The sequence below is a fragment of the Hordeum vulgare genome, chromosome 2H, assembly GCF_904849725.1.
Source record: "Hordeum vulgare subsp. vulgare chromosome 2H, MorexV3_pseudomolecules_assembly, whole genome shotgun sequence".
In the NCBI taxonomy this organism is placed as follows: Eukaryota; Viridiplantae; Streptophyta; class Magnoliopsida; order Poales; family Poaceae; genus Hordeum; species Hordeum vulgare.
The window spans coordinates 11205745-11276148 of NC_058519.1; the positions used below are offsets into that span (position 1 = coordinate 11205745).

The 70404-nt window shown below is 46.7% G+C and overlaps 5 protein-coding genes and 1 pseudogene across 6 annotated transcripts; 2 read left to right on the forward strand and 4 right to left on the reverse strand.

Moving 5' to 3' along the window:
- Window positions 1-12922: 12922 nt before the first annotated feature.
- Window positions 12923-14203, reverse strand: LOC123424913 (annotated as a pseudogene).
- Window positions 14204-14948: 745 nt separating this feature from the next.
- LOC123429142 (stress-response A/B barrel domain-containing protein HS1-like) lies at window positions 14949-15753 on the forward strand. Its single transcript, XM_045113204.1, has 2 exons — window positions 14949-15212; window positions 15412-15753. Exons 1-2 carry the CDS (start codon window positions 15049-15051, stop codon window positions 15596-15598), a joined length of 351 nt encoding a protein of 116 aa, XP_044969139.1. The 5' UTR covers window positions 14949-15048; the 3' UTR covers window positions 15599-15753.
- A 7555-nt stretch (window positions 15754-23308) lies between these two features.
- Window positions 23309-24784, forward strand: LOC123424409 (stress-response A/B barrel domain-containing protein HS1-like). The gene is made up of 2 exons (XM_045108022.1): window positions 23309-23662; window positions 24378-24784. Exons 1-2 carry the CDS (start codon window positions 23520-23522, stop codon window positions 24562-24564), a joined length of 330 nt encoding a protein of 109 aa, XP_044963957.1. The 5' UTR covers window positions 23309-23519; the 3' UTR covers window positions 24565-24784.
- A 110-nt stretch (window positions 24785-24894) lies between these two features.
- On the reverse strand, window positions 24895-33392 carry LOC123424408 (subtilisin-like protease SBT5.3). 2 transcript variants are annotated; one of them, XM_045108021.1, is made up of 16 exons: window positions 33244-33392; window positions 33075-33142; window positions 32904-32983; window positions 32351-32512; window positions 31239-31338; window positions 30389-30911; window positions 29071-29159; window positions 28687-28935; window positions 27997-28325; window positions 27403-27905; window positions 26171-26317; window positions 25898-26068; window positions 25756-25816; window positions 25570-25655; window positions 25381-25470; window positions 24895-25250 (listed from the first exon to the last, which is right to left on the reverse strand). In XM_045108021.1, exons 1-16 carry the CDS (start codon window positions 33328-33330, stop codon window positions 25188-25190), a joined length of 2808 nt encoding a protein of 935 aa, XP_044963956.1. In that variant the 5' UTR covers window positions 33331-33392; the 3' UTR covers window positions 24895-25187. The 2 variants fall into 2 exon arrangements, with proteins under 2 accessions (XP_044963956.1, XP_044963955.1); XM_045108020.1 differs by lacking the exons at window positions 27403-27905; window positions 27997-28325; window positions 28687-28935; ... (5 more) ...; window positions 33075-33142; window positions 33244-33392 and adding an exon at window positions 26404-26630.
- A 4669-nt stretch (window positions 33393-38061) lies between these two features.
- On the reverse strand, window positions 38062-43400 carry LOC123429143 (subtilisin-like protease SBT5.4). Its single transcript, XM_045113205.1, has 10 exons — window positions 43096-43400; window positions 42927-42994; window positions 42740-42819; window positions 42436-42597; window positions 41082-41178; window positions 40126-40672; window positions 39944-40041; window positions 39304-39546; window positions 39103-39217; window positions 38062-39028 (listed from the first exon to the last, which is right to left on the reverse strand). The coding sequence occupies exons 1-10, from the start codon at window positions 43186-43188 to the stop codon at window positions 38192-38194; spliced, it is 2340 nt and encodes a 779-aa protein (XP_044969140.1). The 5' UTR covers window positions 43189-43400; the 3' UTR covers window positions 38062-38191.
- Window positions 43401-49543: 6143 nt separating this feature from the next.
- On the reverse strand, window positions 49544-50876 carry LOC123429144 (DIBOA-glucoside dioxygenase BX6-like). Its single transcript, XM_045113206.1, has one exon. It carries the CDS (start codon window positions 50797-50799, stop codon window positions 49711-49713), a length of 1089 nt encoding a protein of 362 aa, XP_044969141.1. The 5' UTR covers window positions 50800-50876; the 3' UTR covers window positions 49544-49710.
- Window positions 50877-70404: the final 19528 nt, after the last annotated feature.

Here is a 70404-nt window from a genome sequence, read left to right on the forward strand (position 1 = left end):
GCAGCAGCAGGACCAGCAGCAGCAGTAAGAGCAACAACACCAAAATTCTGCACTTGGCCGACATGCATGCGTCGCGCTCGTAGCCGTTGTTGTGGTTGAAGAGGGACAATGGCTGCAGCTGGTGGTGGTAAACGGGCAAGCACCTCACTGAACTTGGCGTTCATCTTGGTGCCGAATTTCTTCTCCATACCTTCGAGCTTCTCCATGGCCTCTCCAAAGGTGGTCACGAAATCATGTACCTGGTCAGACATCATTTGCTGAAATTTATCATGGAGCTCCCGGTTGGTCAGGTTCTCCCAGTCGATCTCCTCGTCGTGTGATCCTGGCATGGTCAGCAGCTATAGGAACACAAAATAATATGAACCTACAAACTACTAAGAAGTGGTGGTGGTGGTGGTGGTGGTGTGTCACAAATCCGTCAAGCAAATCCCTATTTCTTACCAATTCTTACCCAGCAGCAGGTGGCGATCGGCTACCGGTGTAGTCAAAACTCTCAAAGCTTGGATAGAGCGATTGCCAGGTGGTGTCAAACACACGATGTAGATGTATGTGGAGCTGGGAAGGCTTATAATATGGTAGCAAGAAGGGTCAGCAATAATCAATTGAGAGATGCAAAATTGAAAAAAACGCTCAACGACGGTACCGAGCTGGTCCTAGGCTAGACCGTACTAGAGACGCGAGCCTAAAACACCAACGAAGTCACGACGAGAAGTACTAATCAAGGAAAGAGCCACTCTGATTTTCTCTTTTTTGTGTTTTTTCCAGAAAATCACTATAATGACGAGTGTCTCAAAACTCTTCCCAAGCACCAAAAACGGGATAGGCACGAAAAAACTTTTGACAATTTTTTTTTTATTTCTGGAGCAATTCGGGGCTGCGACGACCAAAAATTGCGATAAAAATCACTATGATGGCGAGTGTCTCAAAACTCACTAAAATGTCTAACAAAACGATAGGTAAAAAAATTCAGCCCTCAAAATTTTGGCCTAAAAAGTGCTCTGGAAAGCGTGCCAGACTCTTTTTTTTAAACCTACTCAGGTGAGGAAATGCGAAACCGAAATCAAACAGATGTCAAAATTAACCTAAGACGAAAAGGATGCAGACTAGGATTGTGGTGGGTATATGGTGGTGGTATATGGCAGCAAGGATAATGGTGGCGTGGTGGTGGTATAAGGCAACAACGATGATGGTAGCGTGGAGGTGATATATGGCAGCATTGAAAGACGGTGCGGCAGTGGCGTGACAACCTGTGAACAGAACTCAAAACTCTAAAAGGACTAGACACTAAGACCAGCAACTCGACACGATGATGTAACCGCAAATTCAACTAAGCAAACTACTGAAAAGACTATGCAAAGGCTCAGATTGGTTCAGATATGATGATCTAACGCTAATTTTTTATGGGTTTTTCGTGGACGATAGGTATGAAGAACAGATGCGATCTAACTACGAAAAACTGGTAAAATCTCATCGAGCAACCTGGAAATCCGATACCACTTGATAGAGGCGAAGTTGTCCCTGTCTTTCGATGAGATCGTGTGTATCGTTTTGGTAGAGTCGACTTTGACGATCCGACTACGAACGTGTGAGGACGTCGCGCCTTAGCAATCGCTAAACCAACTCGAGAGGTTATTGACCGCGTCGGAGCACGATCAACCTGACCACGAAGGTCAGTTTCCTGCACGCAAACGAAGAACAAGCAAGAAACTAAGATGCAATCAAGATATTGCGAATATAAGAGGAAAGCTTTATTGATGAAGGTGGGGTTTTGTGACGCCTTTGTCTGGTCGTAGAACACAAACGAAGAGCGCGAAGTTGCAGCTATGACGAACTTGTAATATAAACAAACCCCAAGTCTAAAGGTGCCCTAAGGGCTGTATATATGAGGGAATAGAGAGGCAATTTCGTGACCCTTGGAGGAGGGGTCCGAAAACAGCCCTAAACTCGGTTTTCCCACACATACGGACTCTAAAAATAGCCTATATTATGGTATTTCAAAATTACATGGGCCTGGCCCAAAAATAAGGTGGCGCAACATCTATAATAGCCTATGAACGAAATTTATAAAGTGACGTCTTGAATATTTCGTCCAAAGTCTTCATGCTCTCCTTAGGGTGGCTTTAAAGTGCGAAAATCACCAGTGGAAGCTCCATTGTTCTCTCCGCCGCGTGCACCTTCTTTTCCATGCTTGATCCCGCTCCAACGGATATCCTTCTTGTCCATGCTAGGTCCTTCATTCATGAGCACAACAAAAGTATCTAACTTAGGCAGCATCATATGTTCATGAACATTACAAGTATTCCCAAGAAACGAAAGTACCTGATAATTCAATTGGCGTGCACGAGCTCTAGTAACTGGTCCAGTATGTATAACAACTGGGGTTGTGGGTGTAAGAATGGTGTTGATGTCCTCATCAGGATTTGCCATAAAATAGTGCCTCATCAATCTGTTGTAAGCATCAATTTTACCCCTCCAAATTTTTTGCCGACCCATAACCGAACCGCCGTGCTTCGGCTTTTTATTGATGTGCATAGCTAGGACCATTGCAAGGTCCTCCTCCTCTTCAATATCAAATTCTTCTTCAGAAGAATTATATGACGAACTCATCTACAATATTGAATTTAAACTAGTCTAAAAAACTACAAAAAACATGCACCAAATTCATGTAAAAAAGGTGAAGTTGAAGCAATACATATACCTTGCAAGCGTTTTGTCGAACACCTTGTGGACGCCGAGCGACAGTGGGCGGCCGTACGCTGTTTCTCGGATGAATGGCGCGTGCGAGGGGCGGCGGCGGGTAGAGGGAGACGGAGGAAGCAGCATCGGCGCGGGATAGGCCGGGGAAGCGTCGTCGAGTCGCCGGAGCAAATGGCGTGGCGCGGGTGGCGGCACCCGCGTCTGGGTCTTGTGCTGGGTGGAAGCCGCGTGTGAGTCGTCGCTGTCGAGCACGCGGGAGCGGGCGCTTGAAATAAGCGGCACGCGATACCGTTTCGCCCCGCATGCTAAATCAGTTTTTGCACCTCCGCTGAAGCGTCCGAAATGGTTGGACGCGCAAAAAAAGTCTTTTTTTAACACGGCTGTTGAAGATGCTCTTAGGCATCTGCAGATACATTTTTTATGTTGCCCATTACACTACTGGAAAAGTGGTCGTTATCAAGCTTTTGATATACGGATCATGACAAATGGTGTGTAAGCCGAGTAAATGTCTATTATTATGGTTAAATGTTAAATGGTTGGATAAAGTTCATCACGGCGCAAAAAAGTAACAAGCACATTTGTTAATGACATAGGGGCTGGTACATAACCTAAAAACAGATGAGCTATTTTATCACGGGGAGACAACGACATTAAGTTGGGAAGGACTTTTCATAACAAGAAAATGGTGTTCAAATCAATATTAGGTTACTCGACATTCTTGGCAATATTACGATGTTTAGCCCTCTTTATCTCTAGTTTTTGAAATACAAAAATTACATATGGTTTCGACTTTCGAGACTAGCTTTTCATAGAAGATTATATCGCAACACAGTTCAGCAACCGTAGAGTGAGGCTAGCCGGAGAAGAAATTTTTAAGAGCACATAAAAAAATTAGAATTCTTCGGAACAAACAAGCCTTGCTTTACTATAAGAAAATATTATAAGCTTATAATATGCACGCACAGTTCCTTCTTTTCACTCTCCGCTCGTTCTTGTTGGGCATGGCCAGCTCCGTCCGATTGGTTAATAGGAACTACCTCTGTACCTTGATATAAGACTTAGTTGATCTGTGTTGATTTGGTTCATGTTTGCTTTTAATAACACAGATGTGGTGTGTGACTGATGAACTCAAAGTTCTTCTTGTGTTTGGTAGATGAAACGACAACTACTGTTGTGACGCGTAATGTGAATTTACTTGGAAGAGTTTTTGAATAGATAATCTGGTGCTTAGTAATAATTTACTAATATGTTGAGCTAGCTAGCATCAAAGTGAAATAGACAAGGTAAGATTTATAAGAAAAAAAATCTGATTATTAATTAATTAATTAAGGTACAAACATATATTTACCATGTCAAATTTCAATTTCAAATCAGATGGCGGCTCATAATAACAGAAAAAAAAAAGATAATGCATTTGATGAATAGTGCCCATTTTTTTTATTTTGCTACAAATTAAGCTTCAAATTTTTAACCATGGCAAGTCAAACATTTCTATGCCAAATTTAGTTGTAGCGTGGATGACAATTTTTGTTAGAAAGCATGTCAAATCCTTGCCATGTTTTTTGTCGGCGTTTATCGTGCTTGTTAAAGGAAATTGTTACCCTCGCGACAACTAAATATGTCATGGTTAAAAAACTGGTGTGATATCATTGACCTTGTTGTATTTTTCTTGGGCCGCACATTGAGCCCATTAGGACCAAGAGATGAATTTGTTGTTTTGATTTCTTTTTTTTTCCTCGCACGAGCATGCGTATCATCATATATTAAAGAATGATAGGGAAGATTTGCTCCACATTGTTTGGTACAAAATTATTTACATGCGACTCATTGCCACACCACCTAGGCAAGTATCTACGACTAGTCGCTACTACCCTACAGTATCAACCCGGCTACAAACTCATCGACACCTCCTCTCAACAGTCCGGCCTGCTTCCAATCTTGGGTCTCGCTTCGTACGTATTCTAGCACGCGTCGTGTAGAAGGTGTTGCACCATCGAAGACAATCGTATTGCGGTGTGTCCACAATTCCCACATAATAAGGATACACGTCGCCCTAGCCATCTTCCGGTGTTGCCCAAAGACTTCCTATCTTGAGCACCAATTGGGGAAGGACTCGTCCATCATGGATACACATCCCGGCTGCCCCAAAGCCGTGCAAACACTCTCCCATATCTCTCTTGCAAACACGCATTCGATCAAAGTGGTTATACACACACACACACACACACATATATATATATAAACTCTATTCGTCACCCAAGGTGCAGAATAGTTTATTCTTTACCCGAGATAATATTACGTTCATATGTATATTGAACTGAGTTTTAGTAAATTTTTATTTCTGAATGGGCCCAATATATATATGATGTTATGACTTATGACCCAAGGCAAACCGGCCCTAGTGCCAGGCAGGCCATGCCTATAAAGTACTGCGTGACTATCTTCAAAAAAAAAAAAATAATACTGCGTGACTTGATCAAAACGCAAGAGAAATAAATCCCCTCGTTTACTTTAAACCTTTAATGTGGTTAAATGTTAAATGGTTACATTCAGTTTCATCCTGTTAAATGGTTACAGGAAACATTCGCCATTTTGATGGCCGTTCGATCTACGCGGCTCGTTTGTCTCTTCGGATCCATTTTTTTAAAACAACGGTCGAGTTGTAGAAACTATCGTTTTGTTGCAGAATAATTTTGGACTCATTAATTCCTGAAACAACGATTGAATTGCAGAAACAATCACTTTGTTGTATAAAAGAAATATTTTTCCGTATTCCTGCAAGAAGACATTCATTGCGAAAAAAATGCGACAGAGACCATGTTGCGAAAACTTATCGTTACGTTGTAATTGCACTAGTTTTGACGCCGTGATCTCACAACAACACCGTTGTTTCAGAAACTTAGCTTCGGATTTGCTCGAATGAGCCTCTCGCCCGCAGGAGGTCCGGTCCCCCGATTGTTGTAGAGCACCGGTGGGCATAGTAGCCAAGCACCGGCCTTGTAGCATTGCCAACGAGCTTCAAGGAATGAGGAACAACCATGGCTGCTTATTACTAGAGCCAGCAAAATTGCGTTAGCTGCTTGACTAGAAGGCGCTTCGTGCACGAGGACTTACAAGATGTATGAATCTGAGAGAAAGAGGAGAACGACTTGAGATATTTTATGGAGAGGAATAAGCCTTATTTCTCTGAAAGAGCTTAGATCGAGAGGAAGATATGAGTCAAGGTGACACGTGGCAGACGGTAAAGGCAGTGGATGTTTGGGTGAGATCCATCAGCGGAAAGGAAGCGTTTTTCAAAGAAAAAGTTAAAAACTACAAGTGCGAGGACATAAAAGACATCCGGGCTCAGTGGCACGTCTAAAGCCTCTTCGAGTGCACATGTGCCATCTCTCTCTCTCTCTTGGTTTGCTGCATCATCTTTTCACATATGTAGCGTCCTTAGAGCAACTCTGGCAGACCCCGTATTCGGTCGGCCCGTAAAATGCGTTTGCAGTTCGCGCAAAACCGTTTCTACGGGCCGACGCGGGCTGGCATAGATGCAGACCCCGCATAATGAATCCGTAAAAAACATATTCACGGAATATACTTTTTATACAGGTCGGCTTCTGCGGGTTCTGATCTGGCGCAGCTCCTCCCGATCCGTAAAACTTAGATTTGCAACTTGAATTGATCTAGCACAATGCTTTCCTTTGCTTTTGCAACAACATTAGATACAAAATCACCAAATCTTGGCTAGAATAGCAAAACCAAAAAAAACAAGAACCACAAGTATGCATTTCAGAAGATTTCCAACTTCCGTAACTGCTCCCACTAGTTGAAGCAATATCTTCTCCATGCACTCATTGTTGATCTGCGGATTCTTGATCTTGCTTTCTTCATTCTTCATCTTTTGTTCCAAAGAAGTAGACGTTGCTTCCCCTCTAGTTGCACATGCAGCCGCATCATTGCCTTCGATTGTGCTAAGGAGTGCACTAACATCTATTAAGTTTCTTTCTATCAACAAATCAATGTATTGGCCTTCCCAAAACCAAAATGAGCATCCATCGTCCTACACAAAAGAATGAGCAAGCTCGAAGTGAGCTACCGCAATTGAACTAAAGAATAAGCTATGGAATGAGCTACCGCAAGTGCACGTACCCCGTCGTTTTCGCATTTGTAGAACACCCATCCGGGGTGCTACGGCGTGCCCGAAGTGAGCCGCAGCACTTGGCGCGTGCAGTCGTCGCACTCTATGAGCGGCATCGGCAGGCCACAAAGAAGTTGCGCGAGCGCCGAGCCCGGTGGACGGTCGGACGAGTCCATGCACGCAAACCTTCGGCAGCGGCGGGCGGACGAACCAGTGCCTGCATGCGGCGATGCGCCCTTGCCTAGGCTGCAGGAGAGGCTCCCCGACCACTCCATCGCCTGGGCCAGCAACCGACGACCGGAAAAAGCCAAATCCGACGACCCGCGATGAAGTGACGCAGATCTGGAAATCCGACGACCCGCCGACGCAGGGGGAAGGGAGGGGAGGCCTCGTGCGCGTGGCGACCTTCCGGCGTGCTCCTGCCGGCTTCTATACACCATGGAGCACAGGGAAAGGCCTAAGTAAAGGACAGTATCAAAAGTATGTAGTTTTGGATTTTTGTAACTTGTACACATTGCATAACCATCCAAGTTACGGTACAAAATACCGTCAGATCCATATGTGGTAGGTGTGGCCTGACCCTTCCCCAGGTTTTGGCGGGGATTGTTGGTCGGCTTTTCATTTGATTGTCCCATAATCAATCAAGCAATTGTGTGGTTTTCGGTCTAGTTTTCTTTATGAGCCGGGTCAACTCTATTCTTCTTTATGAAATTGCAAGAACACCTGCCCTCTTGACGAGGTTCCGTAAAAAAAAATGTGGTAGGTGTCCAAGCACAGCTGGAAGTCTTAGGTTGCTATCACAAGAGAGTTTTATCTAGATTCGAGCCTTCATGACAAATATCCTGCATCATGCTTTTTTTATTATTCATGATGAAGGGATACCTCATGCGAGAGGATACAGTTGTGTATTAGGTTGCTACCTAGTGTTTCTATCGGAGAATAGATCCTCAAGTAGGTCCCCTGGTCTCCCCTTGTATAGACAGTGGAGACCTAGGGTTTACAGGGTGGTAGATTTAATCTCCTCCACCGCTGCCCTAGTCTTGGAGGGGGAGGAGGTCTGTGGCGGCCTCCTAGGGTTTCTCCTTCATCTTGGGCCTCATGGGCCCCTGGTTGAACATGTGGCCACGCTCCAAACGTTCGTGTGTCACGCATTGTTTTCTCGCATAGTCCTCTTCTGTATATTCAGTTGGGTCTTCAAAACATCGGAAATTCGTTTTGGAGCTCGGTCTTCATGAACGTCTTTAAAAAGAATCATATTTTAAATGTGTACAATATCTTAAAAATAAATTCACATCTTCATATGGATAATTTCACGGTGAAATGATTTAGGATTTGAACTACACAGATATAATTTTTTTGAGGCAAAACTACACAAAATATATGGTGTTGGTTTTTAGAACACACAATGCTCAGTACTAAAACCCACAAATCTGATCCAACAAGATGTAGACTATCAATATATAATTGATATAGTTAGCAGACCGAAATTAATCATAGTTCCAATAGTACCCCAAAATCCTTGCACCATAGTTTGCTCAGCAAGAAATTAATCGAAGTTCAAATGACGCCATATACCTAGACTAAGTAACACTGCTTACACGGGGAGGAAACAAGAATTATTGCCCCGTATAGATACATAAGCGGAGATTGAGCATGCGGTACCATACTCATGCATTCAAGGACTGAAATTTTGCAGATCAATAATAATTCAATAGGTAGAGAAAAGGACAAACTAAGCTTATGTTGCTGTTCTTCCACTAATAATAACGCAGGGAATCTAGAAAACTTGCGAGATACGTGCCCTTCCCGATGCCTCAAGGACAACCAATATGGCATATGAAGTAGAAAATTTGACCTAGCGTCCGTAAAAACCAGAATCTGTGCGGCACTTGCCCTTCGCGATGCCTCATGCAATCAGTGGCCACGTTCCAGGTCTAGGTCGCCCAGGCCGCACAAAGCACCGGCGTCGTCGCCGACCCGCCTCCCCATGCACGACACCAGCAACCCATAGCCGTGCCTTGCAGTTGGATATTGCACCCGGATCGTGAGCGTGACATCAAAGACCCCCGCCGCGCGCCGCAGGTCGACCGCGAGGCCGTCGAGCACGGGGCTGGAAGCGACACGCGGGTACCCCGCACCATGATGCTTGTCGTCTTCATCCCGTCGCGGCCGAGACCAGAGAGCTGGGGCGCCGCCGCGGAAGCGAGCTCGTAGCCGTGATAGGCCACCTTGAGCGTCGTGGTGGACATGGTGCACCGCGGTGGTTCCAAGACGTTCTATGGCACGATGCCGACGGTTAGCTTGAACTCCGACTCCAATGTGGGCCGCCTACCCATGCCCGTCGACGACGGGTCAAGACGACCGCTAGGGAGTATTTGGGATCTTTGTCCATTATCAGCAGCCACAGCGATAAGGCGATGATACAGGCGTAGACCAAGCCCAAGCCCGCCCCGCACAAAACAGCAGCTCGAGATGATCTGCGGCCTTCCTCTCCCACGGCAGATTTGCATGTTCTGGATGTAGATGCTCTTAAATTGGAGATCACAAGAGGGACCTAGGTTTGAGCCTTTGATGAGTAATACCCTACAAGGTGCTTGCTTTGATTATTCATGGTGGAAGGATATCTCGTGTGAGAGTATACAATGGTGTATTAATTAGGTTGCTACAAAGAGTTTCTATTTGAGAATAGACTCCCAAGGAGGCCCCCCAGCCTCGCCTTATATAGGCAGTGAGGCCTACGATTTACACAGAGGTAGATGTGATCTCCACCGCCGCTGCCCTTGTCTCATGGGGGGGGGGGGGGGGGGGGAGGTCTCTAGCGCCCTCCTAGGATTTCTCCTTCATCTTGGGCCTCGCAGGCCCCCGGTGCATGACACCATCACCAAGTACCCACCACTAAATCGGATACTAGGCCTACATCAGAGGCCTCCCAGCCACACTATCAACCAATATCTGTTGTTTATTTTATTTGGTCTCCAAACGAGAAAATTCATGTGTCGCATGTTGTTTTCTCGCATAGTCATCCCCTTGTATATTTAATTGGGTCTTCAAAAGGTCGTAAATTCATTCTGGAGCTCGGTCTCAGTGAACCTCTTTAGAAAAATCATATTTTAAAAGTTTACAATATCTTAAAAGTAAATTCGCATGTACATATGGATAATTCCACGGCGAAATGATTAAAGACGTGAACTGCACAAATATATGGTGTTAGTTTTTAAAACACACAATGTTCAATACTAAAATCCACAAATCTGATACAAGAAGATGTAGGCTATATCAATATATAATTGATAGTTTGCAGACCGAAATTAATCAAAGTTTCAATAATTACCCCAAAATCCTTGCACAATAGTTGGTCCAACAAGAAATTAATCGAAGTTCAAATGCTGTCATGTACCTAGACTAAGTAACACTGCTTACACGGGGTGGAAACGAGAATTATTGCCCGGTAAACAAGCACCTAAGAATTTACTATCTAGTATAGGTATATACATAAGCGGAGATTGAGCATGCGGCACCATACTCATGCATTCAAGGACAGCAATTTTGCAGATCAATAATAATTCAATAGGTAGAGAAACCAAACTAAGCTTATTTTGCTGTTCTCCGCTAATATAACACAAGGAATATAGAAAACTTTCAAGATACTTGCCCTTCACGATGCCTCAAGGATAACCAATACAAAAGATGAAGTAGAAAATTTAACCTAGAATATACTATGCAAATCAGTGGGCATGTTCCCGGTGTAGGTTGCCCACGTCGCACAAAGCGCCGTCGTCGCCGCCGACGCGCCTCCCCATGCACGACACCAGCAACCCGTAGCCGTGCCTTGTGGTTGGATATGGCAGCCGAATCTCGAGCGTGACATCAAAGACCCCCGCCGCCCGCCGCAGGTCGGCCGCGAGGCCGTCGAGCACGGGGCCTGGCAGCTACACCCGGGTACCCCGCACCACGATGCTCGTCTTCTTCATCCCGTCGCCCCCGAGACCGCAGAGCTGGGGCGCCGCCGCGGAGGCGAGCTCGTAGCCGTGGTAGGCCACCTTGAGCGTCGTGGTGGATACGTTGCACCGCGGCGGCCCCAAGACGTCCCGTGACACGATGCCGACGGTTAGCTTGAACTCCGGGTCCAGCGTGGGCCGGCCGCCCATGTCAAGACCCGAGACGGCGGCGACCGCTAGGGTGTAATTGGGATCTTCGGCCGTTATCAGCAGCCACACCGAGAAGAAGGCGATGGTAGAGACGCAGACCAAGCCCAAGCCCAAGCCCGCCACGCACAAAACATAAGCCGCTAGAGATGATCTGCGGCCTTCCTCTCCCACGGCAGATGCAATCGCGTCCAGCTCCGTTGCCTCTCGAGGATGGCTGCTTGCTTGCTTTTCTATGTCCATGGCCATGACCGCCGGCGCCCACGGCTGATGCTTCTGCTCCATGGTCTGATCTGTCTTCTTTCTTTTTTCCCAAGACCTGCTCAGCTTTGCTGCTTTCCCCAAAACAAGAAGGGGTTTAGACTTTAGAGTCCCTATATATTACTCCTAGATATGAAAACTGGCGTGGAGATCGGGATCCGTTCTCTAACAAACTGTTTTTGTGTAAATCTTGTTGTCCATGCATTGCAAGGGGGCATCGGCGGATGTTTAGTAAACATCTGCTACCTGGACGACCGTCTGTTCTACACGCGCAATCGCCAGATCCGCGCGCGGAGCTTCGGCCGGGCACCCAGTATTCTTGAAACAACGATGGAGTTGCAGAAAAAATTGCTTGGTTGCAAAAAATAAATTTTAGACCCATTAATTCCTGAAACAACGGTCGAGTTCCAGAAACAATTGCTTTGTTGTAGTATTTTTTCCTTCGTTTTTCTGCAACATAGATATTGTTGCGGAAGAAATTTTTATAACAAAGGTCATGTTGCAGAATTTTTTGTCTTCATATTTATGCAACATATGTACTGTTGTGTCGCATTCCTGCAACAAGACATTCGTTGCGAAAAATTCTTGCAACATAGATGATGTTGCAGAAAAAATATTGCAGTGAAAATTCCTGCAACAATACCGCCATCGTTGCTGACAGCATCGCCATGGGGTGGCATAGACGGACCTCGCGCCATGCCACAGACCTGGATGCGAAGGTGGTGTCGCTCTCTCGCCGGCGATGTTGCTGGAGTCGAGGAAGCGGGAGGCCGGCAAGGTGGCGCCGCTGCCTCGGAAGCAGGTGTTCGTGTGCCCGGAGCCCAGCTGCTTGCACCACCACCCCTCGCGTGCCCTCAGCGGTGCCAGCGCCGTTAAGCTGCACTTCCATCGCCAGCACGGTGCCCAGCGCCAGTGGTCCTGCTGCCGCTGCTCCAGAGCCTACGCCGTCTGCAACGACTACAAGGCCGACCTCAAGATCTGCGGCTGTGACCCATGGCTTGGTTGGGGAAGGAAGGAAGAAAAAGTGTGGACAGGAGTAGGAATAGTCGAGAAGATAAGGCAGCACATCAGAGCAATGCGTGGGTTGATTAGGACATGCGTCGTTCGTGAAAGGTGATGGAATCGATAGAAAAATCAGCCGGCTGAAGGAGATCATTTTCCACATTGCAAACAGATAAAAAGAAGTATACGGAAGAAGTATTGAAAATATGGACCCCAATATGACGAAAACGTCAGATCTGCTGGCTCGTACCACTATGTTGCCGGCGCCATATTAATGAAAAAGGTGGCATGTCATCACAACGAAAATTATGGCACCAGCTCCACAATGTAGGGCATCGATTTGGACAAAGGAATTGATAAACAAGTACAGCTGCGAGTGCCTTGGAGTATCTACTTGCTCCGAAGCCTAGAAATTTATTTGTGACTCCGTCTGAGCTTATGTTTGGCACCGGTGCCCAAAGACTAGAAAGTGAATTTGACACCGGTTTTGGCTTACATAGTGGAGGGCCTAAGAGCATCTCTAGCTGACCTCGTAAAAACTGACACGTAAAAACACGTATAAGGGGTACTGTAGGAGCATCTCTAGCAGACCCTGTAAAGACGCGTATAAAGGACATTATAAACCGTTTTCACGGTGCGAAATTGCCCCGGACAGAACAGAACCTTAAACAAAACTGTATCCAAGTATAGTCTATTTCTTTTTTTTCTCCTGTCGTCCCGACGAGTCCATCTTCGGCCACGGCGTGCCTCGCCATGCCGCCCCAACGCCGCCCCCTTCGTCCCCGCCTCGTCCTAGCGCCGCCCGCTCCTGGCCATGCATGCAGTGGAGGAGCCCTGCGTCGCCCGCCCCCGATTAAGCTCGGCACTGGCCGTCCCCGATTGAGCTCAACACTGCCTACCGTCGCGCATACGTTCCCCGTCGTGGCCACACGAGCTTCCCCACCCTGCCCCGCTCTTCTTCGGTGCCGGCCCGCCCTGATTCAGGCCGCCGGTGGCCTGCTCCATCCCGCCCGTGGACGGCCTCGCCTCGGCAGTGGAGGTCGAGCTGGCCGCAATTCGGACCGGCGGCGACAAATTCCGGCGTGCGGCGGCTTCTTCCGACATGCGGCGATAGATTCCGGTGAGTTCCACGTAGATTCCGGCCAGTTCCGTGGCGGCACGTTTGCTTCGACAAGATTTGACCAGTTTACGCATTGAACTGTATACGACCTCTAAAACTGCACATATAAGGTTTTCGCGGATGGATTTACCGTGTCCCTTCAAAAGTTTACAGGTCGAACAAGTTTTACGGGGTTTGTTCCGCGCCGTTTTTCCGACCGAAACTGTAAATCCGTCGTTTTTTACGGGTTGACCGTTATACGGGGTCTACTAGAGATGCTATAATCAACGGTTGTGAAGAAAGCTCGTGAAACTAAAATAAGTTCAAATTTTCAACAAACTTTTTGGTTTTCAAAATTTCACTTAGTTTCATAAAAAAAAGGTTCACTATGTGAAAATTGTTCATTATTTTCAGTAAAATAAATAAATTTGAAAAATTAAGATTTTGAGAAGTGTACATGAGTTTGAAAAAAGTTCATGACTTGAAAACTTCATAATTTAAAAAAGATTTTGCAAGAATGGAAAAAGATCAAGAATATGGAAATTTAAAAAGTTCATGAATTTGCAAAACTTCTTTTTGATTGGAAAAAGCTCACACATTCAAGAAACAAAAATTGAAGAAAATAAAACGAAAAAAAGAAAATAAGTAAAAAAATAAAATAAAAAATAGCGTAAAACCCATGCCAGGAAATGAAACGATAAAAGAAAAATAATTGGTATGAACGATGTACATAGGCGTCCCATCTCGTCCAGTCACGCGCTCTCCGGCATTAAAAGACATGGAGACTAGGTAGCTGGCGCGGTCGAGGACTGAGGGGTCGAATGTGTACGTGGTGGTTGCGGTCCCGACGCCGGAAAGCTTACACAATTTCATCTGGTTTGTGGGATTTTGAGCATCATACTGGTTTGTCGATTGACTCGATATGACATTGGACGACAAAATATATCAAGACAGCTCCATATGAAAGCATGGAGGATGTACGGACAGTTACTCGTGGTAGAGGAAAACAAACTAGAACTAAAAACTAGTTTCCCGAAGCTAAGCAACAGAGTAGTGTAGACTGAGGAAAGTGTGGTTAGCTGTCTCATGTGGACAATTTTGAATCCTTCTGATCTTCCGCTTTTTATCATCGACGGCCTGTTGCGTTGGTCCTGTGAGGTTTTAACACGACGGCTTTTTGACTGTCTATTACAACAATGTTTGTCCGACTTTTAGGAAGAAGGAACGATGACGACATCACGTCTTTGACTCGCTACAATGTTTGTAGTCATCGCTAGATGGTCTACAGATCTGGATGTAATTTTTACTTTTGATGTTTTCTTGTATCCCTTAATGGTTAATGAATAGAATAGATCAGAAGTTTTTTTCGCGAAAAAAAAAAGCTAGTATCTTAGGTGCACGAGCATTTGAATGATGTAGGAGGAGAAGAATGACTTACAATAGTAGAGTTAAAAATAAATTCCAAGTTAAGATACTAATGCAGCTAGTAATAACAAGCTTCAAAGAATTAACAAGAGCTAACACGTCAGGCATACGCACCTGATTGAATTCGTGAAAGTTAGGTGATCATTTAGCTTGTTAAATAATGGCCCTATGGCTGGCCGCGTATTGAGCAAGTTAGGTGTGATCATTTAGTGTCAGCTTAGAAAGTGCCAACTGTCAACTACTCCACGCCAAGTGTATACGAGCGTGGTTGGATAAGAAGATCTGTACCACCGATGAAACACCGAGGAGGCAAAGGAGCGATGGGGAGCGGCGGCGTGGTGAAGCACCTCGTCCTCGCGCGGTTCAAGGAGGAGGCCACGCCGGAGGCGCTCGACCAGCTCATCCGCCGCTACGCCGGCCTCGTCGACGCCGTCCCCTCCATGAAGGCGTTCCAATGGTGAATCCTCCCACTCCCGCTCAATCCCAGCTGCATACTGTCTGTAGTACACCTCTAGCGACAAACGAGTTGTTTTTCTTGGATCCAACGGGCGAACCACAAGATCAATCCCTATACGTCAATTTCCACGAGTTTTTGGTTCTTTTCTTTTTCTCAAATTTAGTATATGTCAATTCTCGATTCATCCCTTGGTATGCAGGGGGACTGATGTGACCGTCCTGGACACGCATGAAGGGTTCACGCACGTCTTCGAGTCCACTTTTGAGAGCGCAGAGGGAGTCCAGGAGTACATTGCGCACCCATCACATGTAGAGTTTGTGGATGAATTCCTGGCTTTGGCGGAGAAAATGCTCATAATGGACTACAAGCCGGCAGCTGCCAATTAGAGATTTCGGGCAAGTGAGACTCTCGGAGCTTCTGTTCTGTTGTCGTCGGCTCGCCTTCGGTGATATTTTGTTCTTGTTTGCGTTTGAAATTCATTTGGCATGTACAAGTTACTCTTATGTACCTTGTGCTAAATAAACCTGGCCAGCCTGTTATATCTGCTGGGAGTCACTGTTGAACTTAGTGTAGCTGTTTTCCTTTTGCAGGATACAATTTGGTGCTACAATAGTTCCAATATTATTTCATACTCCCTCTGTCCTAAAATAACTGTCTCAACTTTGTACTATCTTTAGTACAAAGTTATACTAAATTTAAGACACTTATTTTTGGGACGGAGGGAGTATAAATCTTTGAAGTAAGTTCGGTGTTTCGATTGTCCGTAGCACTTAACTATTAAAGCCTTGTACGGGCTCTGTTTTCCTTTAGAATCTGCATTTTCCGTTACGTTCAAGCAACAGCAAGAGTGTTTTCCTATTATTCTAAATGAGACACTAGAACACATCCACAACGAGGATGAACAGGTAGGAAGAGATAGGGTCACCATCCCGAGATCTCGTTAAGTAGGACCGCAGACCGATGCGCTCTTAGGGTTTGGGCAAACCAACCTATCCACTTGGAGAAACCGCGAACAACAAGGATACTGAAGAGATTTCCTCATATTGTCGAGTCGAATGATTTTGCGAAGTTGAGCTTATTGACAAGGGTCGGAGCCTTGCATTAGTTGAAGAGGTGGGTGATCTCTCAGGCATAGAAGAATTTTACAGAGATGCCCCCTCTCCCCCCCCCCCCCCCCCTTTTGATTTACCCGGTTTGATCTAGGTCAATGTGATCCATCTACATCATGTTGAACATCCTCACCGAGTCCCTTGACACTAGCATTTTGCAGTGAAATAGGATGGAGCTTGGAGCAAACACTCCATCATTCTTAGGCAACAAAACGATGTACACCCCATTCATCCCCTCAAGATACGCGCCTCTAACATGAAAATCGATCGCTAGGTCCAGGGGAAGAAATGTCGACTTGAAGGCAGGGGCGGAGACAGGGGGACGAGCAGCCCCCCCCCCCCCTCCCCCCAACGATCGACAAAACCTGAAGTACCTAGTGTATATTTGACTGATATACGTTAGTATGTATGTATTTGGCCCCCTTATCAGCGGTCATATCCAAATCCTGGCTCCGCCACTGCTTGAAGGCACCACGAAAGGCTAGATTAAAGCCGTCATGGCCAAGGCCCCTCTCAGTATGAACTGAAAGAATCCTAGATTTCATCATCGGAGAAGGGGGCGCCAAGATGATCCCAATCAAACCCCAAACAAACTCGACCAAGGAGCGCAACAACACAGAGAAGAAGGTTTGCAACGCATTTTTGTTGTCATCGACAAGGAGGGAGGGAATGCTAGTCCCTCCGTTCGGAATTAGTTGTCTTCAAAATGATTGTATCTAGAGACTGTACTACATAGTGCTTACTCCCTCCACCCACGAATAGAAATACTCTTTTGTGAATAAATTTTAAACGCCAAACATATGATTATTCATGGACACGGAGAGCGGGAGTGTTAGCAACTCTGCCACCAGTGGGCCACCATCACAGCTAACTACCGAACCCGACAGCATGGAAGCCCAAGGCCCAGTGAGAAGAGACCGAAGGCCCAACCGGAGAGTGTTGGGTGGCCAGTGGGCGAACGCAGCCTGGTTACACAAGGAGGCAGGGGGCGAGAAGAGGAGGGCATCGAAGATCGATCAGGACGGCTCGGCGGCGGCGACTACCTTAGAACCCTAGTTTCCTCTTCTTCTTCCTCTCAGATTCTGCACAATTGTGCTTGTAAGGAGGAATCATGTACTGCCACTTATCTTGAGATCAGAGATACTAGTGAGCTGATAACACTTGGTACTCAGAGCCAGCCACAAAAATTCGTTTCCGTCCTGGCGGCGTCCATCATCGAAACCCGGCAACAGCGGGCGGATCGTCTTCAACGGGAAGCCATGGATCCCGTCACCAAGGCCGACCTCAAGGATCTATTCAAGGAGTTACGGGCGAAGTGGAAGGAGGACATCAAGTCTTCCGTCGCGGCCGAGTTTGAGTCCTGGAGGCCCAAGATCGACTCGCAGATCGCAGATCTGCAGGAGGCAGTCGGCTTACTCCAGAAGCAGCACACGGACAACAAGGGGAAGGACGCAGGGGAGGCGTCAGCGACAGATCAACCCGGTCTGTTGGCGCAGAGGAGCAATTCGTCTTCGGACGGTCCTTCGGCGCGCATCTCTCCTCGGGCCGATGGCCTCGGCACTGCACCACCTCCACGGACGGTGGTCGACGGGTTGTTGGTCAGCCCACCGGCCCCTCCGGCCAACGGTACGGTCCAATTCCAACTACAGTCACCCACCGCTGTCAATAGTCTATCACCAGCCGGGGGTTCAGGGAATTTAGCACCATTTTTTGCCCCAAATGCTCCCAGTCCACCTTCTGTTCGTTTTCCTATGTTCGACGGAGAGAATCCAATGTTGTGGAAAGATCTCTGTGAACAATACTTTACCATCTATGGGATTCCAGAGTCTGTTTGGGTACAAATGGCTACCCTCAATTTCTCCCCCACCACCGCAGTTTGGTTACAATCAGTTAGGAAAAAGGTCTTAGGCCTGAATTGGGACGGACTGTGCTCTGTTCTATCGACCCGTTTCGGTCGCGACCGCCACCAGCTCTTAATTCGTCAATTCTTTGCCATTAAACAATCCAGTTCCGTGCAAGATTACATTGATCGATTTGAAAATTTGATGAATCACTTGTTATCTTATTCTGATCAAATTCATCCATTTTATTTCTTGACACGCTTCATCGGTGGATTGCGGGCGGATTTGCGAGCTGCGGTCATGATCCAACGCCTCCCTGACCTGGACATGGCTTGCTCGCTCGCTTTGGTCCAGGAGGAAGTGCACGAAGGAGCTCGCCCAGAGAACATCCGCCTTCCGGAACAAGTTTACCGAGCTGCACCCCGCATTCCACTCCAGGCAGTTCCTCTTCATCAACCGCGTCCTCCTGCACCACCAGCTGCAGCTGATCGCCGCAGCGTCGATGCAGCGCGTGCGGCTCCCGTTGATTCCCCGCGTCAAGTGGCTTCAGAGGCAAATTCCCTCAATACTCTGCGTGCATATCGAAGAGCCAGAGGATTATGTTTCAAATGTGGAGAGCGATGGGGGCGCGATCACACTTGTCCAGCCACCATCCAGATGCACGTTTTGGAGGAATTCATGGATTTCATGGGTGTTACCCCAACTGAAGAAGGCCAGACCAGTGAAGATCACAATGCAACTGACGACATTGTGTTTGCAGTTTCACTTCAGGCATTCAATGAGAATGAGTCCTCCAAGTTGCTGCAATTCAGTGCTCAGATTCAAGGGCGAAATGTGGAAGTCCTCGTGGATTCGGGTAGTTCAGCTTCATTCATCAATGCCAGACACGCAGAAGGGCTCCAAGGATTGCAACCATTGACGAAGACAGCCCGCGTCAAGGTCGCCAATGGTGCTGAATTACATTGTGAATCGGAAATTCCTAACTGTCCATGGGTAGTCCAAAGCCATCAGTTCTCCACATCTTTTAAAGTGTTACCATTGGGAGGTTTTGATGTTATTGTGGGTATGGATTGGTTGGAAGCACTCAAGCCGGACATTGATTGGGTTCAGAAAACCATCACCATCCGTACTTCTTCCGAGGTGATTCAGTTGCAAGGACATAACTTCTCGGACAGTGTTTGCCCACAAATTTCTGCCGTGGAACTACAACAGTTGTGCACTCAAGGGGAGGTCGAGCATGTTGTGTACCTCTGTCGCATGCCCAATGACAACAAAACCGTCGACTCAGCCACTTCAAATGCACCTGTACCCGAGGAGATTCAGCAGGTGTTGCAGGAGTATTCAGATGTGTTCGATGAACCACAAGGTCTTCCCCCTCGCAGAGCCTGCGATCACCATATTCCTTTGTTGCCAGGCGCCCAACCAATCAGCATCCGTCCATATCGTCACTCCCTAGAAACAAAAGATGAAATTGAGCGGCAAGTTGAGGAACTGTTGGTAGCTGGGATCATTCAACATTCAACCAGTCCGTTTGCGTCTCCCGCCATTTTGGTGCGCAAGAAGGATGGCCAGTGGCGCTTATGTATTGATTACCGCAGGCTCAATGCTTTGACAGTGACTCCGAAATTCCCTCTGCCAGTTATCGACGAGTTGCTTGATGAATTGTCTGGAGCAAGTTGGTTCTCTAAATTGGATCTTCGTGCTGGATACCACCAAATACGCCTAGCTGAAGGTGAAGAATATAAAACAGCCTTCCAAACACATTCTGGTCACTATGAGTACAAAGTGCTTCCATTTGGAGTCACGGGGGCCCATCAACGTTCCAGGGTGCTATGAATCAGACTTTGAAGCCGGTTGCACGAGTTTGTGCTCTGGTTTTCTTTGACGACATTTTGGTGTTCTCTAAGACCTTCTCTGAACATGTCCAACATCTCACTCAAGTGTTGCAACTCTTACGAGCTGATCAATGGCAAATCAGAATGTCAAAGTGTGCGTTTGCGCAGCGGGAACTATCCTATTTGGGATTTATCATTGGTGAGCAAGGGGTCTCGACTGAGCCGGATAAAGTTATGCGCGTCCAACAATGGCCATTGCCGCACTCAGTCAAGCAGCTCAGGCAGTTCTTGAGGCTTTCCGGATACTATCGTAAATTTGTCCGTCATTATGGTATTATTGCTAAACCACTCACACATTTGCTGAAGAAGAATGTTCCATTTGTATGGACTAGCGAGTGTACAACAGCATTCGAGGCGTTGAAACAAGCATTGGTTACAGCCCCTGTCCTAGCCTTGCCAGATTTCCATAAACAATTCACCATTGAAACCGATGCCAGCGGTTTTGGTATTGGGGCAGTTTTGCAACAAGATGGGCACCCATTGGCCTTCTTAAGCAAACCTTTGGGACCGCGCAACAAGGGGCTTTCCACCTATGAAAAAGAACTGTTGGCAATTTTGTTGGCTGTTGATCATTGGCGGCAATACCTGCAATCTGCTGAGTTCGTGATCAAGACCGATCAACGCAGCCTGATGCATCTTGAAGACCAGCGGCTGCACACCCCGTGGCAGCAAAAAGCGTTCACTAAACTCTTGGGTTTGCGCTATCGTTTGTGTTATCGTAAGGGGTCCGACAATGGCGCAGCAGACGCTCTTTCCCGGCGTCCGATTTCTGAAACTGATGAACTTTATGCGATATCTCTCTGCCAGCCAGCATGGCTGGAGGAAGTGCGTCAGGGGTATGCACAGGACCCATCTTCACAGAATATCATTGATGATTTACAATCAGACCCACGGTCACACCGACACTTTGTCTTTGAGAGTGGCTTATTGCGCTACAAGGGCAGAGTTTGGATCGGCCGCAACCTTCTCCAGCAGCAACAACTATTGCTCGCAGGACACCAGTCTGCCATCGGTGGTCATTCGGGAGCTCCGGCTACGTACCAACGCTTGAAGGCTGTGTGCGCATGGCCTCGCATGAAGCGTGTGGTTACTGACTTTGTCCAAGCCTGTGATGTATGTCAACAAGCCAAACCAGAGCGGTGCAGATACCCAGGTTTACTCGAACCCCTTCCCGTACCGGATCGTGCTTGGCAAATGGTCTCCATGGATTTCATTGAAGGGTTACCCCAGTCCGGCAGATATAACTGTATATTGGTTGTTGTTGACAAATTTTCCAAGTACAGCCACTTCCTTCCTCTGGCTCACCCGTTCTCGGCGTCTCAAGTAGCAAGCACTTACATTGATCAAGTTTACAGGCTGCATGGTCTTCCTGATTCCATCCTATCTGACCGAGACCCCATCTTCACAAGCAGATTTTGGCAGGAATTATTCCGACAATCCAACACAACTCTGAGAATGAGCACCCCTTATCACCCAGCTACGGACGGCCAGACAGAGCGCGTGAACCAATGTTTGGAGACATTCTTACGTTGCTTTGTCCATTCCTGTCCCAAGAAATGGAGTTCTTGGTTAGCTTTCGCAGAGTATTGGTTTAATACGAGTTGGCATAGTGCACATGGCAAGTCCCCAATCTTTGTGCTATACGGCCATGACCCGCGGCATTGGGGGATTAAAGCAGCTGCAGCTACCCCAGTCGATGACCTCAACACTTGGCTTTCTGAGCGTGTGGAAATGACTTCCTTGATCCGGCAACACTTGCTACGAGCACAGACGCGGATGAAGCACCAAGCTGATAAAGGGCGGTCTAAACGGACCTTTGCAATTGGTGATTCTGTCTACATCAAGCTCCAACCTTATGTCCAGAGCTCTGTCGCTCGTCGTGCTTGCCACAAGCTGTCTTTCCGGTACTTTGGTCCTTTTCTCATCCTTGAGCGCATTGGTCAAGTTGCCTACAGGGTGGCATTACCGGAGACCTCTCGGATTCATCCAGTGTTCCATGTCTCCCAACTCCGCAAAGCTTTGCAGCCAGGTGTGTCAGTTTTCCCAATTTTACCACATGATTCTAACCAATTTGCTGTTCCCCTGGAAGTTCTTGACAGTCGTCAGAAGACCAAGGCCAACCGTGTGGTGGACCAGGTTCTGGTACGATGGTCAAGCGATAGCCTTGATCCTACCTGGAAAGACCGTGATGAACTGCAATCACGTTTCCCGTGTGCAGCGGCTTGGGGGCAAGCCGCAACTCAAGGAGGGACGGGTGTTAGCAACTCTGCCACCAGTGGGCCACCATCACAGCTAACTACCGGACCCGACAGCATGGAAGCCCAAGGCCCAGTGAGAAGAGACCGAAGGCCCAACCGGAGAGTGTTGGGTGGCCAGTGGGCGAACGCAGCCTGGTTACACAAGGAGGCAGGGGGCGAGAAGAGGAGGGCATCGAAGGTCGATCAGGACGGCTCGGCGGCGGCTACCTTAGATCAGGTCGATTCTGCACAATTGTGCTTGTAAGGAGGAATCATGTACTGCCACTTATCTTGAGATCAGAGATACTAGTGAGCTGATAACAGGGAGCACGTTAGCGTTTGTATCAACACAAACAAATGCAACGAATTGTTTCACTGTACCCGAGGTAAACCGGTTATTCGATCCGGAAAGTCAATTGGGCTCCTGAAGCATATGCTCCTAGGGCCCAAAAAAAAGTTCGAAATGAAGAAAAAAAAAGACAAAATTTATTTATGTATTTAATTACATTGAAATGCTATCTGCAAATTTTGAGGCAAAAAGATTAAATATTTTGATTTGTGCAAAAGAAAACAAATTAAACACCAAAAGTTACCCCAAAATATCACCCTGAATTTATTTATTTTTTGCCGACGAAATACCATTGCTTCTTATCGTATGAAAATTGGCATGCATGTTTTCAACAATAATAAATCATCTTAAAAAAGTTTAGATTTTTTTAAAATATTTAATTTTTTTTGTGTTACTGTTTAACCGGAAAGATATGCCCGCGAGAGCCAAACCAATTCTTATCTCGAATAAAAAAGCCCGTTTGTCTACGCATCATGGTTACAGTTGTTTTTTGAAGATGCTTATAGAGATAGGATATGCGTGTTCAAATATAAAAATAAATGTACGTGTGTATATATAAACGCGTGCACTTGTAATAATGTGCCAAAAAAATTGGTTACCGTCGTGGGGCGCGAGTGGTGGCCATGGCACGATACCACACGATGGTCGATCCCGCACTGATTCGTCTTCACAGACGCCACCAACCCCCGGCATCCCACATCCGCGCACAGCTGGGTGAAAACCACCCCCAAACTGTGTACGGTGGCTGCACCTGTGCAAGAAAGAAGCGCACCAAGAAGAAGAAACCACACCACCACCACCACCACCGCCGAGCAGACAAGCGAGCGGGGAGGAGAGGAGACAGCGGCCGGCAGCACGAACAAGCCGGGAGCGACGATGGCTGCCGGGAACGGCGGCGTGGTGAAGCACCTCGTCATCGTGCAGTTCAAGGAGGGCGTGACGCCGGAGCGGCTGTCCGGGCTCATCAGCGGCTACGCCGGCCTCGTCGACAAGGTCCCCTCCATGAAGGCCTTCCACTGGTACGGCACCTGGCCCTCACCGCCACCAACCCCCTCCGTCGGTTCTTGCACCTCCTGCCTCTGCCGCCCCTCTGGTTGGCTACTGCTGTGGCTGCTGGGGTTGCGCCCGGTAGGTGCTCGACGAATTGCCTGCCTCGGCTGTCATGCTTCCCTGTGCGGCTGCTCGTTTGGAAGCCATGTGATCGCTTTAAAATGACGGATTCAAGTAGTAAACCAGCTATTTCTCTTGGATCCAGCAGGGGAACTAGTCTAGTGAAACTAACAAGCAAAGCTGATCCAGCTAATAGAAAGCTACTACTATATCTTCCCAAGCTCAGTTACGCTCAGATAGCTTCGGTAACCTGTCTAAGCTTTGGTGCGCATGTGATCCCCGTGAGTGAACTTCTAACAACAGGGCAAACATCTTGACATGACATTCTGAACATTTAGCTTCATGTGGTTTAACCTATGATGTTTTTGGCCACGATGTAAAGTTGGCATGCCAATAATTTATTACTCCGCATCACAACAAGAATGAATCAAAGATTCCCCTCGCGATGGGAGAACAACTCGTATCTGCTAGTTTACACCATGCCTTCAAATGTGCACATTTGTCGAAAAAATCGTACCAATCTTGAAAACAACCTATCACCCATCTGACATTCAAGAGTTTTCAGCTCCTTCTCATTTTTGGCAAGCCTATACATCAATCTTCTGTTCTTTCTTTGGTATGCAGGGGAACCGATGTGAGCATAGAGAACATGCATCAGGGGTTCACACACGTCTTCGAGTCCACTTTCGAAAGCACCGAGGGAGTCAAGGAGTACGTTTACCACCCAGCACACGTAGAGTTTGCAAATGATTTCTTGGCTTCAACGGAGAAAGTCCTCATAATCGACTTCAAGCCGTCAGCGGCCAACTAATGGCTTTGGCCAAGTGAGACACCCAGAGTTTCTGTTGCCGCCTGCCCTCGGTGTTGCTTGTTTGTGTTTGTGTTTGAACTTCGTCTGGCATTTCACAAGTTAAGTACCTTGTGCTAAATAAATCCATTCGGGCTGTTGTATCTGTTGAGAATAAAGGCTGGATTTGGTGCAACTGCGTTCCGACTTTTTCTGGAATTAATAATCAGTATTATGTGTGAAATGTTCTTCTTCATCATTACTGCTATCCTTTTTTACTCCATGTTATTGAGATGTATACTGGTTGGCAATATTATATATACTACCTATTTACTGTAACAAAACACCAACAAATTCAGGAAACCATACAAATGTATCAGGTGTAAACCAGCTATCCGACATGGAGGCCGGGTCGTAGTCTTGTTGTATTTGTTCGTGGTACAAGTATACGGTTGTACAATTTCTCACTGCCCATACAGCTACCAACAATTGTAGCGTCTATGAAACAGAGCAACTAAATATAACCGAAACAAAATTACAGCCCAGAAGATGTCCTTGTAAATTACAGGCCACATGGCATTGATTTGAACAACTATGTGCTGAATACAAGTCCAATGCCAGAGATAACTGGTCACCGGCACAAAAATTTATACTGTTATGTATTTCAACATAGATGAGCGCACATCCTCCATGAAAGCCACAGCTTCCTCCTGAGAAGCAGATAATACCAGTTAGGAGAATATCAAATATAATCACATGCCCAAGATCTAAAGGCTTGCTACTTTGTAAATCAAGTTATCTGATCCTCCTGATAGATGCCGGCTGGGGACAGCACATCACCTGGTTACTCGCCTTGGCGCTCCCTATGTTCTCGTCGAGAAGCGTCAATATGGACATGTTGAGCTCGTTCCGTTCGACCATGTCGAGCAGCTGGGTAACATCAATTCAGAATTACAAAAGCTCAGCAGGTTCATACATACTTACCAGATAAGTGACAGCATTCTGAACTCATATGGTTTCAGATCTTACTGTTTTCTTCCTATCTTTGGATTGCAGGATGTTGGTCAGCCGCTCCTTGGCCGTCACGAGGTCGTTTTGCAGCTTGTCGTAGGCCTCTGCACCATCATCAGCAAGGACATCAGTTACAGATACAGACACACAGAAGCTTGGGTTATTCAGCAAGTTTGATGGAGCTTTAGATTTTTGTTGACTGACCGACTCCCTCGCCGATGACCTTCTGCATCGCTTCCAGCTCGATCAGCCTGTCTTCGTTTGCCTGCGCGAGCACACACAGAAGAAATCAAAATGAAGCTGGAACTAATAATCAAGTAGTGGGAGCTCAAGTTGGTCTGCAGACCGCAGTTCGGGTGACGGCGAACTTGATCTGCGCGATCTCCCGCTGGATGTGGTCGAAGAAGGCCTTGTTGAGCCTGGGGCGGAGCCTGCCGATCTCGATCTCGATCTCCCGCGCGTCCGTGTCGAGGAAGAACTCCACCAGCCCGGCGTCCGTCTCAGGTATCACCCGCGCCTGCTCCCACGCACCCACGCCGCCATTGTCAGCGTCATCTTTGTCAGGTGTCAGCTCAGCTCAGGCCGTGCTCGGCGGACGGAATGAATATGGATGGATTACCTCGCGCTCCTTGCGGCGGCGCTCCTGCTCCTCCTTGACCTGGAGGTCGAAGGCGGCGCGCGCGTCGGCGTCGCTGTCGAGCCTGCGCCGGAACTCGAGCCGCGCGATGTGGCCCGGCTGCGGCGGCGCCAGGATGCCCTCCGGGTCCTGCGTGCGTGCGTCCCAGAGCGAGCGCGTCGGTCAGCAGAGCACCGGGCAGACAATCAAGCGTTGGCGATGGTATTCGTACGTACCCATCCGATGCAGGAGATCTTGTTGGCGACGGCGCGGCGGGTGGTGGGGGGCCGGCGGGAGGCGGGGCGGGGCGCCAGGAGCGGGAAGCGCTGGAGGATGGCGCCGAGGGAGGAGGAGGTGGTGGACGCCATGGCCGGAGCAGCCGCGCGCGAGGATGGAATGGAACGGACGTTATCCCTTCGCGCGTACCGTACGATGGATGGAGTCGGGATGCCTCATGCTAATGATAAGATTACCCAACACTACAACTATATGATGAGTTCATGACATTACGCCGGCCCATTGGGCCGGCCCGCCTGCTTCCTTTTTTTTTCTGGATTTAAAAAATAATAATTGAATACAAACTCTCTATTTTGGTAGACATTCGTTACCGTCATAGAAGAAAATGACACCGACATGCCTCGATGAGTCCATAATGGAAGTTTCAAGATTTCAAACTTTTCACAACTTGTGCAAGTTTTGAAGAAAAAAAAATGAAAACTTGATTGAAAGTTCTTAGTTGGAACTTCCAAAATTTTAAACTCTGTAACATTTGAACTTTCAAGATTTTTTTTTTGAAACGGAAACTTTCAATATTTTGAACTCCCGCAAATTTAGAAGTTTTAATTATTTTTTTTGACCTTTCAGTTTTTGTTTTTGCTCTTTTGAACCCACATCCACAACCACAAACACAAAACTTAGGCAAGAGATATAGTGCATCGAATACTCCCAAAATAAATGAGAGCTTGAACTCTCACAAGTATTTAACTTTATGTTATATGGTTGTTTGCGCGATACTCTGTTTTGTCAATCACATAACCTGAGTAGCTTACAAACATTTGCATGTGTTAATATAGGTGATCCCTCAATTTATTGCTGGTATCGACCAACTCCAAACGCTAGCCGCACTTGGTGGTGGCCACGATGGGGCTCCACACGTAATGCTTCCCGTCCACCCACCCGATTCCGCCGAACACGTAGTCGGCGGCCATGTCGGCGTTGTAGACTTTAAGTGTCACCATGAAGTGTTTCTCCTCCTCTGGATTCTTACCGTCAAAGCTCAATGTGCTAGGGTTTACAGTGACCGTCACCCCGGCTGGTTGCGTGATGCGGACGGTGTATGACGCCGCCCCGCCACCCACGTTCTTCACCCTACGCTTCACAGTGAAGCTGCCGGAGGTGGGCAGGCAGGGCGCGGAGATGGACGGATAGTTGAGGTCCTCGGGGTGGTTGTTGTCCTTGCTGCACTTGAACGGGTCAGAGTCGGCACCGCGGAACATGCGGATGAGCAGGGTCCAGAGTTCCTCAAGTCCGAGAGGGAGGGGGACCGGGAGCAGGCCCTGGGTATCGGTGGGCCTCATGGAGCATATGAAGTTGGCATAGTCGTGTATCGTGGTGTCGTACACCAGGCCCGGGTCCAGGGCCCTGACCGGGTTCACGTGACCCGAGCCGTAGCTGAATGGCGTAGCGGCACCACCGGTCTCGTCCCGGATCCCGGCGTCGTCGTTGGCTAACCTGGTGGCTGTGCAACAAGTACAACATAGTTAGTTCAGTAGATGGGATTGTTTGCGTTCAGAAATTAGATAATTGTGATGGCGGAACCGCAAGCGTACCGGTGGTCATGATTGCGGAATAGACCATGTTTGGGTTCCATTTCGGGTACTTCTTCCTGAGAAGGCCGGCTATGCCTGCCACGTGAGGGCACGACATCGATGTGCCAGACTCTACCATGTACGGGACACGACGGTGGTCCGAATCCAGGCCCGTCGGCGAGACCTCCTCGCTGTACGCGGCGATCACGCTCACACCTGGCGCAATGATGTCGGGCTTGAGGATCTGAGGGGTGATGGTGTTGGGCCCACGGGATGAGAAGGCCGCCATCACCGGCGATGGCTCCACACCCACCTCTTCGTCCTTCGTCTTGATCTCACCCACTGGTGATCTATTCAAACAGAACAGAAGGTGTGATCAATGATGGATTAGCCCGTGTATCTACAAGGTACTCATTTTTCTTATTTTTTGAGTTTGGCAAGATACTCACTCTGTCCCATAATATAGTGTATACTGTTCTTCACGAAAATGAAAACTTACAAGTTTTGGTCAAGTTTATAAGGAAGATCAACCATATCTACAACACCAGATATATACCATATGAAAATATATTTCACAATGAACCTAGCGGTACTGATTTTGGTATCCTGAACGATGCTAAATTTTTTCATAAAATTTGGGTAAAAACATTTATAATACACACTATATTTCGGAACGAAGGGAGTAAATAAGTGAACCGGTTGCTAGCTTACCCAGTAGACTGGATGTAGCTCAAGATCTCCAAGCACTTGGAGTAGGAGCAGTGAGCGGCCGGGATGATATGCGGGTCGGCGATGACGTTGTCCCCGCTGGCGGCATCGTTGCAGAGGACCATGCCCACGCCGCCGGCGTCCTTCACCACCTGCCCCTTGGCGACTCGGCCGTTGGATCCTCCTCTGGTGCACACGACTATCTTGCCGCTCACCTTGGCCGGGTCCAGGGAACCAGGCAAGCACAACGCCCTGAAAGCAACATATCTACATCTTACCAACAATTGGTGTGGTGCTAGAAATTAATGCCTTGATAGTTCATTGTACAAGCTAATATCCCAACAATGTTTTACGGGTTGACTCTTTTCTAAATATAAAATATCTTACGAGTTGGCTGCGGACTGGCCTGCAGCATTGGCCTTCTCCCCGCTGATCATCACACATGGCTGGCTGGTGCTGTTTGATAGACTTTGTCCCTGCATATTTATTGGTTTCAGGCATCAACTCTCAATCATACTCCCTCTTTCTCGGTTAAAAAGGCCTTCACATATGTCTATATACCCATTCAACCAATGTAATAGAAATTTTTTACTCCCTCCCTCCCAAAATAAGTAACTCAAAAATGACTCAATTTTGTACTGATTTTAGTATAAAGTAGAGTCATTTTTAAGTCACTTATTTGGAACGGAGAGAGTACATCACAAAAGTTATATCATTGGAAAACATAACATCTGAAGTTTCTAATGCTACAATTTTGTGATATAAAACACTCAAAACGGCCGGCGTAGGGTCTTTTCAAACCGAAAAAGAGAGGTAGCATATACTAGATACATATAGGTCTTTGTTATAAGGGGCCTGCTACGCTTCTGCCGACGGATCTTTTAAAAAGATCGACCACTCAGCGAGCCGTCAGATCTACCAATTCAATCTTGCATCGTATGTCTTGTTGCGGAAACACTTGCAATAGGGATTATGTTGTGATTTTTTTTTGCAATATGGGTCGTATTGTCGAATCTATTTTTGCAACATGGATTGTGTTGCAGTTTTTTTTGCAACATTGACCGTGTTGTGAAATATTTTTCAACATGGATCGTGTTGTCGGATTTGTTTTTGCAACATGGATCGTGTTGTAGATTTTTTTTTATAATATGGATCATGTTGTGGGATTTTTTTTACAACATAGGTCGTGTTGCGAGATTTGTTTTGCAACATAGGTCATGTTGCGGGATCTAGCCGCTACGGGGTCTAGCCCTTGATCGGTTTGCAACAAAGGACTAGTTGGAGAACCTATTTTTGAAACAATGGATCAGTTGCATAACGTGGACATTGACTATCTGACTGAGCTCATCCAACGAACATGAAGATGGTTGACGTTCATGTAGGATCGATCGGTTGAAGGAAATCTTTTTCCTTGTTATAACATCATGGAAAAGCAAGTCGCTCCTTTTGTTTTGGAATAATTAAAGTTGTAGGATTATCCTAAATCAAACTTTTAAAATTTTGACCAGGTCTATAGAAAAATCCATTAAGATCTAGAAGTACAATATCAAATATATATACAATATCAAAATAAACTGAATCTAATGAACCAAATCTTGTGTAGTAGATGTTGATTTGTTTTTGTGTAGACTTGGTCGAACTTAATGAAGTTTGACTTAGAACAAACCTAGAATTTTAGTTATTTTGAAACGGAGGGAATAATTACCTTGATAGTTTTTGTGCCGATGATGACATCTGCGGGGAACAGTCTATCCATGGTGCTCGCACCCACGGTGAGCATCCACGGAGCCACATTGCTGATGGAGCCTGCCGCCGGGCCATCGTTGCCACCAGCTGCCACGACGACGACCGACTGGGTGACAGCATAGGCCGTTCCTATGGCAATGGTGTCGGCGACATAGTCGGAGGCGGGGGAGCCGACGGAGAGCGAGAGCACATGCACGCCGTCCTCCACCGCCGTGAGTATGGCCATGAGGATGTCCAGACTGGAGCACCCTGTGGTGAAGCACGCCTTGTACGAGGCCACATGCGCCCTCGGCGAACCGCCCTTGGCCGTGCCCGTTCCGCGGCCAAAGGCGCCGGCGTTGGGCACGAAGGCGCCGCCAGCCGTGGATAGCGTGTGCGTACCGTGCCCATCGTGGTCCCATGGCGAGTTTACCTCGGTCTCGTTCAGCTGCTTGCTCAACAACTTGATGCCCTCGTTGAAAACCCTCGCACCGACCAACTTGCTGCATGAGCGTGTGCACCGTGTCAGTGGAATATATGCTACTTCCTCCGTCCCGTTATATAAGAACATTAACGGGACGGAGGAAGTAGGTTATATTTTTTCCGCAAAGCTAGCTGCTACTCCCTCCGTCGGTCTTTCTATCATGCCAATGACCAAATGTGGATCATATACTACAAAGTTCTAGACAATTCCAATCATATTGAAAATATTGTTTCCGACGGTGTGATTTTCATCACATGTGACGGCTATGGTGGTCAAATTGATGTTAAAATTAAGTTTAACCGTGAAATATAAACAAGGACAGTGAGCTGTGGCCGATGATAATTACTTGTTGCAGCCAGAGTAACCTTGTTGGCATCCACCGCGCCAGCGATCCGGTTTGGGCAAGCTGCCGTCGTCCCTGAAACTTGCAGATATTGGCGATACACCTTTGTACATGCGTGAAAGAAAGAAAAACATATCAACACCAGGTCAGAAGTGGTGTTGGTAAGTAGAGACATGCCTCTGATGCTTACTAGTTCAGCAAAATGAAGTAAAAATCCCCAAAGACGGGTAGGGCTAAAGCGCCTAGAAGGCACCTTAACATCCATCAATTTGCATCCCCGTTGGAAAGTATCATTGCAATTTTCATCCTTACAATCGAGCCGATCTCTTTGTAAGATTTGAGTTGACTCTAGGTAAAGTTGATGCATGTTACTGTGTACTGTGGTTTGATTCTTGGGACGTGGGTGCATATATATATCGTGGTGCCAGCAGATATGATTCCGCATGTTACCGCTGGGATATATTATCATGTAGTATGTGGCTTTTTTTATGCATCCCCAGGGATAATTAAGAGGCGCAGGACGTACATGGTGCTCATTATCAGAATCCCTGCAGGTCAATGCGAATCCACATGTACTCACACGATACTATATGCGAAATGGGTGTGTCTAGGACATATCTAAATGTGACATAGTTATTGCATATCTAAATGACTAAATCAAATATAAAAGGAAAAAGAAAAAAACTTACATGCACAATACTTATTTTACATCTAGATTTGTTTTAACAAAACCGGATGTAAAAACTAAGGAAGTGACGACTATCTTTTACTGGATTTGAAAACAAAAGGAAAACATTTCTTGACCTATATGCATAGTCATCGACGACACATTTCTCATCTTCTTATGGTTGCACGAATACTAGTGAGCATGCATGCAGTCCTCATGGTTATCGACGATAGACTTAATTAGAAATAATACTTCATTCATTTTTATATGTAAGTTTTTTTAAAGATTTCACTACAGACTATATGCAGATATATATAGATGTATTTTAGAGTTTAGATTCATTTATTTTAATCCGTATGTAGTCCGTAATGAAATATCTAAAAAGATTGTATTTAGAGATGGATGAAGTAGTTGTTTTCAAATAGCGAGAAAGCTAGAAGATGTGTACCTGTGTCGACGTTGGCGATGATGACCCCCTCGCCGAAGTCGACATCGTTCTTCCATACGTCAATCGGCTCACCGTCTAGGCCCTCCAGCCCGAGGAAACCCCACGAGTGCGTCGTCCGAACCTCGTAAAGCTTGTCTTCGATCACGGCCACCCCTGGGAGCACTGTATATGTGTAGCGTCCAAAAACTTGATTAACAGTTATTCATAACCGGCACGAATATAGGGGATGCATGGAGAGGCGTGATTCAAGACCATGGTTCAGCCGAATCTATGCTCCACCTCGTACGATTCAACATCTTTTTACATCGTATGTGGATTCGCGGCATTCATGTCAAATCAATCCAACACTTCATGTCATTCATTGTTTAATATGCAAACATTTTTTGTCATGCATTTCTTAATCAACCATGCACCGATTCTTATGAACAATATTGAGAAATCAATGGTGTCGAGCGTGGTTCGGCTGAACCATGGTTCAATAAAACATTTTCGGGGATGCATGTATCATGTATGGCACCATATATACATATGAATCATACTAGTGTGTGCTTACGCTTGAGGGCTGATACGAAAACGTTGTCGATCCGCAATGCGATTCCATTGATGGAATCGAAGATGTAGAATATCCGGAACCTGCATTCAGTTTTTAGGCAAGCAGTTAGTTAGTAGGCTTCTAGCTTGATTCTGAAGAACATACACCGAAGTCTAGCTATAGATAGCTTACTGGCTGGTGATTGGAGTGAGCAGAGCGGACCAAGAGGCCGGCCGCTGGCTGGCCATCACCAAGTAAGACTGCATTGCATGCAAGAAATTACTAATTCGTTAGTGTCTCCAGCGTAGGGTACTATGAACGATGAGAATGGAGAGAGCGGGAGGATTGCACGCATGCATGCCTTGGGGGCAGCCGACGCCGGCGTGGCGCGCACCACGAGGAGGAGCGCCAGGGCGAGCAGCACAACGCGGCCGGCTCCTCTCCCCATCTTATTTTGCCTCGCCGGCCGGTGGTCTCAGGCTCTCCCAGCTGGGGTTTTTGCTGCTGCTATAAATCTCTGGTCGCCCGCCATGGAATTTATACAGATCGATCCATGGAGAGTCTACCAAGAAGACGACGACGTGCGGCTCCCTCATCAAGAAGTCAACAGGAGGAGATCGGTGGTGCATGTGGCGGGGGGATTTTTCTGATCTTCTCCGCGAGCGCGAGGTGCACGAGGCCGGACACGTGGGTCGTGGGACAGGCAACGAACGCAGCATGCATGGTGGCAATATTTCCGGCGGCGAGAACACGCTTGCTTGCTGCGTGAATGGTGGCATGCATGGTGGTGCTGTGGCAAGCAAAGTACTCCCTCTGCTCCTATGCATAGAAATATTGTCTAAAGTCAACGTACCTTTAATTCAATCAAATCAAACTTATACAAAAAATCAACATTCACAATACCAAATCAATATCACTAGATTCATATAATATGTATTTGGTATTGTAGATGTCGATAATTTTTAAGCTAAATTTTATCAAACTTTACGAAGTTTGACTCAACACAAATCTTATATTCGGAGCAAAAAGGGCCGGAGAGAGTACTTAGCTCAATAATACTAGACCTACAAAAACTTACAAAAGTTTACTTAACCTTCCAAACTAACTCTTCTCTCCCCCCCTGATTTTCAGTGTGGATGGGGCCCCTCATCCCTCAATAACCAATCACAATCTTATACATCAGTTTGTACGTAAAATCTTTAAGTAAGCCTTTGTAGGTGTAGCATTACTCGTACTTAGCTAGCTTTGACAGTTTTACTTACCAGCATGGCGGTGGCGGTGGCAGTGGCAGTGGGGTCCGGTGACAGTGCTTCTTTAACTGGCTTGTTTTCTTTTTCTTCATCTTGCTCTGGTTTGTTAAAATCTTGAGCCAAGGCAACAAGTAAAAGAGGGTGCTTTCTTTGCCAAAACTAGCCTTTTGGTGTTGCCACGCGCGCATGTGGTGCAACTTCATCAAAAGCGTGCACATTTTGAGTTAATAAAAGCTCATAAAGGACTACTCTCAGCTGCCTCCCCTCCCCTTCGCCTCCGTCTCCCCTCGCCATCAGATCCCTCACGATTCACTGCGCCTCCCCTCCCCTCCCGACGCCGTCGGATCCCAGTTGGGCAAAGCCTGTGTGGGGGGATGATGGCGCCAGCGGGGCGTCCCTCTATCGCAACTTGGAGGCGTGGTTGTAATGGTGGATCTTGAGCAGGCGACTCGGGACGACCTCTGTGTGGCCATAGCGCCAGTCACGCAACGATGTGACCTCCTCTAACTTTGGTTGTCTTCATCGTCGTTCCAAAGGGATCTGATCGGTGGGTGTTGCCTCACGATGGCTTACAGGCGACGGGTCAAGTGGAGGTGGAGATGATGGCCTAGGTGCTGGTGGGTGATTTGTTATGCCATGCTGTGTATTTTATTTTCCTAATTAAAATTGAAGAAAAGGTAGTTATGCCATGCTGTGTATTTTCTTTTCCTAGTTTTTCTCAATTAATTAGTTGTTTTACTTGTGCTTTTGCATTTCTATTAGGTGTTTGCCGATTCAACTCTTTGTGCATATATTATTACTAGTGCAATGCATGTGCGTTGCTACAGGCTACAATGTATATAAATAAATTAAACAAATAATTAAGATCAACCAAAAGTTGAAGTTTATTTCTTCCTCATATGTTCGGGCGTGTACGGATGCCCAGCAGGCTCCTCCAAATTCAAACTTCTTGATAGTATGGGCTCCACCAAATCCATACCATATGTGATCGAGAAATGTGTTTGTCCTGAGTAAACCCGTGCATAACCCGGGCCGGGCTTGAAAAAGCCCGAGTAGGAAAAGTCATGCCAGAGCCCGGCCCGCTCCAGCCGTCGAGCCTGACAAATCGGGCTCGAACCCAGCCCGAACCTGGAAAAGCTCGATAAAGCCCGGTCGGCCCGGCCCGATCTAGGCTAAAAAAATGTGTTTTGCAATCCCGGGCCCAGCTCAGTCTACTCGTCGGGCTCACTTTTCAGGGTCAAGACCGGCCCGATGGCACGATTACGCCCGGCCCTGCCCGAGAGTTTTGGCCGGGTCGGGTCGGGCCGGTCGGACCAGGCTGCCCATGCCCAGGACTAGTCTAGACTATCCGTCATATTATTTCCAATATGCAGTTTGTATACAAAACCTTGCGCCATAACACACCCTTCCCTTTTCGTGTCAGACTCTCTCCTTCCCGTTCAGTTTTCCGCCATAGGAGGTCATTTCTACCTGGAGTCATCTCCTCTAAAACAAGATGACTCTCACCCCACATTAACCATGGCTCTATAGTGGCAAAGAAATACTTTAGGGAAAAAAATGATAATGCCACGAGCACGTTACAACAGGTGCTAAAGTTCACCGCCCATATTCCACATTTTCATTGACCAATGTGATTCCTAACATGCTTAAATTTCGACGATCAAATGGAAGTCAAAATAAAGTACTTCCAAAGAGAAGCAGAACATATGATGCAAGAGTTAGATGTATTTTATTTTAATTATAAGAAACATCATATTGGGTCGATGAACCCCTTTCTTTGATGTAATCTCATAAATAATGCAAGAGAACCGTGATGGCCTTTCTTCGATGGTAAGAAATTACTTGAAATAAAATTTAAGCAATACCACTCACAACAAACTAAAATAAAACATAAAATCTATGAAGGTGCAAAATCTTGTATAGAAAGAAAAGAATAAAATATATTTTTCATTAGAAAAATAGAGCCTCTTAAACAACATCCCGCAAAAGTACCCTCTTAAATAGCATGTCCGTCCATGAGAAGGACCTTGGATGCCGCCAACCGTCGCTCCGCGAAGCCTAGCTAGCCGACTCCGTTATGATGAATGCCTGATAATCTCGAGCAAACTGTGAGGAGCATCTCCGCCCACGTATTGACCCAGGGCTGCCGCCACCAGCGGAGATGTTGTGGTCGCCGCCATCACCACCCTCTGCTCCATGACGCCGCTGTAGCCGTCAACATCATGAGGAATGTTCAAAAAGTTGTTCTTCATTTTATTATTGCTCACCAAATCACTTCCATTTCAGCAACTGTGATACTCAATTTCATATTCTATAGCAAACAATTTAATTTCAAGAAACACAAAGAAGTCTAAATTGGCAAGAATTATAGTACACGGTCATACATCAAATTTCATATTCGTTTGCCACCATCTCTGTGGAGGCTCCCGCGACACATCAACAACAGAAGGACCGAGTGTGGAGGAGCCGAATCGAGCAAGTCTTGCAGGGAAGACAACATTAAATCATCAGCGGCGAGCATGACGATGCAGCTCCTCCACCTCCTCCTTCCCACCTGGCCCTTGAGCTGCCGCAAAGCGGGCACACTTCACTGTCGGGGGTCGGGGTCGCTCACCATGGCAGAAGAAGGGTGCCATCCATAGGTAGGTCGCCACCTCCATCATGAGGAACTGCTGAGAAGCTGGGGCACGGGTAAATGGATCTGATACACGCCAGCTGTGAGGAAAATCTCTGGCGACGCATTGGCACAGGGCAGCCGCCACCACCTACCACTCCGACATCGCCCCCTCCTGCTTCGTGATTCCTCTATGGCCGCCATCAATGTGAGGAATGTCCAAGAATCTATTCTTCATTTTGTTATTGTTTGCGAGATTATTTTCAATTCAACAACTTTTATACTCAAATTTCACATTCCATGACAAACCATTTAATTTCAAGAAACACAAAGAAGTCTAAATCGGCAACAATTTTGTTACCATCATATATCAAATTTCATATTTTCCAGTTGACTCCTCCTTGAAGGCTCACATTAACAACAGAAGGACGGACTGTGGAATAGCCGAATCAGGCGGGTGTTGCAGGACATGCGGCTTTAAATCATGAGAGGAGTGTGACGCTTTAAATCATCAGGGAAGAGTGTGACCCTACACATCAGAGACAGTGGCGGAGGTAGAGGGTGGCCAGTATGGGCCATGGCCCACCCTGAGATTTGAAAAGAGCTTTTATATCATTGAAGGAAGACCAAAAAGAATAGAAAATAGAGAAATGTATGTGTATAGTAGCACTTGGCCCATCCTGACCCAGTGGGCTAGGTGCGCCACTGATGAGAGATATTGATGTGTACGAGTTTATACAACAAAGATACAAGTGTGTACACCCTGCGTAACGTGTGGAGTCAGTGTGTGCACCCTAACTTAATATGGAGTAATGTATACTCCCTTCGTATCTAAATAAAAGTCTTTTTAGAGGTTTTACTAAAAGACTACGTACAAATGTATATAACATATTTTAGAATGTAGATTCACTCATTTTGCTTCGTATGTTGTCCCTTAGTAAAATCCCTAAAAAGACTTATATTTAAAAACAGATGAAGTAATAGAGTATGATTCACTCAAGACAATATCAAATGATTTTTTGGTTACGTGGCTAGCTCCAGTTTGCACGCTGTGGGAGGAGCCCAGTTAGACTCTATTATGCACCATTTTTTACCATTTTGTGCATCCCCATCATTGACAGGCGGGTCCCGTGCAGTTTGAGTAAAAAACCACACCCGGTCAGCAAAGAAACCACCTAAGGCGGTATCAAAGACCAAACTTATCCGGTTTTAAAAGTTGAGGGACTACAATTTGATGGTTTTGAAGTTCAGGAACCATTTGTAAACTTGCGACAGAGTTCAGGGACGAAAAATATACTTTTCCTAAGAAGAAACATGGTTGCTTGCGCCATACTTTTACTTCATTCTGTTTTGCCAACCACATAGCCTACGTAGACTACCAACCTTTACCGGTATTAAAAAGGTAATTCATCAATTTTATTGCTGGTACCAATTGAGTCGAAACGCTAGACACACTTGGTGGTGGCCACTATGGGGCTCCATACACGGTGGTTCCCATCTAGCCACTCCATGCCGCCGAACACGTAGTCGGCAGCCGTGGTGGCGTCATAGACCAGGAGAGTCACCGTGAAGTGTTTCTCCTCCTCGATCTTCCCACTGAAGCTCAACGTGTTGGGGTTCACGCTGACCTTCACCCCGGCCGGTTGTGTGACGCTCACCCTGTACGTCACCGCCCCGCCACCCACGTTCTTCACCCTGCGCTTCACGGTGACGGCGCTGCCGGAGCGGGGCAGGCAGGCCACCGAGATGGACGGGTAGTTGAGATCCTCAGGGCGGTTGATGCCTTTGCTGCACTCGAACGGGTTGGAGTCGGTGCCGTCGAACATGCCAATGAGCAGGGTCGAGAGCTCCTCGAGCGGGAGCGGGAGCGACACCGGGAGCTGGCCATGGGTGTTGGTGGGTTTCATGGAGCAGATGAAGTTGGCGTAGTCGTGCGTCGTGGTGTCGTACACCAGGCCCGGGTCCAGCGCCCTGGCCGGGTTCACGTGGCCCGAGCCGTAGCTGAACGGCGTGGCGGCACCGCCGGTCTCGTCCCGGATAGCGTTGTAGTCGTTGGCTCCCCTGCTGGCTGTGGTCATGATGGCTGAATAGATCATGTTCGGGTTCCATTTCGGGTACCTCGCCCTGAGCAAGCCGGCGATGCCCGCCACGTGCGGGCACGCCATGGAGGTGCCGGTCATTACGCCGTAGGGGACACGGCGGCCGTCGGAAAGCAGGCCGGTCGGCGAGACCTCCTCGCTCACTGCGGCGATCACGCCCACGCCTGGCGCCGTGATGTCAGGCTGCCATATACCCATCGTCAGTAACATAAGACGTGTAGAATGTTCATGGACTGAGTATCTATCTATGTCCAAACCTTGAGGATCTGAGGGGTGATGGTGTTGGGCCCACGGGATGAGAATGCCGCCATCATCGGCGACGGTTTCACACCAACCTCTGCGTCCCTCGTCTTGATGTAACCCGACGGCGATCTATTGAAGTGCCGGCCATCGGTGTTGGATTAGTCCCATGCATCCATGGATCAGTAACTACATGTAATGTAATGTAGCTAGCTTACCCGGTGGACTGGAGGTAGTTGAAGATCTCCTGGCATTGGGAGTAGGAGCAGTGAGCCGTGGGGACGATATGCGGGTCGGTGATGATGCTGGCTCCGCTGGCGGCGTCGTTGCAGAGGACCATGCCGACGCCGCCGGCCTGCTTCACCACCTGCCCCTTGGCGCCTCGGCCTCTTGATCCTGTGCACACAACTATCTTGCCCGCCACCTTGGCAGGGTCCAGGGAGCCCGGCAGGCACGACACCCTGCACGCAACATGTCTGCACATCTTACCAACAATTCTATTCTACTCCCTCCGTTCCTAAATATAAGTCTTTTAAGATATTTCACTAGGGGTCTACATACGGAGCAAAATGAGTGAATCTACACTTTAAAGTATGTCTATATACATCCGTATGTTGTTCACTAATGAAACCTCTTTAAAGACTTATATTTAGGAACGGAGGGAGTATTCCATTAATTCTTGTGCCTATTACTGAATTCATGCTCCGGACACAGTTGCTTCAAAGGTCCAATTTAATTGAGAGAAATGGGCAATGTTTTTCAACATCTATACTATCTTGAACAAGATCTTCATTGACGGAAAAATCTGCACATGATCTTAATTAAGAGTTGGCTTCCCAATAGTAGAAAAGATCTTACGAGCTAGCTACTGATTGGCCCGCAGCATTGGCATTCTCCCCGCTAATCATCGCAATTGGCTGGTTGGCAGGCAGGGTGCTGTTTGATAGACTTTGACCCTGCAAATCAACAATTTCCGTTACTCTGCGACGACACAGTTGTAACACTTGAGCTGGAGTCCCCAGTTGATTTAGTTGCTATACCGTGATAGTCTTGGCACCGATGACGATATCGGCGGGGAAGATTCGGTCCATGGTGCTAGCACCCACCGTTAGCATCCAAGGAGCCACATTGCTGACCGAGCCTGCCGCCGGGCCCGAGTTGCCGGCTGCCGCCACAACGACGACCAACTGGGTGACAGCGTAGGCCGTGCCAATCGCCATGACGTCGGAGACATAGTCGGCGGCCGGGGCACCGAGGGAGAGCGAGAGCACATGCACGCCGTCCGCCACCGCCGTGAGTATGGCCATGAGGATGTCCAGGTCGGAGCACCCCGCTTCGAAGCACGCCTTGTACGAGGCCACGTGCGCCCGCGGCGAGCCGCCCTTGGCCGTGCCCGTCCCGCGGCCGAAGGCGCCGACGCCGGGGACGAGGTTGCCCCCCGCCGTGGACAGCGTGTGCGTGCCGTGCCCCACGAAGTCCCACGGCGAGTTCAGATCGGTCTCGTTCAGCTGCTGCCTGTTGACGCCTCCCTCCTCCGCGCTCATCGCCTTCATGCCCTCGTTGAACAGCCTCGCGCCGATCAACTTGCTGCATCCATGCGAGTTCACCGTGTCAGTGGAATGCTAGGTTTACCTTTTTTTTTCTCACTCTGTCCGTAATTGTATGCAGCCAACGACGAACTTTGGATTGTGTATTACAATAGTTCATATAATTCAAATCATATTGGAAGTATAGTTTCAAGCAGTATAATTTTCATGACATACTTATAACCGCTATATTAGTGGTCAAATTGTCTGCCAAAATTTAATCATGAAATATAAAGACACCATGTAAATATGGTCGGAATGAGCTGCGTCTGATGGACAGTGGTAATTACTTTTTTTTAGCAAAAGGGGTTTCCCCCATTTTCATGAAGAAATTCCACATAGTAGTTCCATACAAGGTACATAAAAAAGGCTAACAGGCCTAACCAAATGAGATAAATATTGGTAATTACTTGTTGCAGCCGGAGTAGCCTTGGCATCCACCGTTCCAGCGAGACGGTTTGGGCAAGCTACCGTCGTCCCTGAAGCTTGCAGATGTGGGTGATACGCCTTCGTACATATGTGCGAAAAAAACATGCATCCCAGCATCAGGTCAGAGTTGGTGTTGGTAAGTAGGCATGCATATGGCTAATCTAAAGAATACCCTCCCATCTTAACTAGTTCAATCAGACGAACTAAAAATCTAGGAGAGTCGTCATAGCGCGCTCCATATACATTTCGAGGTTCACCAGACGACGCAAAAATCCGAGTCGAAATATTTCAGCGTCCAAATTCCATTAACCTCGTGGGAGCCATTCACCAATGGGATATCTTTTCCCCGATGTCCCTTCCATCACCATTTGTGGTTTGGCCACGTGAAACTTTTCTTTGCGCCACATAATATTGTTGGATGGAGTGCGATCGAGAAATTGGTCATGAAATGCCAAATATGGATGGTGAGAGGCCAAACATGGAGGGCGCTGAATAATGCATGCAATTGGCTGATATGACGACTCTACTAAGGGTGTTTTTTTTGCTGCATGCCCTCAATGGTGATTATTATGAAGTTTCGATTCTTTTGATGACTCTGTTAGAGTAGCTCTGACACTGCAATTTTCATGTGTACAAGTGGATCTCTTTGCGAGATTTGAGTTGACTTGAAGTAAAGCTCTACTCCCGACGTTCCATAATGTTTTATGATACTATTGTAGTGTCAAAAAACATCTTACATTGTACTCCCTCCGTTCCTAAATATAAGTCTTTCTAGAGATTTCACTAGTGGACTACGTACGGATGTATATAGACATGCTTTAAAGTATAGATTCATCCATTTTGCTTCGTATGTAGACCCTTAGTGAAATGTCTTAAAAGACTTATATTTAGGAACGGAGGGAGTAGAACGAAGGAAGTACATGGTACTATGTAGTACTGTGGTTTGATTCTGTTTTGGAGCATATCGTTGTGCAAGCAGATATGATTCCCCATGTTACCCTTGGAATGCATCTCCAGACTCCTGGGATGAAAAAAATTGAGTGTGGACTCCAAGGATAATTAAGAGTCATGGGGCATGGTGCTCATTAATTATTATTAAAAAGATCCCTGCAGGTCAAAGCGTATATATGTACTCACGTGATATATTCGATTCGGAAACAAAATAATTATTCTTGGTCGATAATCATTGTCATCTGATGCTGCATTTCTCATCTTCGTCGTATATATGGTTGCACGGATCCTAGTGATCAGTCCTAATGGTTATCGACACTGGCGGAAATTGCGAAACTAGAAGATTAAAGTTATTCAGATGGGAGAATGAGATATGTTTTGTACCCGTGTCGACATTGGCGATGATGACTCCCTCGCCGAAGTTGGCAACGTTTTCCCACTCGTTGATCGGCCTGCCGTCTGAACCCTCAAGCCCGAGGAACCTCCACGAGTGGGTCGTTTGGACCTCGCGGAGCTTGTCTTGGATCACCAGTACCCCTGGGAGCACTGAACATATGTGCCCCAAACAGATTAATCAGCAGCTGGTTATGATTGCATGTGTGCCCAAATGAATAAAATGCCTGCTCGATGGAGGCACTCAAAATAAATAAATAAGTGATCATATACTATACTAAGCCAGCTTATTTACGTTTGAGGGCTGGTACGAAGTCGATGTTGATCTGCAGCCCGATCCCGTTGATTTGTTCGAAGGTGTAGAATATCCGGAACCTGCAGCGTGCAGTTTTGAGTCATGTGGCTTAACAAGGAAGAAGATAGTAGTTGTATCTATCAACCAAGGAGGAGTAGCATGTGTTGGGGTGGTCTAGCTAGCTTACTGGCTGGTGATTGGAGTGAGCAGAGCGGACCAAGAGGCCGGCCGCTGGCTGGCCATCACCAAGTAAGACTGCATTAATTGCATATATATGCACACATATATGCAAGAAACTGAAATTCGTTAGCCTCCAACTGAGCGAGTAATAGCAAGATGAGAATGGATATGCATGCCTTGGTGAGAGCCGACGCCGGCGTGGTGTGCACCGCGAGGAGGAGCGCCACGGCGAGCAGCAGAGGCAGAGCGCGGCCAGCTCCTCTCCCCATCTTATTTCGCCTCGCCGGCCGGTGGTCTCAGGCTCTCCCAGCTAGGGTTTCTGGTGCTAGCTGCTATATATCTCCGGTCGCCCGCCATGGAATTTATACAGATGGATCCATGGAGAGTCGACCAAGACGACGACGAGGTACGCGCGCCTCAACAAGTCAACTGGAGGAGATCGGTGGGGCATGTGGTGGCGGGATCATTTTCTGACCTTCTCCGCGATCGCGAGGTGCACGAGCTCGGCCACTGAATAATACAGTAGCAAAAATGGTACTACATCCACGGACCCTTACGGGACTAATACGGGCCTTTTCCAACTTCCACCATTTTCCGGGGGGGGGGGGGGGGGGGGGGGGGGGGGGGCCTCCCACTCTTCCACGTTTGCTACTCCGTAAACTCTGTAAAAATCTTTCCCGTGAGTGTACCATTACTAGGATGATAGGTACGGCTGGTTTGGCAGCTTTACTTAACCCAGGGGTGGCAGTAACATGGGCAGTGGCGTCCAATCAATGTTCTATAAAACTATACTTCTGTATCATAAATACTCCCTCCGTTTCTAAATATAAGTTTTTCTACAGATTCAATCAATAAACTACATACGCATGTATATAAACATACTTTGAAGTATAGATTCATTCATTTTGCTTCGTATGTAGACACCTAGTGAAATATCTTAGAAAACTTATATTTAGGTACGGAGGGAGTAATAATGAAAAACAATACGGAAGTATGGTTTTATATAGCGGCTTACCAGGCTAAAAGACTTCAAATTTAGGACTATAGCGGGAAATAGCGGGGTTTTAACGTCATCTTTAGTTTAGCATTAAAAGTGCATAGCTTTAGGGAGAGAACTCCCAAAGGTTCGCTATAACCGGCTATTTAAAACATTGGGTCCAATGGTAGTGCTTCTTTAACTGGTTTGTTCATTTTTTTTCTTGATCTTGGACTGGCTTGTAATTAGATACTCTCGTTTTTTTACGGAAAAGTAAATTAGATTTAGTCTTTTGAGAGAACGGGAAAGTTAAGTAGATACTCTGGAGCCAAGGCAACAAACAAAAGAGTGTTTTGGTGCTCGCATGTGGTGCATGCACGCATTTTAAGTTAATAAAAGTGTCCTTTGATAAAACAAACATCACACTAGACACCAGCCGGATGATGATTCTACAAAGGATCTCGTCATATCAAGTCCTTCTGGAGTTCAGTGATCTAGATCCAGGCCCAGTAACATAACGCGATGCACATTGCGGGCAAATTTTATGGCAAGAATGTGAGAAAGGAAACTTTTATTAGGGACACTAATTTCCATCCGACGTTTGATCTGGGGAGAGCGCCCCCAAATCAAACGAAAGGCTCGGTGTTTCAGTTCCCCCAATCGAACATTTTGGTCGATGCGTTACCCGGCAGCGCGAACCCCTGGCTCCAAGAATCCCCTTTCTAGGCCTCTTGATCCAAAACAGTTCTCTCTGCACACAAAAAAATGAAAAAAAAACTGCCCAAAACTTATATTAAGTGTAGTGTACACAATTAATTGCCAACTTATATTAGAAATCAATTTGCAAACATCTAGTACAATACCAAAATCACGCATGATTAAATTACCCATGGTAAATAGCAGAGACAAAACTAGTTTTTTCATGTGGTTAATAAAATAGTACATATGAAGACATGGAAAATGGCATGAAAAAAATGCTTGGAGTTTGACATCCAAGAGCATGTGATCCATGCAAACTTAGAAGAACAGTAGTTTGCCGTGGCAACAAACTTTCAAAAATGCCATGGCGGGTGCATGACAATTGACATTGCATGATGCTTTTTTAAGTTTGTGGACATTTTTATTTTATGGCAAAAAAATGTTTTAAACACATGGCACATGTGTTACAAATAATATGGCATTTTTTTAACGAAACACAAAATATCCATGGTAAAAACTACATAGTTTTGAGTACGAAAACCAAGAAAAATTTGCCATGATTCACTATCAAAAATTACCATGGTAAAAAAGGAATAAATTTTTCATGATCCATTAACTAAACTAGATGATACCCCGCGTGTTGCTGCAGAAATACATGCTAAAGAATATAAATAACTGAACACTTCTTCAAACAGATGTTCAGACAACAAAACATTCTTCAGGAAACTTGTGTTGGCGAAAATCATGAAGCATGGAACATATATAAGTATATGCCTAGAAATCATGGTCAATAGTAAAACACAAAAGTACAAAGAGGAGACAGCCGTAGATATCATAATATATTAAATTTTGTATTAAGTAAATTTGTTACTCATTCCCTAGTAAACAAAGGGACATACTATACATAGACCGAAACGTGTCTATGACGACACAGACTATGATTGATTTCACGCCTTTTGTCGGTGTCGAAACCGGTTGATCTCGAGTAGGGGGTCTGAACTGTGGATCTAGGGTCGACGGATAACAAGAGACGACGAAGACGGTGTTTTACCCAGGTTCAGGCCCTCTAGATGGAGGTAAAACCCTACGTCATGCTCTTGTTGTTATTGATGGAATAGTACAGAGTACAGAGTTGATCTACTCCGAGATCGGATGTCGTGAACTAAACCCTAACCGTAATGAGCTTAATGTGTCCTACGAACTATGGCACCCTGGCTTGTATAGATGCCATGGATGCTAGGGTTAGAAAAAGGTCGATTACAATAGAGAAGGAATATGCCGATTACTATATCGCGTTGGATTGCATGCCAAGTCTTTGAAAGAGTACATCTTGAATCCAATACTTCTACTAACGATCGAACTGGCCCGGGAGTCCGGCCCATGAGAATAGGCAGACGGCCCAAGGACTCCCTAATCCCGGACTCCCTTAGTAGCCCCCGAACTGGCCTCCAATGCCAAATCCTTCCTTTGGCTTCTTCATAGGGACTCCGGCTTGCGAGTCGTCTATCTTCCTTTAACCGATCATAGCTCGGTTGTTGATGCCTTCCCTACCTTCAAATGCACAGTCAAAGATGTATATATACAAATTTTAATTTCCATGCGGACCGTTCAACAATTAGTAACGCCTTTCCCTATTCGAAAGGCCGCAGTTGGTCAAGGCGTGTAACATTTCACGAAATAGAGGTTCGACACCGATTTACTGCCACGTTCCATCATGGAAATCGTGCCCCTCTTTTCCAGGGATATGGTTTATGGTTTGGGTTTATCCCACGCGCCCATAATCGCACAATTTTATTGGGAAGTGGCGTATTTTACGGTGCAGTGACGAGCCATAAAAGGTAAAGAAAACATCACCTCATCCTCCTCACGCACCTCAGATCTCGCACACGATCACCATTCCCTGCTCCCAAAGCTCCAGCGCCCCGACTCCCCTTCTCCTCCCAGCCTTTTGAATCCCTTCACCAGTCCGACTATGGCAAGCACCGGTTCTAAGGGCAAGTGGGAGGTCTCTTCTGTCACTTAGAAGGACATTCTAGAGCTGAAGAGTTGAGGCTATTTTCCGAAGAACATAACCCACCGTGCTCCACAGAAGGTCAAGGTCATCCCCACTCCTAAAGATGGGGAACGAGTAGTTTTTGTTCCTCATTTCGTTTGAGGCTTAAATTTTTCCCTTCATCCATTCGTTCGGGGAGTCATGTTCTAATACAGGCTTCACTTCCACGATCTCCCCACGAAATCCATCGCCTACCTCTCAGCCTTCATCATTGTCTGTGAGGCATTCTGGCTGAAGGTTATCAATGTCAAGGCGAAGGTTGTCAACAGCAACAAGGCGGACTGCGCAGGGTCGATGATCAGCAAGCTCGGCGGGGCCACATGGCCGAAGGGCACATTCATCGACACCATCAAGTCGAGGCAAAAGGAGTGGTTCTATATCATCGAGCCGCGCAATGCATGCGAGGCAACTCCTCTCTCATTTAGATCTGGCCCTCCCACCCGTCTCGTGTCCTGGTTGGAAAAGGCCCTAGATTGGGAGGAGGCGGCGGAGGTGAAGGTGCTCACGAAAAATATCTTCGATCTACTCGAGAAAATCGAGCTCACCAACGTGATCCAGGTGATGTTGCATCGCGGACTTCTCCCCTGCCAGCGTTGACCCGTTTCGATGTGGCACTCCAACCCGGAGGATCCGGATAGAGCGGCGGACCCTGTGCGGCCTTTCGCTCCTCAGTCCTTCAGGGCCGGTAAGGTTTTTACCATACTTTTTAGATTCCTTCCCTTCTTTTTTTGACAAGGTGCTTACCTTGTCCTTCCCTCACGCTTTCAGATCTGGGGGAAAATATCCGAACAGATCAACTGTTCGGCACACATGCCCGAAGACAAAATGACCTGATTGCTGGCGACCATGTTAACCGAGAAGTTGTACACGGCTCCGAGGGAGAAGGAGGAGCAGAAGAAGGGGCAGAAGAAGATCCGGGAGGGTCTTCGATCGAATGGTCCCCCAGACACCAAGTCCGAAGAGACATTGGCTCCCTGCAACTTGGAGGAAGATGAAGAAGAAGATGATGAGGAGGTGAGTGACTCCTCCCATACAAAGAAAAGATCGACGTCCGAATAAGCCGAGGGAGATCAAGCTCCCGTTTCTCCGAAGAAGCAACGTAGGGCACCTATGGCCCTATTTGAGGATATTCCGGACGAGGACGAGGAGTCCGAGGATGAAGCACCGATCCCCCGAAGGACCCTCAGGGTGAAACCCCGAGCAAAAAGGTATTTATTGAAAATTCAAATACATCTTTCCTCTAAGCGACGTGGTTCTAACCGGGCTCGTTTTTTGTATTACAGCCCGTAGCATAACTTCCCCGCCGATCAAATTTCGGAGGAGGATTACCTACCAGCCAATCTGGCTGAAAGCAGGACTGGCTAGCCCCACACACCTCCCCCTGCAGCTGAGGAGACCGGGGAGGTGGTATCCAGGGACCACCACCCCCCCCCCCCCCCCCGCCCCCGCGCGCGCGTGCCGAAGACTACGACCGGGGTTGATGACATTATGGTTGAGGTTAACACTTCGGCCACAAAGGACCAGGAGGATGAGCTCCTCCCTGCGACAAAGGAGGGAGGGCCTGGACCTTCTAGGTCTCCTCGGAGTACAACTCCGAAGGGTCCTCCCTCTCCGGCACCATCAGTAGTAGTCTCTCCGCGAAGGGAGACTGCTACGGCACACCCGGAGCCATCCACGATGGAGCCACTCCGAACTGGATGGCCTAACTTAAGGGACGAAGGTCTTAATGATCCTTCCGTTCGTAAAGAATGCCACACTCATCTGAGTGTGGTATTGCAAAGCATTCAGTCCGTTGACAACGGTCTGAAAGAAGCTTTCGACACGCTGCTAGCAGGCATGAAGGTAATCCACTTGCTTTTTCCTTTTGTAATTATAAATTGTCTAAAAGCAATATTATGCCTAGTAGCCCCCAAATCATGTGTGAGTTTTAAAAACTCAAGCGGGGGTCAGGATAGTTCGGAAAAAGTGCATGTAACCCCCAAGGATCTGGTGGGTTTATGAGAAACACCCTATCACAGGATTTTGAAAAAATCTGAAAACTTATAAAGTTTAAAAAATGCTTTACTGCAGGCTTTTATATTAGCCACAGCCCCCAACTCCGTGGAGTTGGTGGAAATGAATCGGAAACTGAAGGTTTTCGAAGAGGAGCTGGTTGAACACGCTCAAAGTAAGTGCCCAAGTTTTAGCTCTCTTATTGAATTGTTTCTTATGTTTGTCTTTAAGTATATGTTGTTTGGATGACTACCACGGTTATTGTTGTTGACGTTGATCGTTTTAAAGCTGAACATCGGGTACTTATCATTTCCGTTAATCAAGCCGTGCTCTTTGTGCTAACTACATAGTTGCCTTTGCTGTTTTATTTTGTAGGCTCGCCTCCCCACATATGGTCAACTTGAGAATCTCTCCTATTATACATTTAAGTAAACTAGTGCAGGCTGCTCAACTTTTGTGGAAAGGCTGTGTTATTGTGGGAGTAGCATATATAGAGAGACAGTGACGGATTGCCATTTGGATTTTGAGAACTCTGATAAATGATTCTTACGTTTGCACTCCTCTCTCCGAGCCATCACTTGGAAACAAGGCTATGTTGGCCGACATGTATTAGTTTTGCAAGTTGAACATGTACGGTGCTTTTTTTGTCCAGAATTATTTGTCGGGAAAATTGATGCATCTAAATATATTTTAATTCTGGATAACAGACGAGTTTGTAAAGAGTTATGCGCGGAAAGGAAATTTAAATCTCATTCAAAACTACTTCCTCCGACCCATAATGTAAAACGTTTTTGTAAGTTAGCATAGCTTGCAAAAACTTATATTGTGGAGCGGGGGGGCTAACATTCAAAATTCAGGATTCAGCTTGTCCGAAAGCTCTGACCGGGCCTATTTTTCAAACCCATTCAAAACCAAAATTCAAACTTCAGGAGTCAACTTGAGTGAAACCTCTGACAGCTTATCTGTTTGTGCCTCGTAATTGGAATGTTTTGGGATCAGCTACTGGGTGATATATTGGTGCAGTCGGTAGAGAAAAAGATACATTTTGTGGGCTTCGATCGATGCTGAGATTCAGAGCCTCAAGTGCTGCTGCTTGAGTGCAGACGAGACCTTGTAGTGCCGCTGGATCACCTCCTCCGCCGTCGTGCTGCTGTACCGCAAGCTGCCGTCGCCGTCGGTGACGATCGGCTCTATCACCGTCGTCGACGATGCGGTGCGGTCCGTCCGGAAGAAGCACGCCACCGAGACCCGCGGTCCCACGCCGTTGGCCACGACGCGGTGCTCCACGCTCTTGAACCTGCCGTTTGACATGATCTGCAGGAAGTCCCCGACGTTCACCACCAGCGCCCCCGCCACCGGCGGCACGTCCACCCACACCGGCTGCTTCTGTTTTTCGCCGCCATCGGCCTCGTGGTCGAGGAGTATCTGGAGGCCGCCGACGGCGTCCTGGAGGAGCACGGTGAGGTAGTTGGCGTCGGAGTGCCGCGGGGTGCCGAGGGTGAGGTGCGGCTCCGGGCACGCCGGGTAGTAGTGGCAGGCGAGGCTGACGCCGTCGAGGCACCGGTGCTCCTCCTCGAGGTGGCCGGGGCGGAGGCCCAGCGCCTCCGACAGCAGCCCCAGCAGCGTCCGGCCAAGCCCCTCCTGCAGCAGCCGCGCGTACTCCGGCGCGACGCTCCTGCACGCCGACGGGATCTCCTCCGGCGCCGGCAGCTCCATGAAGAGCGTGTCGCGCCAGTTGGCCGCCCGCGACTTGAACAGGTTGAGGTTGCTCTGGTACCGGACGCGCCGGCCGAGGTCGCGGGTGTAGAACGGCGCCTTGGCCTCCACCGGCTCCTCGAAGAAGCCGCGCACCGCCGCGAGCATCGCCGCCGTGGCCGCCTCCGGCACGCCGTGGCCGACCACCTGGAAGAAGCCCGCCGTTTCCACCGCCTCCCTCACCTGCGCGACCACCGCGGCTCGCGCGGTGCCCACGGCGGACAGGTCGATGACCGGGACGGTGAAGCGATGGGGTCGAGGCGTGGCGTCCGGGAGGGACTCCGGCGGGTGGTGGAAGATGGACGGGACGGCGGTGACACCCCCGTCGACGAGGCCCTTCACGCCGGCCTTGGTGTCGTCGAACGCCTTGAGGTCGAGGGCACGGAGGTTGTCGGCGGAGGCCATGGACGCGCGCTCGGTGGAACTCTTGAGTTTGTGCGCGCCACAAGTGGAGTAGTCGTGGCTCTCTCTTTATCCAACGTCTAGTGGCTGCACATATATTCGATACATGCTGCTGCCGCGTCACCCACCACTAATATAAATGAATGATTCGGTGCAAGCAAAAAGCTACTGAATATCAAGAAATAATAGCCAGAAGCGTAGTGCGCATTTGTTTGCGCATATACTGGTATGGGACAAGATTTTACTATAATAGCACTACTTATGCAATATATACATGAAACAAAACATTAATGTACAGATTTATATTTTTAAAATAATTCATTATGTTGATTACAAAGAATACTTAGTTTTGATTGTGAATTTTTATATCACATAGATTAATAACTGATGAACTGTGCGGCATGCACATGAGTTTCTTTTGCAAATATAACCTTGTGTACTACTCTCTCTGTACCTAAAAAACTATAGTTGAAACGAATTAGTCTAGTTCTTTCCAGCTACAATTATTATTTAGGTATAAAAAAGTATTAACTTGGGGTAAAAATATTGCATGCCATGAAGATGAAATGGACTACTCAACCGAACCACCGTCGGCCACCACCTGCAGATGGGAGGGGAAAACATAACATGCCTGCTAAGTAAGAGGTTGAGAATACGTATCACTCAGAGAAAAAGTAAGAGGTTGAGAATACCACTCACACTAGTAGAAAATGAGTCTTTCGGTCGAAGCCCAAAACCATATTAACCGTGGGAGAATATATATATATGTCATAGTTAATTTACGGTTTCTTGATCAATTCATAGGATATGAAAATTGCATAGGATAGCAATATGTTTCATTTGAATCCTAAAGATAATTTTCTCTTTAGTTGTACTGAAACATGTTTCCTTATTGCAGCAGTATGTAACATGTGTTTCATTTTAATTTGTTTCTGTTGTAGTAGTGACAAACATTGTCCAGAACTCATGGACTTCCTTCACAGCGGCATCACTTTTGCTACCGTTGACATAACGAACGACAAGCTGAATATGAGGTACAGCTTCGGTATTGAGATACCAACTGGTTGTCTCATTGATCTCCAAACGGTATTCAGGCTTCGACATGTCAGGACTTAATATGAAGACCAATTTCCCAAAGTCTCAGCACAAACTTTGGGAGAAGGCCCCACTTGATCGTATCAACATTGAGTATGCACCAAAAGATGCATACGTTTCATACGAGTTGTACTGCAAGATTCGAGTCGTCAACTATGGCCAGCGTCACCTCGAAGAAGTTGGACATTCTGATTCATACGATTCAGACGAGTAGTGTTCTGAACGTCGAACACTTGTATATATATCTATGGTAGCTATTATTATGTACTGTTTGGACTAGTATCATGTACTGTTTGGACCAATTTATATATGTCTAGTTTCTGTTTGTGCCATTATAGTTTCCAAATTTGAATGGTTTAGCCCTTTCTAACTTTATTTGCTACTTTTGAATGGTTTAGCCCTTTCTAACTTCATGGTATCATGCATTTTGACCACATATATATACAAAAAGTCTTCAGTTCAAATAAGTTCAAAAAATGAAATCCCTTTTGTAACAGATCTGTTTTTGATTAAAACAGTCATTTAAAAATGAAAGACCATTAGTCCCATGTGGCATGCAGCGGAACCACATGGCGTGCAGCGGAACCACGTGGCGTGCCGCGGAACCACTTCTGTTGTGGGGTCGCTTTTCCTTCTTCTCCTTGTGCAGATATTTTTTATGCATTAGGGAAAGAAGGAATAGCGACCATCATCGACGGTCGAAAAATCAGGTGAGGGAGTGTCCACCATACATGAGAGAAGAAGAATGTCGACTGTTGTTGTGGGGGTTGCTTCTCCTTCTTCTCTTTGTGCTAGATATTTGTTATGCACTAGGGGAAGAAGGAGTAGCGACCATCATCGATGGTCGAAAAATCAGGTGAGAGAGTGTCCACCATATATGAGAGAAGAAGAATGTCGACTGTTGCTGTGGGGGTCGTTTCTCCTTCTTCTCCTTGTGCTAGATATTTTTTATGCACTAGGGTAAGTAGGAGTAGCGACCATCATCGACGGTTGAAAAATCAGGGGAGCTAGTGTCCACCATATATGAGAGAAGAAGAATGTCGTCTCTTGTTGTGGGGGTCGCTTCTCCTTCTTCTCCTTGTGCTAGATATTTGTTATGTGTCTTTGAATGGTGCATTTTGAACACACAAAAAGTATGGAGTTTAAATAAGTTCAAAAAAATGAAATCCCTTTGTAACGGATGAGTTCTCGTTTGAAACTCTGATACTTCGAGAAAGATTGTCCGTTTTGTACACGAAGTGCATCCAGTTTTTGCCCTAACCCTCTCAACTTTCTCTCACATGCTATGTGGGTGAAGTGATGATACCATGCCAACTTGGAACCTTTTTAGAGTTCATTTCAAATGCTTTTCAATTTCATGGTCTTATAACTCAAAATAATCAGTAAATGCATGAAAAATAACAAATGAAGTCAGAAAGGGTTGTAAATTGATGATGTGCCTTTGAATGGTAGATTTTGAACACAGAAAAACTATGGAGTTCAAATAAGTTCAAAAAAAATGAAATCCCTTTGTAACAGACGAGTTTCCGTATGAAACCCTAATACTTCCAAAGAGATTGTCTGTTTTGTACACGAAGTGCATCCAGTTTTTGCCGTAGCCCTCTCAACTTTCTCGCACATGCTATGTGGGTGAAATGATGATACCATGCCAACTTGGAACCTTTTCAGAGTTTATTTCAAATGCTTTTCAATTTCTTGGTCTTATAGCTCAAAATAATCAGTAAATGCATGAAAAATAACAAATGAAGTCAGAAAGGGTTGTAAATTTATGATGTGGCTTTGAATGGTGCATTTTAAACACAGAAAAACTATGGAGTTCAAATAAGTTCAAAAAAATGAAATCCCTTTGTAACAGACGAGTTTCCGTATGAAACCGTGATACTTCGAAAGAGATTGTCCGTTTTGTACACTAAGTGCATCCAGTTTTTGCCGTAACTCTCTCAACTTTCTCGCACATGCTATGTGGGTGAAATGATGATACCATGCCAACTTGGAACCTTTTCAGAGTTCATTTCAAATGCTTTTCAATTTCATGGTCTTATAGCTCAAAATAATCACTAAATGCATGAAAAATAACAAATGAAGTCGGAAAGGGTTGTAAATTGATGATGTGCCTTTGAATGGTGCATTTTGAACACAGAAAAACTATGGAGTTCAAATAAGTTCAAGAAAATGAAATCCCTTCGTAACAGACGAGTTTCCGTATGAAACCCTGATACTTCGAAAGAGATTGTCCGTTTTGTACACGAAGTGCATCTAGTTTTTGCCGTAACCCTCTCAACTTTCTCGCACATGCTATGTGGGTGAAATGATGATACCATGCCAACTTGGAACCTTTTCAGAGTTCATTTCAAATTCTTTTCAATTTTATGGTCTTATAGCTCAAAATAATCAGTAAATGCATGAAAAATAGCACATGAAGTCAGAAAGGGTTGTAAATTGATGATGTGGCTTTGAATGCTGCATTTTGAACACAGAAAAACTATGGAGTTCAAATAAGTTCAAAAAAATGAAATCCCTTTGTAACAGACGAGTTTCCGTATGAAACCCTGATACTTCGAAAGAGATTGTCCGTTTTATACACGAAGTGCATCCAGTTTTTGACGTAACCCTCTCAACTGTATCATACATGCTATGTGGGTGAAATGATGATACCATGCCAACTTGGAACCTTTTCAGAGTTCATTTCAAATGCTTTTCAATTTCATGGTCTTATAGCTCAAAATAATAAGTAAATGCATGAAAAATAACAAATGAAGTCAGAAAGTGTTGTAAATTGATGATGTGGCTTTGAATGGTGCATTTTGAACACAAAAAAACTATGGAGTTTAAATAAGTTCAAAAAAATGAAATCCCTTTGTAACAGACGAGTTTCCGTATGAAACCCTGATACTTCGAAAGAGATTGTCCGTTTTGTACACGAAGTGCATCGAGTTTTTGCCGTAACCCTCTCAGCTTTCTCGCACATGCTATGTGGATGAAATGATGATACCATGCCAAAATAAAAGACAGGCGCAATGCTCACCTGCACGTTGCTTAGCTTTAGGCCAACGTGCAGGTGAACAGTGCGCTTCTCCCTTCATCGTCTCTACACTCACGGCTTATAAACAAAAATTATCATAGAAGTAATATATAAGAATTATCATAAAACTATATATAATTTTTTTACAAACTTTAATAGAAAAAAGAATTATCATAAAAAAAATAAGTAATTATAATTTTGTTCAAAACATTAAAAGCAAAAAGAATTATCATAAAAGAAAATAAATAAGTAATTAGAATTTTGTTACAAACTTTAATAGCAAAAAGAGTTATCATAAAAGAAAATAAATAAGTAATTAGAAACAAAAAAGAAAGCAAAAAAACTGGGGAAAATTAAAATAAATGAATCAACTAAAAAGCTTTTATAAACCTCTAGTATTATTGAAACTAAAATTATATAGAATTTTGTTACAAACTTTAATAGCAAAAAGAATTATCATAAAAGAAAATAAATAAGTAATTAGAATTTTGTTCAAAACATTAAAAGCAAAAAAGAATTGTCATAAAAGAAAATAAATAAGTAATTAGAATTTTGTTACAAACTTTAATAGCAAAAAGAATTATCGTAAAAGAAAATAAATAAGTAATTAGAAACAAAAAAGAAAGCAAAAACAGGAAAAAAAATAAAAAAAAGTGCCACCTACATGGCCATCACGGCCTCCATACGACTAGAAACCCATTACTAGGGCCAGGATGCAGGCCCGTAGTAGGCCCAATAGGCCCACAAGCACAGAGAGTGATTTTAGGCCTATAAGCCTGCAGTAGAGAGGAGCTCGAAGTGGTTGGTTCGGCAGGGCTTATAAACCACTCCGAGCCCCTCTCGGCTAGCGAGGTGGGACTAAACATAGCACCGCACCGCGCAAGGCCTTTGGTCCTGGTTGGTGGCACCAACCGGGACTAAAGGGAGGCATTGGTACCGGTTGGTGCCACCAACCGTGACCAAAGGCCTCTACTTCCTGCCCTTTGGGCTGCTGAAAAGAGGCCTTTGGTCCCGGTTTGTGCCACTAACCGGTACCAATGCCTCTGCTTCCCGCCCGTCGGGCTGCTGAAAAGAGACCTTTGGTCCCGGTTGGTGCCCCCAACCGGGACTAAAGGTGGGGCTATATAAGCAACAATTTAGAAATTTTGATCTCTCCCCCTCTCTCCATTCGATCCCGACGCCGCCAGGTTGCCCCGACTCCGTCTCGCCGTCTCCGTGTCCGCCTCGCCGTCACCGTCGTCGCCCTGCGCCGCCCCGACGCCATCGCCGCCCCGCGCCCCGTGCCCCGCGACGCCGCCGGCCCCTGCCCGTCGCCGCCTCGCCCCGGCCCGCGCCACACCTCACCGTCAACCGTCGTCACGCCGCCCCGCCCCACGCCGCACCTCGCCGTCGCCGTCGCCGTGAGCAAAGATTTTTTTCTGTTAAAAGATTTTTTTTGGTGATATTATTGTTGAATATGCATGTTTGTATGTTCATATATATGCAAAGATCGAATATGTCAAAAGGTGACTATGCATGTTTATATGTTCATATATATGCAAAGATCGAATATGTTCATATTATTGGTGATTTTTTTGGTGATATTATTGTTGAATATGCTCCTCATGTGCACGATTTTCTTTCCCAGCTCAACTAAGATATTCCCTCCGATCAATGTTAGTTGGCGCCGAACTAGTACAAAAAATAAGTAGTAAGAATCATGTTCCTGTATCTGAAAATATGTAGCGTGAGAAAAGCTTCTATATTATAGGATGGAGATAATATGTGTGTACCACAATGTGAATGCTTACCGAGGACGTGCATGACCCGTTGAATGCGTGTGAAGTTGAAATGAACAGGGTCCAGTTGAAGAGCATCTTAGGAGCTTAAGATCGAATATGCATGTTTGTATGTTCATATATATGCAAAGATCGAATATGTTCATATTATTGGTGATTTTTTTGGTGATATTATTGTTGAATATGCTCCTCATGTGCACACTTTATTTAACTATGTATGATGATGATTAATTAGTAGGACTTGTTGTTATATATGATGCGAGCATGAAGAGTTATTATATATAGATGTTCAATTCTTTCGATATATTTAGTGTGTCACGATTATATTGTTGTTTACACACATTTACCATATTAAAACAGGAAATGTGTGATGATGGATATTGCGAGTGTGAATATTGCGGCGACTCTCGGGGTATGTGCGACATGCCTCACCTGCGAGACGATAGGTTCTTCAGCATGAAGCTTGACGAGAACGGCGATATCTACCTCCCTTGCCATGCAAGAAGATATGTGTTGGAGAGGCTCGGTTTCGAAGACCGCAAGAGAATTGAGACGAAGAGCGCTAAGCTGAGGACTATACATGGTCACACATTTGTTATCCAAGTATTTAATTCAGTTTTTCAAACAGAATTTGGGTGCCCAAAGTTGGAAGATCTTTGCAAGGCATATGGACTTCAGAAGGGAATGGAAATCACCTTCGATCTTCGTCCTCAAGATAATATGCCAGACAACATCGACATTTGGGTGGTTGTCGATGATATGCTTCCTGTTTTACCTCCATGTGAGTTTCTCAACCATATTTGTCAAGTAATTTGCATTTATATTTATAAATAGTTGGTGTAGTCAACCTGTTTTCCTCTCGCAATTTACATGTCATGTGGTGTTTGTCGTGGGTATAAGTCTGACAGTAGAAGTACGGGGTACGAAAGTATATGGGCAGAGCCTTAGCTACGGCTAGGATGTATGAGTTCAGGCCCCTCTACGGTCGAGGTAAAAGCCCTACGTCTCAGTTCTCTTGGGAGCTTTGTGTCGAGTGTATGAAGGGATTACAGCAAGCGCCAACCCCTGTACCAGTGGTGAAGGGCGGCTTACATAGAGTGCGCTGCCCTTCATAATGGCCCGCTGGACAGGGGTGGAGTAGTGGCGAGTAAAGGCTGGCGTTACTGGTAACGTAAGCCTTAAATGCTAGTTATGGTGTATGAAAACGTATGACCGTTGCCCTCCTGGGAGTTTACGATGTACAGAGTGGATTCCAGTCGGTACGTTAGATATGCTCCGAGTGGATCATCGCCGAATGGATGATGGGGGCGTCTTTAGTTCAGTCGGAACTGTTTAAGGGCCTTGTCCCCTATGAAGGGTAGTCCTTGGGTAGGACCTATAGGGCAGACCTATGACCCTACCCTGGGACTATAACCCCATCATTAGTCCTCGAATGGATCGGGGCTGGAACGATGAAGTGATGTCCGGAGTTTGGAGCCGACTGGTATTGAGGTGATCTTAGCATTGTCTGCCTCGATCCATTTTATCTTTGCGGCTAGTGATCCGAGTGAATATGCAAGCGAAACGAACCGTGAGGGACCGATTGCTTCCGCATAATCTTTCGACGTGACCGGTCATACTGACAGCGCCGGATTTTCCGGGATTCTCAAATTTCGGTTGTCGCGCGCTCAGCGGGGATGATGACATCGCCATCAAGTAGATTCCGCCTCCTCGATTACCGTGTCGCGATCTTCTCCACTAATCTTGCAGCACCCGGTTGGGAGGATAAGATCTTCGGCCCACCTGTAGGTGACTCAGTCGAAGGCCTTTTAAAGCCTTCCTGGCAGACCATCCTGTTGCGCTGCTCGTCTTCCTACCATTGATCTCCCCCCACACGCAACTCCCTGCACACTTCTAGCCACCTCCTTCCCCTCCTCCTCTGCGGATCCATCGCCCTCGCCATGACGAAGGGGCAGACTAGCAAGCTTGAGGCGAAGAAGAAGAAGAAGGGGGCGGCCTCCACTCAGCGGCGGCAGCGGGCGTTGCCGGCGGGCTGGATCCAGGGGGACTTCCTCCCCTCCACGGTGAGGGAGACCGACGTGCTGGAGCTGGTGGAGCACAGCATGGTCGTCAATAAGTCTTGGAGGCTGCCGGAAGGCGAGGTGGAGCCGGCGCCAAGGGAGGGGGAGCGCGTCCTGCTGCTCAGCCACGTGGCTAGAGGTTTCTCCGTGCCTACCCATCCTTTCTTCTAAGGTGTTATGAACTACTTCGGGCGCAGCTCCATCACTTTCCGCCGAATGCGATAGCTCATCTTTCCGCATTCATCACCCTTTGCGAGTGTTTCATAGGATGTCCTCCCCACTGGGGGCTCTTCAAATATGTTTTCTCTGCTAGATCTCAAACGGTTAAGAAACTTAGCCAGTCTGATGATAAGACACACATCCTCCAACTCTGCGGGGGTTTAGGATTTCAGAAGAAGACGAAAAGTAGTTATCCCTCCCTTCAGCTATCCGAGTCGGTTAGGAACTGGCAATCGTCCTGGTTCTATTGCTAGGACATTGCCTGCCCGAATGCTCCGAGTGGGTTACCACCCTTTAGTTTAGACCGTCCGGGCCCTCCCAGGAAGCTAGCACTCTCTAAGGGAGAAAAAACCCAGATCCAGCCTTTGATCGATGCGCTGGTAACCGTCGTCCGGGACGGAGTCACCGGCATGGACCTGTTGGAGACTTTTCTGGGTCGACGCATCCAGCCGCTCCAGGCCCGAGATCACGCAATGTGGCATTACACGGGGCCTTCGGATACCACTCGGTCCCATCCTGAAGACTTGAGCGAGGAGACCGTGGGTGCGTGGGTCCGCAGCATCACGGGCACATGTGATAACCCCGTGGGAGCTCGGCGGTTGAAGGCCTTCCGCGCCCAAAATCCTCCTCCGAATGAGGTGAGTACATGTTGTCAAGTGCTTTTAACCTTCTCAGTTTTATTGCTTTTCTTGTCTCGCCGACTGACGTTGCCGACTGTGTTTTGTGCAGGAGTGGACGAACTGGCATTCTGCAGTCTCAAATGGGAATCCGGTCGAGGAAGAAGAAGGCAGCATGGACGGTAGCGTGGGTAGTGCCGAGTACGTCTCTGACAGTAGGGAGACGGAGGAGCAAACAGAAGAGGAGGAGGAGGAGAGTGAAGAGCAGAGCTCGTCACCCTCACCACCAGAATGCCTAACCAAGCACTGTCATGACCCCGCTGTTCCACCGGCTCCTCCCGTGGTCCCGAGTGCTCGGAGTGTGAAGAGAACCAGGGGTTCTTCTGCCGAGCCCGTGGATCAGCCGTCCAAGGTGGCTAAACCCAGTGGATCCAAACCTCGGAAAGCTGTGCCCCGAATGAGGGTCGCTGTTCCGGTCGCCTCAGCGTAAGTATCTTTTCTCTTCCATCTTCCTTTAGTATCCGATTGGACTCTTCTTTTTGGGAATTCATGTTTACCCGTCGAATGGATTTCACTCAACAGAGCTGCTACATCCGCCACCTCTCTACCGCGTCAGGGTGACGATCCCATGGACACTGATAATGTCGCCACGTCCCAGCAAGGTACGTTGTCACGACTCCGAGAGTTGTATTACCGTTTCACGAGTGATGTCTTTGATCTTGATCTTTTTCTGTATTTTTATTTTGTTCAGTCGGGCTTCCTTCGAAGGTGATCCATCTGGACAACGACGACCAAAGGAGATCGGAACCAGCTTTGGCACCTGTCCCTAGGGTTATCCAACCTGTTGCCAACCCCGCCATGAGCGTGCCGCCGACTCAGGCGGTGGCCTTCACGGCGGAACCGACTAGAGCAGAGCTCGGGATGCCCAGGGAGCTCGGGATACCTAGGGCGCCTTCTGCCACGCCGGGTCCGTCGACTGTTCACTAGGCTGCCCGACGCATCCCGGAAGACCAAGTAGGAGCCGCCAAGGACGCCATGGTACAAGTGTTGGAATTATGCCCTAGAGGAAATAATAAATATAGTTATTATTATAATTCCTGTATCAAGATAATCGTTTATTATCCATGCTATAATTGTATTGAATGAAGACTCATTTACATGTGTGGATACATAGACAAAACACTGTCCCTACCAAGCCTCTAGTTGGCTAGCTAGTTGATCAAAGATAGTTAGTGTCTTCTGATTATGAACAAGGTGTTGTTGCTTGATAACTGGATCACGTCATTAGGAGAATCACGTGATGGACTAGACCCAAACTAATAGACGTAGCATGTTGATCGTGTCATTTTGTTGCTACTGTTTTCTGCGTGTCAAGTATTTGTTCCTATGACCATGAGATCATATAACTCACTAACACCGGAGGAATACTTTGTGTGTATCAAACGTCGCAACGTAACTGGGTGACTATAAAGATGTTCTACAGGTATCTCCGAAGGTGTTCGTTGAGTTAGTATGGATCAAGACTGGGATTTGTCACTCCATGTGACGGAGAGGTATCTCGGGGCCCACTCGGTAATACAACATCACACACAAGCCTTGCAAGCAATGTAACTTAGTGTAAGTTGCGGGATCTTGTATTACGGAACGAGTAAAGAGACTTGCTGGTAAACGAGATTGAAATAGGTATGCGGATACTGACGATCAAATCTCGGGCAAGTAACATACCGAAGGACAAAGGGAATGACATACGGGATTATATGAATCCTTGGCACTGAGGTTCAAACGATAAGATCTTCGTAGAATATGTAGGATCCAATATGGGCATCCAGGTCCCGCTATTGGATATTGACCGAGGAGTCTCTCGGGTCATGTCTACATAGTTATCGAACCCGTAGGGTCTGCACACTTAAGGTTCGACGTTGTTTTATGCCTATTTGAGTTATATGGTTGGTTACCGAATGTTGTTCGGAGTCCCGGATGAGATCACGGACGTCACGAGGGTTTCCGAAATGGTCTCGAAACGAAGATTGGTATATAGGATGACCTCATTTGATTACCGGAAGGTTTTCGGAGTTACCGGGAATGTACCGGGAATGACGAATGGGTTCCGGGAGTTCACCGGGGGGGCAACCCACCCCGGGGAAGCCCATAGGCCTTGAGGGTGGCGCACCAGCCCTTAGTGGGCTGGTGGGACAGCCCAAAAGGGCCCTATGCACATTGGAAGAAAAATCAAAGAGAAAAGAAAAAAAAGGAGGAGGTGGGAAAGGAAAGAAGGACTCCACCCACCAAACCAAGTAGGACTCGGTTTTGGGGGGAGTCCTTCCCCCCTTTGGTTCGGCCGACCCCCTTGGGGCTCCTTGAGCCCCAAGGCAAGGTCCCCCCTCTTCCACCTATATATACGGAGGTTTTAGGGCTGATTTGAGACGACTTTTCCACGGCAGCCCGACCACATACCTCCACGGTTTTACCTCTAGATCGCGTTTCTGCGGAGCTCGGGTGGAGCCCTGCTGAGACGAGATCATCACCAACCTCCGGAGCGCCATCACGCTGCCGGAGAACTCTTCTACCTCTCCGTCTCTCTTGCTGGATCAAGAAGGCCGAGATCATCGTCGAGCTGTACGTGTGCTGAACGCGGAGGTGCCGTCCGTTCGGCACTAGATCGTGGGTCTGATCGCGGGATAGTTCGCGGGGCGGATCGAGGGACGTGAGGACGTTCCACTACATCAACCGCGTTCACTAACGCTTCTGCTGTACGGTCTACAAGGGTACGTAGATCACTCATCCCCTCTCGTTGATGGACATCACCATGATAGGTCTTTGTGCGTGTAGGAAAATTTTTGTTTCCCATGCGACGTTCCCCAACAGTGGCATCATGAGCTAGGTTCATGCGTAGATGTCTTCTCGAGTAGAACACAAAAGTTATTGTGGGCGGTGATGTGCGTTTGTCTGCCCTCCTTAGTCTTTTTTTGATTCCGCGGTATTGTTGGATTGAAGCAGCTTGGACCGACATTACTCGTACGCTTACGAGAGACTGGTTTCATCGCTACGAGTAACCCCGTTGCTCAAAGATGACTGGCAAGTGTCGGTTTCTCCAACTTTAGTTGAATCGAATTTGACCGAGGAGGTCCTTGGATGAGGTTAAATAGCAACTCATATATCTCCGTTGTGGTGTTTGCGTAAGTAAGATGCGATCCTACTAGATACCCATGGTCACCACGTAAAACATGCAACAACAAAATTAGAGGACGTCTAACTTGTTTTTGCAGGGTATGCTTGTGATGTGATATGGCCAATGATGTGATGTGATATATTGGATGTATGAGATGATCATGTTGTAATAGATAATATCGACTTGCACGTCGATGGTACGGCAACCGGCAGGAGCCATAGGGTTGTCTTTATACTAATGTTTGTGCTTGCAGATGCGTTTACTATTTTGCTAGGATGTAGCTTTAGTAGTAATATCATGAGTAGCACGACAACCCCGATGGCGACACGTTGATGGAGATCATGGTGTGGCGCCGGTGACAAGAAGATCGTGCCGGTGCTTTGGTGATGGAGATCAAGAAGCACGTGATGATGGCCATATCATGTCACTTATGAATTGCATGTGATGTTAATCCTTTTATGCACCTTATTTTGCTTAGAACGACGGTAGCATTATGAGGTGATCTCTCACTAAAATTTCAAGACGAAATTGTGTTCTCCCCGACTGTGCACCGTTGCTACAGTTCGTCGTTTCGAGACACCACGTGATGATCGGGTGTGATAGACTCAACGTTCACATACAACGGGTGCAAAACAGTTGCGCACGTGGAACACTCGGGTTAAGCTTGACGAGCCTAGCATGTTCAGACATGGCCCCGGAACACATGAGACCGAAAGGTCGATCATGAATCATATAGATGATATGATTAGCATAGGGATGCTTACCACTGAAACTATACTCAACTCACGTGATGATCGGACTTGAGCTAGTGTAAGTGGATCATGAACCACTCAAATGACTAGAGAGATGTACTTTTTGAGTGGGAGTTTAGCGAATAATTTGATTAAGTTAAACTCTAATTATCTTGAACATAGTCTAAGTCCACTTTGAATATATTTGTGTTGTAGATCATGGCTCACGCGACAGTCACCCTGAATTTTAATACGTTCCTAGAGAAAGCTAAGATGAAAGATGATGGAAGCAACTTTGTAGACTGGGCTCGTAATCTTAAGCTAATCTTACAAGCTGGGAAGAAGGATTATGTCCTTAATGCTGCGCTAGGAGATGAACCACCCGCTACGGCTGATCAGGATTTTAAGAACGCTTGGTTAGCACGTAAGGAGGACTACTCAGTAGTTCAATGTGAAGTCTTGTATGGCTTAGAACCGGGACTTCAATGTCGCTTTGAGCGTCATGGAGCATTTGAGATGTTCCAGGAGTTGAAGTTTATCTTTCAGAAGAACGCCCGGATCGAGAGGTATGAGACCTCCGATAAATTCTATGCTTGCAAGATGGAGGAGAACTCGTCTGTCAGTGAACATGTGCTCAAAATGTCTGGGTACTCAAACCGTCTAGCTGAGCTGGGGATTAAACTCCCGCAAGAGGCTATCACTGACAGAATCCTTCAATCACTGCCGCCAAGCTATAAAGGCTTTGTGTTGAACTACAACATGCAAGGGATGAACAAGTCACCCGGCGAGTTGTTTGCGATGCTGAAAGTCGCAGAGTCTGAACTCCGTAAAGAGCATCAAGTGTTGATGGTGAGCAAGACCACTAGTTTGAAGGGAATCGGCAAAGGCAAGAAGGGTAATTCAAGGAGGGGCGGCAAGCCTGTTGCCAATCCGACGAAGAAACCCAAAGTTGGACCTAAGCCTGAAACAGAGTGTTACTATTGCAAGGGTATGGGTCACTGGAAGCGCAATTGCCCCAAGTATCTGGCAGATAAGAAGGCGGCCAAAGAAAAATCAGGTATATTTGATATACATGTTATTGATATGTACTTAACCGGCTCTCGTAGTAGTGCCTGGGTATTCGATACCGGTTCTGTTGCTCATATTTGCAACTCAAAACAGGAACTGCGGAATAGACGAAGGCTGGCGAAAGATGAAGTGACGATGCGCGTAGGAAATGTTTCCAAGGTTGATGCAATCGCCGTCGACACAGTTTCACTTCAGTTACCATCAGGATTAGTTATGAACTTGAATCATTGTTATTTAGTGCCTGCGTTGAGCATGAACAGTATATCTGGATCTTGTTTATTGCGAGAGGATTACTCTTTTAAGTCAGAGAATAATGGTTGTTCTATTTCTATGAGTAACATCTTTTATGGTCATGCACCCAATGTGAGAGGATTGTTCATATTGAATCTTGATAGCGATACACACATACATAACATTGAGACCAAAAGAGTTAGAGTTAACAATGATAGCGCCATATTTTTGTGGCACTACCGCTTAGGTCATATTGGTGTAAAGCACATGAAGAAACTCCATGCCGATGGACTTTTGGAGTCACTTGACTTTGATTCACTTGACACGTGCGAACCATGCCTCATGGGCAAGATGACTAAAACTCCGTTCTCCAGAACAACGGAGCGTGCAAGTGACTTGTTGGAAATCATACATACCGATGTGTGTGGTCCGATGAGCGTAGAGGCACGCGGCGGATATCGTTATTTTCTCACCTTCACTGACGATTTGAGTAGATATGGTTATGTCTACTTAATGAAGCACAAGTCTGAAACATTTGAAAAGTTCTAGCAATTTCAGAGTGAAGTTGAAAATCATCATAACAAGAAGATCAAGTTCCTACGGTCTGATCGTGGGGGTGAATATCTGAGTTTCGAGTTTGGTGCTCACTTAAGACAATGTGGAATTGTTGCACAGTTGACACCGCCTGGAACACCACAGCGTAATGGTGTGTCTGAACGTTGTAATCGTACTTTATTAGAGATGGTGCGATCTATGATGTCTCTTACCGATTTGCCGTTATCGTTTTGGGGTTATGCATTAGAAACAACTGCATTCACTTTAAATAGGGCACCATCAAAATCCGTTGAGACGACACCATACGAACTGTCGTATGGCAAAAGGCCAAAGTTGTCGTTTCTTAAAGTTTGGGGATGTGATGCTTATGTCAAAAAGCTTCAGCCTGAAAAGCTGGAACCCAAAGCGGAAAAGTGCATCTTCATAGGTTACCCAAAGGAGACAGTTGGGTACACCTTCTATCTCAAATCCGAGGGCAAAGTGTTTGTTGCTAAAAACGGAGCTTTTCTCGAGAAGGAGTTTCTCTCGAGAGAATTGAGTGGGAGGAAGATAGAACTTGACGAGGTTGTCGAACCTCTCATCCCTCTGGATGGTGGCGCAGGGCAAGGGGAAACCTCTGTCGTTGCGACGCCGGTTGAGGAGGAAGTTAATGATGATGATCATGAAACTCCGGTTCAAGTTTCTGTCGAACCACGCAGGTCGACGAGACCACGTGCTGCTCTAGAGTGGTACGGTAATCCCCTCTTATCAATCATGTTGTTGGACAAAAATGAAGCTGCAAATTATGAAGAAGCAATGGTGGGCCCAGATTCCAACAAATGGCTAGAATCCATGAAGTCCGAGATAGGATCCATGTATGAGAACAAAGTGTGGACTTTGGAGGTACTGCCTGAGGGCCGCAAGGCTATTCAGAACAAATGGATCTTTAAAAGGAAGACGGACGTTGACGGCAATGTGACCGTTTATAAAGCTCGACTTGTGGCAAAGGGTTTTTCACAGGTTCAAGGAGTTGACTACGATGAGACATTCTCACCCGTAGCGATGCTTAAGTCCGTCAGAATCATGTTAGCAATAGCTGCATTTTTCGATTATGAAATCTGGCAGATGGATGTCAAAACGGCGTTCCTTAACGGTTTCCTTAAGGAAGAATTGTATATGATGCAACCCGAAGGTTTTGTCGATCCTGAGAATGCTAACAAGGTGTGCAAGCTCCAGCGATCCATTTATGGACTGGTGCAAGCATCTCGGAGTTGGAACAAATGCTTTGATGAGGTGATCAAAGCATTTGGGTTTATACAAGTGGTTGGAGAATCTTGTATTTACAAGAAAGTGAGTGGGAGCTCTCTGGCGTTTCTAATATTATATGTGGATGACATATTGTTGATTGGAAACAACATAGAGTTTTTGAAGAACATAAAGGATTACTTGAATAAAAGTTTCTCTATGAAGGACCTAGGAGAAGCTGCTTACATTCTAGGCATTAAGATCTATAGGGATAGATCAAAATGCCTGATAGGAGTTTCACAAAGCACATACCTTGATGAAGTTTTGAAGAGGTTCAAAATGGAACAGTCCAAGAAGGGGTTCTTGCCAGTTTTACAAGGTACGAGATTGAGTAAGACTCAGTGCCCAGCAACTGATGAAGATAGAGAGCATATGCGTTCTATCATGTATGCTATGCTGTGCACTAGACCAGACGTTAGCCTGGCCATAAGTATGGCAGGTAGGTTCTAGAGTAATCCAGGAGTGGATCACTAGACAGCGGTCAAGAATATCCTGAAGTACCTGAAAAGGACTAAGGAGATGTTTCTCGTGTATGGAGGTGACGAAGAGCTCGCCGTAAAAGGTTACGTCGATGCAAGCTTTGACACAGATCCGGACGACTCTAAGTCGCAAACCGGATACGTATTTATTCTTAATAGGGGTGCGGTAAGCTGGTGCAGTTCCAAGCAAAGCGTCGTAGCAGATTCTACATGTGAAGCGGAGTACATGGCTTCCTCGGAGGCGGCTAAGGAGGGTGTCTGGATGAAGCAGTTCATGACGGATCTTGGAGTGGTGCCAAGCGCACTGAATCCAATAACCTTGTTCTGTGACAACACGGGTGCCATTGCCTTAGCAAAGGAACCACGGTTTCACAATAAGTCCACACACATCAAACGACGCTTCAACCTCATCCGCGACTATGTCGAAGGGGAGGACGTAAATATATGCAAAGTGCACACGAATCTGAATGTAGCAGACCCGCTGACTAAACTTCTTCCACGGCCAAAGCATGATCAACACAAGAACTGTATGGCTGTTAGATTTATTACAATGTAATTCGCATGATGATGTGAGGGCTAGATTATTGACTCTAGTGCAAGTGGGAGACTGTTGGAATTATGCCCTAGAGGCAATAATAAATATAGTTATTATTATAATTCCTGTATCAAGATAATCGTTTATTATCCATGCTATAATTGTATTGAATGAAGACTCATTTACATGTGTGGATACATAGACAAAACACTGTCCCTAGCAAGCCTCTAGTTGGCTAGCCAGTTGATCAAAGATAGTCAGTGTCTTCTGATTATGAACAAGGTGTTGTTGCTTGATAACTGGATCACGTCATTAGGAGAATCACGTGATGGACTAGACCCAAACTAATAGACGTAGCATGTTGATCGTGTCATTTTGTTGCTACTGTTTTCTGCGTGTCAAGTATTTGTTCCTATGACCATGAGATCATATAACTCACTAACACGGAGGAATACTTTGTGTGTATGAAACGTTGCAACGTAACTGGGTGACTATAAAGATGCTCTACAGGTATCTCCGAAGGTGTTCGTTGAGTTAGTATGGATCAAGACTGGGATTTGTCACTCCGTGTGACGGAGAGGTATCTCGGGGCCCACTCGGTAATACTCGCACACAAGCCTTGCAAGCAATGTAACTTAGTGTAAGTTGCGGGATCTTGTATTACGGAACGAGTAAAGAGACTTGCCGGTAAACGAGATTGAAATAGGTATGCGTATACTGACGATCGAATCTCGGGCAAGTAACATACCGAAGGACAAAGGGAATGACATACGGGATTATATGAATCCTTGGCACTGAGGTTCAAACGATAAGATCTTCGTAGAATATGTAGGATCCAATATGGGCATCCAGGTCCCGCTATTGGATATTGACCGAGGAGTCTCCCGGGTCATGTCTACATAGTTCTCGAACCCGTAGGGTCTGCACACTTAAGGTTCGATGTTGTTTTATGCGTATTTGAGTTATATGGTTGGTTACCGAATGTTGTTCGGAGTCCTGGATGAGATCACGGACGTCACGAGGGTTTCCGGAATGGTTCGGAAACGAAGATTGATATATAGGATGACCTCATTTGATTACCGGAAGGTTTTCGGAGTTACCGGGAATGTACCGGGAATGATGAATGGGTTCCGGGAGTTCACCGGGGGGTGGGCAATCCACCCCGGGGAAGCCCATAGGCCTTGAGGGTGGCGCACAAGCCCTTAGTGGGCTGGTGGGACAGCCCAAAAGGGCCCTATGCGCATTGGAAGAAAAATCAAAGAGAAAAGAAAGAAAAAAAAGGAGGAGGTGGGAAAGGAAAGAAGGACTCCACCCACCAAACCAAGTAGGACTCGGTTTGGGGGGGAGTCCTTCCCCCCTTTGGCTCGGCCGACCCGCTTGGGGCTCCTTGAGCCCCAAGGCAAGGTCCCCCCTCTCCCACCTATATATACGGAGGTTTTAGGGCTGATTTGAGATGACTTTTCCACGGCAGTCCGACCACATACCTCCACGGTTTTTCCTCTAGATCGCGTTTCTGCGGAGCTCGGGCGGAGCCCTGCTGAGACGAGATCATCACCAACCTCCGGAGCGCCGTCATGCTGCCGGAGAACTCTTCTACCTCTCCGTCTCTCTTGCTGGATCAAGAAGGCCGAGATCATCGTCGAGTTGTACGTGTGCTGAACGCGGAGGTGTCGTCTGTTCGGCACTAGATCGTGGGACTGATCGCGGGATAGTTCGCGGGGCAGATCGAGGGACGTGAGGACGTTCCACTACATCAACCGCGTTCACTAACGCTTCTGCTGTACAGTCTACAAGGGTACGTAGATCACTCATCCCCTCTCGTAGATGGACATCACCATGATAGGTCTTCGTGCGCGTAGGAAATTTTTTGTTTCCCATGCGACGTTCCCCAACAACAAGTGGAGCTGATGGTGGGCGAAGCCAAGGGAGCATATGACTCTGTTGAGTCCCTGTACAAGAAGAGCTTGGAGCTTCGGGATGATATCCGAGTAAGTGCGCTAGTAAGTGTTTACATTCCTCTTGGTGCCCACTGGGGGTTTTGGCGAGATACTCGGATACAGTAGGTTAATTTTCCAGTGGGTTCACTCCGAGTGAACCCAGTGGGTGTAGTCCCTGAGACTTCTGCCGAGTGTTTGCACCGGCAGTTGTCTTTATATGCATTTTCCATAATCTCTACAGATCAGAACTGATCTGCCCGAATGGTACCAGTGGGGGCACGCCGAGTGCACCCACTGGGTGTAGTCCCCGAGAGTAGTGTTACTCGGGTCGAGTAATAGTAGTCTCATAGTGTTGTTGGTTTGCTATGGAGCTCAATGGGACCGACCTGTTCGAGCTTCATACCAGTGGGGTCACTCTCAGTGAACCCACTGGGTGTACTCCCCGAGACCGCTGTCGATTGCTTGCACCGGTAGGGGTCTGAAGAATCTTGAGTTTTGATTGTTTTGTCATATCTGTCGAGACTTTTTCCTTGTTGAATCTGGCTGATCCTCCCTTTGTGTCTCTTTGACAGAAGACTTGTGAAGTGGGATCGTCCTATAATGCTCTGATGGCTGAGAAGATTCAACTTGTTGCCGACTTGGAGGTAGCTGCGAATGATATGGCTGGCATGAAGAAGGCTCTCGCTGAACGAGAAAAATCTTTGGAGGAATCTTGGGAGACTAACAAGGCACTGTTAGCCGAGTTAGAAAATATGAAGAAGGAGAGATCTGACTGGGTAGGCCAGCTGAAGTCAATGAACGCTCGGTGCAAAGCGTAGGAGAAATACG

Excerpts from the sequence above, each read along its gene's own strand:
- LOC123429143 (XM_045113205.1), bottom strand. The coding sequence starts at position 43,188 with ATGGGGAGAGGAGCTGGCCGCGCTCTGCCTCTGCTGCTCGCCGTGGCG. Across the intron at positions 42,995-43,095 it reads CGGCGTCGGCTCTCACCAAG|TCTTACTTGGTGATGGCCAG; the intron begins GCATGCATATCC and ends CAATTAATGCAG. Across the intron at positions 42,598-42,739 it reads CTTCGTACCAGCCCTCAAAC|TGCTCCCAGGGGTACTGGTG; the intron begins GTAAATAAGCTG and ends ACATATGTTCAG.
- LOC123429142 (XM_045113204.1), top strand. The coding sequence starts at position 15,049 with ATGAAACACCGAGGAGGCAAAGGAGCGATGGGGAGCGGCGGCGTGGTG. Across the intron at positions 15,213-15,411 it reads TCCATGAAGGCGTTCCAATG|GGGGACTGATGTGACCGTCC; the intron begins GTGAATCCTCCC and ends CTTGGTATGCAG.
- LOC123424409 (XM_045108022.1), top strand. The coding sequence starts at position 23,520 with ATGGCTGCCGGGAACGGCGGCGTGGTGAAGCACCTCGTCATCGTGCAG. Across the intron at positions 23,663-24,377 it reads TCCATGAAGGCCTTCCACTG|GGGAACCGATGTGAGCATAG; the intron begins GTACGGCACCTG and ends TTTGGTATGCAG.
- LOC123424408 (XM_045108021.1), bottom strand. The coding sequence starts at position 33,330 with ATGGGGAGAGGAGCCGGCCGCGTTGTGCTGCTCGCCCTGGCGCTCCTC. Across the intron at positions 32,984-33,074 it reads CTCACTCCAATCACCAGCCA|GTTCCGGATATTCTACATCT; the intron begins GTAAGCTATCTA and ends AACTGAATGCAG. Across the intron at positions 32,513-32,903 it reads TTTCGTATCAGCCCTCAAGC|TGCTCCCAGGGGTGGCCGTG; the intron begins GTAAGCACACAC and ends ACACATATACAG.
- LOC123429144 (XM_045113206.1), bottom strand. The coding sequence starts at position 50,799 with ATGGCCTCCGCCGACAACCTCCGTGCCCTCGACCTCAAGGCGTTCGAC.